This window comes from Blennius ocellaris, assembly GCF_963422515.1.
Source record: "Blennius ocellaris genome assembly, chromosome: 17".
Classification (NCBI taxonomy): Eukaryota; Metazoa; Chordata; class Actinopteri; order Blenniiformes; family Blenniidae; genus Blennius; species Blennius ocellaris.
The window spans coordinates 23,812,623-23,884,711 of record NC_137666.1 but is presented as its reverse complement, the minus strand read 5'-3'; the positions used below and the strand labels follow the sequence as shown (position 1 = coordinate 23,884,711).

General features: G+C 44.3%; 1 protein-coding gene across 1 annotated transcript; it reads right to left on the bottom strand.

Moving 5' to 3' along the window:
* Positions 1-54,751: 54,751 nt before the first annotated feature.
* On the bottom strand, positions 54,752-56,733 carry osr1 (odd-skipped related transcription factor 1; the record flags this gene model as incomplete). The annotated part of the gene is made up of 2 exons (XM_080512797.1): positions 54,752-54,884; positions 56,063-56,733. 2 exons carry the CDS (start codon positions 56,731-56,733, stop codon positions 54,752-54,754), a joined length of 804 nt encoding a protein of 267 aa, XP_080368923.1.
* Between the last annotated feature and the right edge of the window lie 15,356 nt (positions 56,734-72,089).

Below are 72,089 nucleotides of genomic sequence, written 5' to 3'. Positions count from 1 at the left end.
ACACGGGGAGGGATGCCGTCCGGGCCTGAGGCTTTCCGGACTGTGGTCCTGGACAAGACCCGCTTGACTTCCTCCTGAGTCACGGTGAAGGCACCTTGATTGAAACAATCGGGGAATACAGCAGGACAGGCATCCGCAGATTCAAAGCGACAGTAGAACGTGTTAAGCTCATTTGGCAGAGCTTGGCCAACAGATGCAATGTTCCCAGCACTAGGTTTCCAGGACGTGATGGCTTTTATACCGTTCCACATGCGGCGAGGGTCAAAATCAAAATAACCCTTTAATCTGTCCCCGTAACTGCGCTTTGCAGATTTAATCGAACGTTTCAATGAGTAGCAGGATAACTTGTAGGCCACTGTATCATTAGATTGAAACGCCAAAGCACGCTCATGAAGTTTCAGTTTCACTTCCGAGTTCATCCATGGGTTCTGACTACAGTGATCCTTAATGACCTTCTGTGGGACACAGCAGTCAATGCAAAAGTGAATGTATCCAGTCACAGCGTCACAGAATTCATTAACATCCTCTGACTGAAATACAGACCAGTCAGTGGCATCAAAGCAGCCCTGTAGCTTCAGGTTAGTCTCCTCAGACCAGCACTGCACAGTGCGAGAAGTTGGTTTATGTTCCCTGCTCCTCTGAGTGTACGAAGGAAGAAGGAGAACAGAGGAGTGGTCAGACTTCCCAAAAGGCGGTCTGAGACTGGACCTGTAAGCTCCCTTCACATTGCTATAGCAGTGATCCAGAATCTGTGCTCCTCTTGTGGCTTGAGTCACATGTTGGTGAAAGTTCGTGAGTACCGTTTTTAAATTACCTTTATTGAAGTCACCAGCAACAATGATGACTGCATTAGGATGAGCAGCCTCATGTTTGTGGAGGATCTCGCTCAGATCGTGAAGAGCTCCAGTATAGTCCGCTCGTGGGTGGATGTAAACGGCGCATAAAAATATTACAGAGAACTCCCGTGGGGAAGATAAAAGGGGCGACAGCTTAAAACCAGGCATTCCAGATTGGCAGTACATGTTTGGTTCATGACTCGAGTGTCCGTGCACCAGCTCTGATTAATTAAAAAGCACACACCTCCACCTCTGGACTTCCCCGTGGTTTCCTTTACTCTGTCCGCGCGGTGAGCGGTAAATCCCGGGGGCTGTACGGCTGAGTCCGGGACGTTCGTGTGGAGCCACGTCTCGCTGAGACAGTACACGGCGCAGTCTCGTGCCTCGCGCTGGCTCTGGACCCGACACAGGAGCTCGTCCGTCTTGTTCGGCAGAGACTGGACGTTTGCCAGGTACATGGAGGGCAGAGCGGTCCTGGAGGAGCGGCTTCGAACGAGCAGACCGCCTCGTTTACCCCGGTGTCTGCGCTTCCGCCGCCGGCTCGTGGTACCCGGCTCCACACCGCGGAGAGTACGGCGGAGACGCCCAGTCCCGTCGCTCTGTTGGCGGCCACTGTAGCGGCCCGTTTGCCCTGCTCCACGGGCCTCTCCAGTGGGGCACTCGTGGAAGCTAATGCACCTCAGTTCCGGTAAGATTCGCGACACTACGCAAACTTGATCCCGAATGTGGAGAAGTGTCTCTCGGTCGTACTTCACAGTAGCAAGTGAATCACATACAAAACAGACCAACATGAAGATTGTGCACACCAGAGCTCTCACTGCGGCGCCCTGACACGGCGCCATCTTGCTCAGGTCGCGGGGACGCAACCGCCCAGTCTGGTCTGTCTTCTACAACGTCAACAGACCAGGACCCCGGACGCTGCGACGACCATTCCTCTCTTGTAACCTTCAACAGTCTCCGGAGCAGACGTGTACCTCACACACCTGCAACATTCCAAAAACTATTCAGGTCCTTTTAGAGCAGATCCTCAACTTCAATGGCAGGTTTAATCTCCTGCACACCCTCTCGGGCTGTACGCTGATATTTAGCCTCTTCTTGCAAGAATATTCTCATAAACTTCCTCTCAAACTTTTCAGTCGTTCTCAGACTGATTTCCTGAGTATTGGTCTCCTGAGGTTTTTACCAGTAATTCTCCTGACAAGCTTCATTCGTCATTGTTGACTTTGTTCAATTGGAACGCAAACATAAATGATTTATGGATGTTTGTCCACAGCCTGCTGACGCCTTCTCATTGACTTCTCATTGACTTCTCATTGACTTCTCACTGACTTCTCATTGACTTCTCACTGACTTCTCACTGACTTCTCATTGACTTCTCACTGACTTCTCACTGACTTCTCATTGACTTCTCACTGACTTCTCACTGACTTCTCATTGACTTCTCATTGACTTCTCACTGACGTCTCACTGACTTCTCAGTGACTTCTCATTGACTTCTCACTGACTTCTCATTCACTTCTCACTGACTTCTCATTGACTTCTCACTGACTTCTCACTGACTTCTCACTGACTTCTCATTGACTTCTCATTGACTTCTCACTGACTTCTTACTGACTTCTCATTGACTTCTCACTGACTTCTTACTGACTTCTCATTGACTTCTCACTGACTTCTCACTGACCTCTCACTGACTTCTCACTGACCTCTCACTGACTTCTCACTGACCTCTCACTGACTTCTCATTGACTTCTCACTGACTTCTCACTGACCTCTCACTGACTTCTCATTGACTTCTCACTGACTTCTCACTGACTTCTCATTGACTTCTCACTGACTTCTTACTGACTTCTCATTGATTTCTCACTGACTTCTCATTGACTTCTCACTGACTTCTCACTGACCTCTCACTGACTTCTCATTGACTTCTCACTGACTTCTCATTGACTTCTCTCTGACTTCTCATTGATTTCTCATAGATTTCTCACTGACTTCTCACTGACTTCTCACTGACTTCTCATTGACTTCTCACCGACTTCTCATTGACTTCTCATTGACTTCTCACTGACTTCTCACTGACTTCTCATTGACTTCTCTCTGACTTCTCACTGACTTCTCATTGACTTCTCACTGACTTCTCATTGACTTCTCACTGACTTCTCACTGACTTCTCACTGACTTCTCATTGACTTCTCACTGACTTCTCATTGACTTCTCATTGACTTCTCACTGACTTCTCACTGACTTCTCACTGACTTCTCATTGACTTCTCACTGACTTTTCACTGACTTCTCACTGACTTATCATTGACTTCTCACCGACTTCTCATTGACTTCTCATTGACTTCTCACTGACTTCTCACTGACTTCTCATTGACTTCTCTCTGACTTCTCACTGACTTCTCACTGACTTCTCATTGACTTCTCACTGACTTCTCACTGACTTTTCATTGACTTCTCACTGACTTCTCATTGACTTCTCACTGACCTCTCACTGACCTCTCACTGACTTCTCATTGACTTCTCACTGACCTCTCACTGACCTCTCACTGACTTCTCATTGACTTCTCACTGACTTCTCATTGACTTCTCACTGACTTCTCATTGACTTCTCACTGACTTCTCATTGACTTCTCACTGACTTCTCACTGACTTCTCATTGACTTCTCATTGACTTCTCACTGACGTCTCATTGACTTCTCACTGACTTCTCACTGACTTCTCATTGATTTCTCACTGACTTCTCACTGACTTCTCACTGCCTTCTCACTGACTTCTCATTGAGGTCTGAGTCTGAGGAGTGTGCCGGGTTCTTCACAGGATATCTATTGTTGGTTTCAGCAGTGAGTGAATCAATGACTAAGTAAGTACAGTGAGTAGAAATGAGTCAATGACTGTAAACATTACATGTATCACAGAGACTCTTAGATTCAATTCATGAATGATAAATCTCTGCTAAAGTATTCATTAAACCATCATGAGGGGAAGCGTCAGTAGAATTCCAGTTTAACTTCTGGAAACGTTTGGGATTGAAGCCTGGGGTGCTCCTGGATGACATCAATGCAATGTAACGCACCCAATGTAACGTTCAGTAACGTTAACGGCGTAAACAATAATTAATTAGACTACCCCGTTACTGAAAAAATAACGCCGTTCCCAAACGCCGTTATTTTAAACGCCGTTATTCCAAACACTGTTGGGCTGTGCTCGGTCGGTCAAAGTAACCAAACACGGAGCCAGAAGTTTGTTTGCTAATGCAGAATGCTGTTTCACTTAAATGCATCGTCTTTGGTCGATCATCCACACAGGAACCTGAAATGTTTTTTTTGGTTTTTTTTAAACACGGGTCCCAGAATGGGGAAATTCTAAAATTCTCGGCTTTGAGCTTTGGATGGTAAAAGTAACAGTAACCTCTGTGGAAAATGACGATGTCATCTCCCCCTTGGCAGTCCAGGATTTCACCAAATAGCCACAACAATCGTAGACGACTTGATCCAAGTCGAGCTGCAGAAGCAACTGATACGAGTCTGTTGGATTTGTCCAGTATCAGGAGGAGAAGAAGCATCGACCTTTAGATAACTCTGATCTATATAGAAGTCTATGAGCAGGATTCTACTCTTACATTTCTAGGATCTACAGCTCTTCTTTGTTTCGAACGCCTGGGAGAAACAAGATAGGGCCTGATACGGCTGATCACAGACTGGTCAGACACTGATTTGACCGATCCTGCATTTTTGCCAAATAAAGTGATCGACACAGAGAGAGTACGATTTCCAAATCTCACAATCGGAGGGAAAAAAACTGACAAGAACTGGACAATATATAGCAGCTCCAAAAACACCTCTGTACACCACGCATGTTCCTCTCCTGCATGTGAATTACAGAAGAAGTCAACTTGTGCCCTAAATTCTACAGATGGGATGACAATAGTTCAGTGCATGGCCGTTGGTGTTTACATCTAAACATCACACTAGCAGCAGCTTTAAATACAAGGTAAATATTCATTTATGTCCTGATGGTGTCAAAATCCTAATACAGAAGAAGAGTTTATTTGACCCGTTTTTTTACGTTAACCATTATTGTAAATGACTGTCACTTATCATTTACAGAGAGGAGAAGAAAAGAAGAGGAACAGGTGATAGAGAAGAGGAGACAAGAGAAACAATAGACGAGGGGGGGGGGGGTCAACGATATCTCAGCTGGTCTGCTGAGGGTGGAGACATCCACAGTTTTAACAAACTCCTCAGAAAGACTGGTCATGTGGTGGAGGTGGAGATCGACTCTGTACAGAGAGAAGCATTCGGTCTAAACTGACGTCCATCACAAACAATGACGCCGACGATCCATCATGGCAGCAGAGCAGAGTATATATATATATATATAATATTACTTATTTAACTTTTGTCCTGTCATATTGATATTTTAGCTTCTATTTATTCTATGTGGAGCTACGCTACAGATAATTCCTTTATTAAATTAATAAGTTATTTCTATTCTATTCCATTCTATTCATTCAGCTTTTCATAGTGCAGATTGGTTAGCATGACCAGTAACCACCTGCCTCACACGATGTGGCCCAGTGCAGGAATCCAGACTGGTTGTGTACACAGTCCCTCTTTCAAACAGTTGCTCACAGAAAGAATTCCTTGTCAAAACAGAAACGGTTTGTAGAAGGAATCTGCCGGATGTCCCACAAGTGTCAACGCTTGCCAGAAGCTGTGTGTCAGATCTAGAACAGGCCCGTGTCTCCAGGGGCTACATGGACATGATCAGAGGGGTTGTTCTGCCCTGCAGCCCCTCTGGGTCCAGACCAGCGTCTCTGGATCAGGAAACATCTCACCACAGGATTTTTTTATCAATATTTTGCAAGAGTCATTATATTGATTTTGTTTTTGCAAATATTTTTTTTTATTGATGGTTTAGCCGAGTACATGTAATTGACAAGGAAATAAAAACGAAAGCAAAGAAATGTATTACAAAAGGACAAAGGACCTACATGCCCCCCCGCTTTTCTCCCACAGTCCCAGAACACACGGGGTTAATTAACTGTTCACCTGCAGTCGCTCTGCATGAGAGAGTGAATGTGTGTTGTGACGGACGAAGGTCCTCGCCACTCACCTCACCTCACGTCCTTGTTTACAGCCACACCCCACACATTTTCATTTTCACACCACACTTGATTTATCACATTTATTTATTATTGATTTTCTAGTCTTCCACTGTTTAAAGGAAGTGCACACATTTTCACAGTAAAAGACCATCGTTTGCCACATTTCTGTTGTGTTAATGATGTTTTTCTATTTTGAGTTCCTCTGCTGATGGGAGGAGTCGTCCTGCAGTGACGAAGGCGGGGCAACAGACCAGAGGCTGTTCCAAGCAGCATCTCTTACCAGAGCAGGGGGGGGGGGGGGGGGGGGGGGTCATTTGTTTCCCCCTGGTGTCTTCGCTGGTTTCACCTGGTCACTATATGAGTGGCTCGTTGAGAGACGTCACTTTGTTGTGGCAACATCTCACTTTGTTAGATGTTTTCAGTTTGTCTTGTTGACCTCATTTTCCGTTAAAGAAACCTTCATTGGTCCTTTGTATTTTTGTTGGGTCAATAAAACCCTTTTACAGAGAAACCTGTTTGCCTGTTTGCCGAACTGCTCGGTCCCTGACAGTGTGCTTGTCTGTGTGTGTGTGTGTTTGCCCTGTGGTGGACTGTCCTGTTCTGGACCCTGGACAGGATGAGCGGTGGATGGATGGATGGATGGATGGATGGATGGATGGATGGATGGATGGAGGAAAACCAAACAATCCTCAGTGGGGGATTTCTTTGGGATACATGTGAAATCTGTGGTTATCTTGGAGACGAACAAACAACCGACAACAGAGGGAGGGTGACGGACACACGGGAAACTCATAGTGAGGCTGATTGGAGCACAAAGGACATGATGGGAGACACACAGTAGCAGTGTGTGTGTGTGTGTGTGTGTGTGTGTGTGTGTGTGTGATAACCACAGATTACTTCCGTACTGCTAGACTGACAGATTATTTTTAATAAATGATTACCCCTCCTATTATCCTCACATTTCCATCATGTCTTTTACCCTCGGGGTCGATTTCACCTCAAGCATGTTTGCCTCAACAACCTGATGTACATCAAGTTGTTGACCAGGTTTTTGTGTTTAGGCACCTTGTTTATGTGTTGAATACATAAACAACCCCTTGAAAATGAGTTGACCGGTCCTCTTGCGCCACCAGCAGGTCAAACATTTCCATTAGAATGAAAGTATCTTGGAACGTTTTTTTATCCAAATCTTTTCAAGTTTACTGACAACAAGAATGTCCACAAGAGTTTGAAGCCTGTTGGGTCTGGTGACGATGAGATCTTTCTCTTCAAGCAACCATCAGGTCCAACGTTTGGTTTTAGAGATGGTGTGTGTTGATAACACATTATCCAGTGTAAATCAGGGCTAAATGTTGGACCCACTTGACCCAAACATCCCTTTTTCCTTCATGTTAGTCGCGTGCTGGTCGACCCCGTCTTGTTTGTCATTAAAGCAAACGACGTGGTGGTAGAACATGGACTGTCCTCCCTTGTTTTGCATGTACTACCAATGTTGTTTTGGGAACACCTCGCCCTTCACAATGGGGGAAATATCGGTTCTACCATGAGAATGATCAAAGTTCTTGTGGGAATAGTTGTTTTCCCAATCGAGTTTTACTGCAGCAGAAAACTGCAAAATGCTCCCAGAATTCTTTGGTTTCTGATGCAAGCATGACATTTGGCACAAATACTCTCTTTGGCTGATTGTGTCAAAAACTGGTGCTGGCCATAAGATATATTAAGATGGTGACTATTTTCCAAAATGGCCATCGTCCAAATTGAAAAGTATTATTTCTTTTTTTTTTTTCCAATTCTTTTTTTTATTGACATTTTCATGGTTCACAATATGATCCACAAAACATTTTGTCTTTGGCATTCAAATGTACATTACAGTTAAATCTCCACAAAACATTAAAATCTGTATAAATAGCACAAAGATGAATGATTGATCCTTCCACCATCTTATTTTAAATCCTAATGAACTAAATGACGACCCTAAATGAGAACAGGGAAACATGGGTGCACCTGGGTGTTGCTCAAAGAATTACCAGGAAAAACTTTAATACTGAAATAAACCTGGTCAAAACCTGATAAAGAATCCATAAACTTTAACAATATATAAAAGATGGCCTCACTGGTTTTATATGGTTGATCACAAAAACACATTGCAGTCTAATAGCATGTGTAATTCTGTCCATCTTATCTTCTCAAACCCTTCGTCCACCGTTGGCTTTTCTAGTTTCAACCACTTTCCTGTAATGTCCTTCCTGCTGGCTGCACCAAGGATCTGAAACATATTGATCCTGAGAAGAGAAGTCATCAGATGGCAGAACCCAGACACACAGAGAAACAAACTCAAATGGAATGTCTGTCAACAATAAGCTCTGGATCATTTTGTAAACCTCCATCCTGCCAGGGACTCGGCTGAGGATCTTCTTTAACAGTGGGAGGTCACATGTTCTGGGCCGTCCTGTTCCTTCCACACCTGCAGCCAGTCTGCAGTCAGTACCTGGCCAGCTATATATGTCCCGTCTGTGTGTTTGTTCCTTGTCGGTCTGTTCGTCATCTGGTAGTGTGTTAGTCCGTCCTGTTCGCTGTCTGGAGTCCAGGTCTGCTGCAGCAACCTGCATCTCACGCCGGTCTGTACTGTCTATTGTAATTAAAGACTTGATTAAACGCATCCTGCCTCACGGTCCTGCAATTGGGTCCAATACTGTACAGGACCAGAAAACGTGGAAACGCTTTGCCTCTTGGTATCCACACTCTCTCCAACATGCAGAGGTGGTGGAATGTTTTTTTTTGCTCTGGTGTTCTAAAAAAACCTAATGAGGCTTTTCCAGCAAAACTCTCTCCATAATTTTGAACATGATGTTTTCCATTGAATTCTACACAAATGTTCCCAATCTTCTGCAGTCAATACCAAGTTTCCTTCACGTTCCCTTTTCTGTTTAACGTTCAGTGAGCTGCATTTCTTTTGTTGCATGCCCTGGTAAAGTTTTGAGATGGTTTTTTGGTTTGGGCCCAAAGTAAGCCTCTATAAACACTTTTAATAAATTATTAACCCATTGCTGTTGTGTAACTTTCTTTTTAATTTGCTCAATATAATGATGGGCCTGTAGAAATCTAAAGAAATCGTCCTTATTCAAGTTGTATTCTCTCTTTGAATTATGAAAACTGTTCACTTCCAGCCTTTTTCAAAAAAGTACAGTATACGTTTCATCCATTATTTTCCCATCCTCTAAACCTCCCATCCCAATTTTTAGGCACAAAATCTGGGTCAAATCCACACCATATCAAAACTTTTGTCACCTCTGTATAATATATATATTATACAGCTGTATAATAATCTTTTAGACATGGGAGTGTGACCCCCCCTTTGCTGGTATTTAATTCCTGGTCTTCGCCCCTCCCAAACGTATCTCGATATACGTTTATTACAATTGAGAACAGTCTTGACAGGTCCTTGGGTAGAACAACCCCCAGATGTCTCCTGGATTCAGCTTCCCATTTCAAGTTGTAGCTTGTCTTCACAATTTCTGAAGGGTTGTAATTAAAAATTAAAATTTGTGTTTTGGCGACATCTAACTTATAACCTGAAAAAGATCCATATTGCTCCAAAAGTGAAAATACTTTTACGAGAGATCTTTCTGGGCTGGACAGCTGCAACAATATATCGTCCGCAAACAAGGAAATCTTTTGTTCTCCTCCCTTCATACATATTCCTTTAATATCTTTATTTTGATAAATCCACTGACAAAGCGGCTCTATGAAAATCAGGAACAAGAGTGGGCTGAATGGCATCCTTACCTTGTTCTGCATCCCAATGGAAATGGGTTTGAGATTGTTCCATTAATTTAAATTCTTGCCCTTGGGTTATCATAGAGTGCCTGTCATGTCCTCATAAAAGAATGGTGAAATCCAAATTCTTCCAAAACTCTAAACAAAAAAGACCAATTTACGTAATCAAAAGCCTTTTCTGCCTCCAACCCTCCTCGTGCTGCTGGCAACTTCCTGTTTGTTATGTGATTTATTACCTGCAAGGTCCGTCTAATATTATCTCTGACGTACAAATCCTGTTTGATCCAGGCTGATGATTTGAGCTAACGGTCCCTCTATTCGCTTGGCTAATATATGTGTAAACATTTTATAATCTTGATTCAGAACACTAATCGGTCTGTAACTACCACATTCACATTTATCCTTCGCCTCTTTTTGGAACTAGTGAAACTGCTGCTTCCCTCCAGGAGCCGGTATCATGTTCCTCTTGAGGATCTAATTAAAGGTAGACTGGACCTGGATCAAGAGACTCTGATCAGCTTGTAGACACTGTGATGGAAACCCGTCTGGTCCGGGGCCTTTCCTGACTTGAGATCAGCTCTGGCTGCTCTTATTTCTTTTCCAGTGACTTCTTGTGCAGGTCAGTTACTCTGTTCAGTGGTCAATTTAGGGAGTTGAACCTTCTTGAAAAATGTTTCCATCCTTGTTCTGTCCAACTGTAATTGTGAGTATAATTTTTGAAAATATATCTCAAAGCTCTGAAGTTTATTTCGATCTTTTTCTTCTTCAGTGTCTCCTTGATCTTCTCATCATTTGTGTCTTTATGTCTTTGTTCTGGCGTTTAGAATTCCATTTCTAGTTGATCCAATTCCTTTTGCTTCACTTTCTTTAAATGAGAACTTTATCCAATTATCTTACCTCTTAGCACTGCTTGGCATATGTCCCATAATCTGTGAGGTGAAACCTCTCCATTATCATTTTCTTCCAAACACTCTGTAATATCATTCTGTAGTTGGTCCTTCATATGATTCAATATACTAGTTTAATCTCCAAAAGGTGTTTCTTTTATATTGTTCCAGATGCAGTTCCAGATGTAGAGGCTTTGGTCTGACAGGTTCGTCCTCCCCGTGTTGCAGCACCAACCCTGTGGAAGTCCTTTTGAAAGATCAACAAACAATCAATCCTTGAATATACAGAATGTGGATTAGAGAAATATGTATAGTCTCTTTTTGAAGGATTTAACTCCCTCTAGACATCTGTTAACCAAATGTCTTCCATTGTCACATTGAACCTGTTGTTTACTTGATGGGGCTCCAACCTGTACTTTTGAAGAGTCAAGTTTGGGATTTCATCTAATATTAAGACCCCCCCACTAATGAAAACACCTTGAGACCCCTCTTTAAAAACAAAGGTATCCCCCTTCTGTATCCTTCTTTTCAAATGTGAACTCAGAATCCTTCTTGCTATGGCCTGTCTGCATATGATGATGAGAATTGATGCTTAAAGCTCATTCTTTTTAGCATGTTCAGTATCTGAAAGATGTTTGCTGTAGAAAAGCCTCCCCAACACTCTCTCTTTTCAGTTTATCTCAGAGTTTACTTCTCTTAATTGGATTATTTAGCCCATTTACATTATACTTGCTATTTTAACAGTCTGCATTTAGATTCTAGTAGACAAATGAAAAAAAGAGAAGAGCACCCCAAATATTCACCATTGGTCAGGTTTATCTCAGGTAACACCCCTGAACACCCCTCAACGCGGAACACCACACAGAAAAAACCAAAAACATCCAAAGTAAAAACTTCTAAGACTGAGGTCCTCATCTCGACCTCAGTTAAGCCCTGATGACATGAGGGCTTTGAGGGAAAACCTCCCACACCCCCAGGTGTGTGAGGGTCCCCAGACACTGGATAGTTCTGTTCGTCTGGCTCCATGGCGAGGAAGAAAACACAAAGCCCCGACAACGATATTATATCTGTAGTTATGGTCTATGTACAATGTTCCTATGCTGTGAAATCCTGGTTTGCAGTCTGTCCTTGTGATGGGAGCCGGGTCCCCGACGTCTCCCATCTCCCCCGAGACTCACCCTTTATTCCCGGAGTGTACCTACCGCTCCGTCAGTCACTTGGGAACTGGGCATTTAAAAGCCTGCAGCTTCTCTTTGTAGCTCCCACCTTGTCCGTCCTCTCCTGGTTCCCCGGCCTCCTGCTCGTGAACCGCTGGATCTGCTCCAACAGGGACTCCGGCTGTTTAATAACTGCCACCCGGAATCCCCTCTGCACCATGTCCCTGGTCTCTGGTCGCCTCCACGGCCGATCCATACAGTACCGTCACATCTGGATGAAAAACTCTAAGCCAGGCCGGGAATAGAGTCTGAAATCAGATTTTATTTTCTTTTAGCACCGATTTTGCTTCTGCATATTCCCGTCGTTTCTTAAACACCTCCGGCGCATCGCCACAGTCGAAATTAACCATTTTTTTCGTGCAGTGGAAATCTACGCTTCTGCCAGGCAGCAGCTCCTCTTTCATCCTGCAGCTGAAGAATTTGGCTACGATCGATCTTGATGGAGCTCCTATTGGTGGCTCCGGCCTCAGGGCCTGGTGGGCTCCCTCCACCCGCAGCCCCAGACCCTCCCGGAGCAACCGCACCATCGACGGAGAGTCCTCTTCGGAGCCCTCTTTAACTCCGTGGATTCTAATGTTTTCTCTTCTGGAGTGGCTCTCCAGGTCCGTCAGCTTTTCGTCCAGGTGGATCTGTAACTTGAGCAGCTCCGTCACCGCGTCCTCTGGCTTGTATCTGACTTGTATCCGGGTTTCAGCCGTGTCGATCCTTTTTTCAGGCTCCTCAATTCTTCAGTTCATTTTGTTTGTCTCCTCTCGGATCTCTTTCAGCTGCTCACTGAACTGCTTAGTTCTTTTAGTATGAGACCGAGACCCGTTTCCTGCACCGGTTCCTCGTGATTGCCCGACCGCATGTTGTTCGCCATTAAACTGCTCGTTAGCGGTTGTTGGCTAATTTCCTCTCTCTCGACTCGTTCCGACTACTTTGTCTTTTTCTGCTGTATCTTGGGCATCCTCCAAACCCACTATCCTTATTTGACTTGTACTTAAAGTTTAAACTATATTCGAGTTATAGTGGGTGAGTTTTATCTTGAAATGTCAGGAGTCCATTTTCCTACACTGCCGTAGCCTCGCTCGCCAGCCCGGAAGTCCAAGACAAGGCTTGACAAGGCTTGACATGTTTGCCTAAAAGCAGAAGCCTTACGAGGCCATTCCACCTATCAGAGCAGCTCTACCAGAGCAGGTCTGTTCCAACACAGCAGACGTTCTGCCTCCCAGGCTGGGTGTGTGTGGGCCCCGGCAACCCAACGTCAACCAGAAGCAGAGATCCCTTCTGACTGGGTATGGCAGGTGTTTGATGAGGAATGGCAGTCATCTGGACAGCCAACTCTCCTATTACTCAAAGTTGCCAGCAACTGACCAAATGTCGCACTAAATCAAGCCGTCATGGGAGGTGCAGGTGCTACAGACTGGGTCTGAGCTATACAACATGATGCAGTTTCAGGGGTGAGGTATAACAGCTTTTCACCTGTTTGAGGCGATAGCTGCTTGTGGCGACAGCTAAAGTTCTTTAGGTGCTGGACACCAATTAGGACACCAAGAGACCCTAGCTCAGGGGTGGGCAACTCCGGTCCTTGAGGGCCGCAGTCCTGCATGTTTTCAATGTGCCCTCACATCAAAACAGCCGACAGCAATTGGTGGCTCATGATCAAGCTTTCTGCAGAGCCTCATCATGAGAACTCAGGTGTGTTTGAGCAGGGAAACATCTAAAACATGCAGGACTGCAGCCCTCGGGGACTGGAGGTGCCCACCCCTGCCCGAGGTGATTCTACGGTGACCCCCGATCCCTCCTGTCCCTTGTTCTGCTCACTTGAGTTCCCCTACTTACTGCCCTGGGTGGCCTCAGGTTGCCAGGAACATTTAGAATTCTTTTGCTTTTGCCAGAGCCCAGTCGTAGCGTGAGCGCCTGCACCCCAAGCTCGGCTTCGCAAGCATGGCTCACGTTGCGTAGCAAATGTGGCAGCCATTATGGACTCAATCAGAAGAATAGATGGGAATCTAAAACCATGTGCACTTGATTCTGGTCATTTGTAACCACTGTTCCAAAAAGGAGACACATGCCTGGAAACCTCTCTAATGAGCTGCTCAGCACCACGTCTCTTTCTCAGATGAAAATGGGTCAAGAGCCAAAGGAAGATGTCCGGTCATGGAGGACCCAACTCCTGCTCATACATGTGAGCTGTCACAGCAGCCCTGGGCAATGGCTCTGTGGGGAACTCTGGCTTTTGTTTTGGTATACCTCTGCCTGAAATGGTTACAGACTTTCTTTAGTGTTGGACAAAATTCTGTCAGTTGTTTTAATGCTCCTGATCCTAATGATCATTCGCCTGGTATCCTGTGGACATTCCAGGATCGCACAACTCTGCTGGGTTTAATCTGACCTACATGGCATGCCAGGTATAAGACATAAAATCTGGTTACATTGTCCTGCATGTCAAATTAAAGGCCAATTTATACTCTACAAAAAGCTGAAAAAAGATCTGACATTCAGAATTCTGGCTGAATAAATGGTCAATTTCTTTGGTTATCACCTTCTGTAAGAATAACTTTTGTTCGGCTTTGCCAACCATTCAGGCCTCAGTTTTTTTCTGATGTATGATCCATAAACTGTTGTGTGATTGGTCAAATTTTTCTTGTTTACGTCTACATTCTGTCACAAGTCCACAGGCTGTGCGTGGCATATATGAACTATGTGCTGCACACACAGGTTCCAGCTCGATAATGATTGTATCACTAATATTTTAATCACATTTAGTGTATAGTCTAGTTACTATGTGAGCCCCAAAGCCTGTTGGCAGGTAGCATGGTCTGGAGTTATGTGATGCACCTGAATGAATGATTCAAGACCGTCAGCACAGTCGTGTGTCTGCAGACTGAGGAACTGCAGAGTGACAACCGGAGATTGAGGAACCTGTTCTGCGTTTTACAGACTGTAACACCAACCCTAAAAACTACATATAATAGTTCAAGAACATGACTATATTCTTTTAAAAGATAATAAAGGACGATTTAATTGTAATGTTTCAAGTGATGATTTCATTCAAAACATACCTATATTTTCCAAGATGGCCACCATCCAAATTGAAAAGCATTATTTAATAAGTATTTGAATTCAAAGACATTTCCAAGGTTTATTTAAGGAGTGAAGTACGACTTTATGCCATACCTATAATTACCTTTTCCAACAAAAGTTGGGTGACGAACGAAGTAGGGTGATTAATGAAGTTGGCGTGCATGTATGTATTCATGTAGTTTTTTTTTTTGATAGTTTTTTTGGACATGTCGGTACATAACAAAACAAAAATAAACTAACATAAACAAGCAACACACATAGCAGTGCAAAGCAACCAAGACAAAAAAAAGTAACAGATAACTAATAACTAATTAATTTTACTGACTGCTCGCGAAAACTACTCAAGTGAATTTCAGGAATGATTTGTCATCATCCAAAGACCAACCAATTTGATCTGGGGTCATTAACGGCTTAAATCCCCAAAAACGGTGAAAAAAAGTCCTATACAAAGCCGACGTGGGTTGTTGTAGTTATTGTCAATTTCTGTTTGACAAAATGTTGCATGAGTTGCACTTGTCTGCCACGAAGAATGAAGTGTGGCTGTCGCGGGGTTGAGAGGTTTGTTTATCGTGAACAGTGTCTTTGGGTTGCTCTCGCCAGAGTGCGTAAGGTAGAAGTGCGACCAGGCCGTGTTCAGAACATTCTTGTATTTCTGCAGGTAGTGGGATGAGGCCTGGAGGTGAACTCATGACCACAGTGTACCAGGTTCTGATGGACACTTCCAGCAGCTCACAAACATCAATGTATAAGATCAGTCTCTTCTGTATGTGTCTCAACCATATATCTCTAAGTATTTAAAAAAAAACACAACCAAAAAAAACCCACATCATTATGACACTGACGCTATTATCTGCAGTGAAAACATTTGAGTGTGTGTTTTGAATTGGCTTCTTTCAACATTGCATTCCATTGCAGTGAAACAGCTTAATCACAATGTAACTTCTGTTCTCCAGTAGAAACAAAGGAGGTTAGTTCTGCCTGTTGGCAGCACTGCTGCAGGTAAGTAATGCATGCTGCTCCTGCACTAGTATTGTTTGTACAAGCACATAGGAAATAACTGTTGATGTGACACTAGCTCATTGTGTGGATTAGTCTGTGTGAGCAAGCAGCACAATCCAAGTAAAACATGTACTAATGAAACAGAAATGACAGAAGAGGAAACTTGACCATTGGGTTACATTACAATTAATAATAATGTGTGATGGTAGTCAGCATTTTAGATACTTTTAATATTTTATTGAGGCAAGACGACATCAATCTCATTAATTGGGAGATTCCAGACAGTTAAGAAGTAAACAACATCATGTTGGGAGATCCCAGCTTATTTCCAGACTAAGACTGAAGTGGATCTCTTGCCCTGGACTCAAATTATTATACCTGGTATAAATCCAGCCAGAAGCATTCAAGAGGCATTACAATCTGTCTCAACTTGTTTTTCTCAGCATGGAAGTTCCATGGAAGAAGCAATACAGTGCTACCAGAAATTACTCATCTAACATAACTGGTTTGGAACGATGACCATGACTCAAAGTTCACAACCTGTGGGGAGGTTGGAAATGTAAAACCTCAGAGGGAAACTGGGGGAAATCAGAAAATTCCCAGTGGGCAGTTTCAAATCTGCATTCATAAATATCCGTCCCCTCAGTTCATTTTCTCTTGATGTTTTGCATTCAGTGTTTGACACATGGTGGTCTGCATGGTGTTTGATCAGTTTAACCTTCGCAGTGAATTCTCAGCAGGTAACATTCATCAGAGTTGTATTGATTGATTGATTACTTGATAGATTGATAGATTGATTGATCCTTTATTCATCTTGCAAACAGTGAAATTTACAATGAAAAACGAAGAGAGTAAAAGTCGGCAAGGAGGGGAAAAAGAAAATCAAGGCAGGTCCCAAACTATGCTTCTTGCAAAGCAGCAGAGCTGGTTAAAGAAAGATGGTCAGTCGTTCTTGCTGGACACTGGCACATTTGGCTCCTTGATGATTTTGATTTTTGTGATTTCACTCCCCTGCTGATCTCACCTAATGTCTTTTGGCATGGTTTCCTGTGCACTATGTCTTTTTGGTGCTTTTGGACTGTTTATGTGCACATCACTGCCTTGGGCATTGGAGGGTTTATGGCTGCTGCCGGCACTCTCTTCCAGCTCAGTGCCACTGTCTTCAACATCATGGGCACTTCCTCAACCTGGCAGCTGTTTGCTGCTCAGTTGCTGCTTTTCAACTACTGCCTGCTCTGGGGCCTGTCGCCTGCATTGTCAGCGGGCAGTCTACTCCACAGTCAAACTGAAGCGTCCATCAAGAACCACTTGTTGTTAACTGAGCAGCTACGGCCCGGGCTCAGCAATCAGCACCCATCCATCCATCCATCCATCCATCCATCCATCCATCCATCCATCCATCCATGTTCTGCCGCTTATCCGGGGTCGCGGAGGCAGCAGTCTGAGCAGAGTTGCCCAGACTTCCCTCACCCCAGACTCTTCCTCCAGCTCTTCCGGTGGCACCCCAAGGTGTTCCCAGGCCATAGAGAGACATAGTCCCTCCAGCGTGTCCTGGGTCTGCCCCGAGGCCTCTTACCAGAGGGAATGCCCGGAACACCTCCCTAGGGAGGCGTCCGGGGGGCATCCGAAATAGATGCCCGAGCCTCCTCAGCTGCTCCTCTCGATGTGGAGGAGCAGCGGCTCTACTCCGAACTCCTCCCTGGTGACTGAGCTCCTCACCCTATCTCTAAGGGTGACTGAGCTCCTCCCCCTATCTCTAAGGGTGACTGAGCTCCTCCCCCTATCTCTAAGGGTGACTGAGCTCCTCCCCCTATCTCTAAGGGTGACTGAGCTCCTCACCCTATATCTAAGGGTGACTGAGCTCCTCCCCCTATCTCTAAGGGTGACTGAGCTCCTCCCCCTATCTCTAAGGGTGGCTGAACTCCTCCCCCTATCTCTAAGGGTGACTGAGCTCCTCCTCCTATCTCTAAGGGTGACTGAGCTCCTCACCCTATCTCTAAGGGTGACTGAGCTCCTCACCCTATCTCTAAGGGTGCCTGAGCTCCTCACCCTATCTCTAAGGGTGACTGAGCTCCTCACCCTATCTCTAAGGGTGACTGAGCTCCTCCTCCTATCTCTAAGGGTGACTGAGCTCCTCCTCCTATCTCTAAGGGTGACTGAGCTCCTCCCCCTATCTCTAAGGGTGACTGAGCTCCTCACCCTATCTCTAAGGGTGACTGAGCTTCTCCCCCTATCTCTAAGGGTGACTGAGCTCCTCCCCCTATCTCTAAGGGTGACTGAGCTCCTCACCCTATCTCTAAGGGTGACTGAGCTCCTCGGCAAAACCTGGGAAACGGGGATTGGAGACTCCAGGGTGCAGAGTGCACGGGTGAGAGGACCGCGGTAGGGAGGCATGCTGCACTGGGAGGAGGTGCACCAATGACGCACGGAGGGAGGAGCTGTGAGGCGCACGAGGACCACAGCAGGCAGAGGCACCGCACGCCGAGGAGGTTGGCCGAGGATGCTCGAAGCGAGGAGCGGTGGCGCGCGAGAAGGAAGCAGGTGACTCGGATGAGAACCACAATCTGCTGGGACCAGATCAGTCTCACTGCAGGGCTGAAGAGGTTTGGAAGAAGCAATTCGTAAATTACCTGTAGGAGTGTCAGTGAGGGAGGATCCGGTCCTGGAGCGAGGTGTGGATCCTCACATCCACACGTCTGCAGGTTGGTCGTGATGATCGTCACTCTCATCGAGTCCACAATATTAAAATATCTCATCTGTTGAAACCCCTCCCGTTATTGTTCACCGCTTTGCACGCACGGGTTGTTTTGTTGACTGGGTTTATTGAGGTTCAGATGCTCCTCTCAGTCAGAAGAGAGGAGGAGGTCCAGTGGGAGAAAGTTGTCCGCTGTGTCGCCGGTAAGGGAAGCTCACAGCGTTATGCCGTGTTTCCACCGCACAAAAGGTGCAGGGATGGAACGGACCGTTACGGAACTGTACGGCAAAGCGGAACCGGAGCCAAATCTGGTGCACGTTTTCACTGCAGAACGCAGGTTTAAAAAGTAGGGGCGACTTAGAGCTCCCCAGGTATGTGACGTTACAACAGGAATCTCAGCCAGGACCTTATGAATCCTCTGTTGTTGTTGTTTACATCTGCTTTGCACTAGTTGTTTTGTTAACTGTTAGCACCCCCGGGGGCTGGCTGGCCTCCGGGGGTGCGGTGGGCTCTGCTGACGGGATCGGGGGGGTGTATGTAAACGGTCTTACAGACCACTTACATACACACATATTGCTGAACACTACATTGACAGCGTCTATGTTTATTGTATATGGCTGTTCATAAAAATACATATAATATTACAAATTAAGCTTTATACACTATATAGTTATTTTATATATAAAACATTGAATTTCAATTCTGAGGTTGTTTTGCAAATAGTTTTCAAATAAACAATAAATAAAGCAACTTCTGATCAATCCATATCAATTTCAGGCATAAAATAATATACTGATTTAAGCCCCACCCAGTTTCACTTGAATCACGCCCACGTCTGGTTTAGGCCCCGCCCACTCCGAGTACAGATACAGATACGGATCATTTAGATGGTTGAACAGATACAGATAGTGGTGAACTCACTCATCCCTAATTTGGCTTCTGGACCCAAAACTGCCCAACAGAGCATCCGGTCCAGCTTTGTGAATATTCAGTGAAAGTTAGTGCTCTTGCTGATATATTCACTGGGGATTACAGTGTATTCCTAAGAATATCAGACTAACATAACCCAGAAATCACTGACACAATACAGACTACAAGCAGATTAATATGAGCAAATGCCTCAACCTGAGCTTAGGTTAATTTATTTTACAGGAGGTAACTTTGATGAAAATCACTTTATCATGTCTATATTCAAACAGATTGTCCAGCCCAGGCTGGATAGAGAAAATTAAAGACTTTAATTGCACAAACATTCCACTCAAACAAAGAAAAACATTAGTGTTGTCGAAACATTTTCTGCAGTCTACTAAGCTAGGAGTTAACTCGTTTGTCCTTATAAAGATCACATGATGGTGTATATGGGCCCTGAATGATATGAAAATTAATTCAGCAAGTTGATTAAAGGACACAGTGGAGCAGTGGTTCATTTTAATCAATTAATCTTGTGCACTACTGTCATGCAAGCGCGCTTGTCTGTCTGTGTGCACGACTGTATGGGAAACATCACTTTACAATAAAAAAAAAAGCATCAAATGCCAACAGCAGCGCCAGTCTAATCCAGAGAAAGTAAAAAAAAAACTAGCACCACCATCACTTGTAGATTAAATCCATCCTGCTGCACAAAGCCTTTGTTGGTCTGAGTTTAGCTCGTCATTTCTGGTGTCGTTCTTCTTCTACTCACAATTGAAAAAGGTCCTGAAGCAGGTCCGCTACCGTATTATTCGATCTTGCTGTTAAATCAGCCTCCATCACTCCAGGGTACCAGATAATAACAGAGTCATCACCACCTGCCCATGAGCCCATGAGCCAATCAGACAAGCTCATTTCAATGACGACAGCAAGACCAGAGCTCGAAACCTTGCTGGCTGTAAGGCGGTCTGTCAATAACACATCTGATTGGCTGATGATCCTGTCACTCAACCTTTGAACCCAAAAGCAGCGTCCAGCTTCCATCAGAGGGGGGCAGTGAACTTACTGCTGAACCCCCCAACCCCCCAGCTGAGGAAAGGAGCTGTGATGCATTTAGAGGACATAGGAGATTTGAAACCAAATTCATTTTTGATAGGGCTAGCGGCGCTCGCTCTGCTGCCCCTGGCTGCACACCACTGCTCAGGCAAGAAACAGTCAAAACTGAGTCGAGCTAAAAACAATAAAGTTCTTAAAAAAAACAAAAGGCTGAGGCGAGGAAGATAACATGTTGTCTGCAGCCGCCAGATGTCTGGCGGAGGATACACACCTGTGCAGGTACGCAAGTTTGAGCCAGGAATTCTAGGAGTTGTCTGATGAGCCTGTCTTAAAACAACAAATATCTGGAGCTGCTACATCAGAGCACAGAAAAGCTAAAAACCTGTTTTTCTCAAAGCTTCTTTTAGTGACTGATCTATGCATGAATGAACATGCTGACTCCTCCCAACAGGTACGCTGAGAAATGCTGGCTCCATGCCAGACAGCCGAGTCTGCAAACGCCTCTGCTAACAGCCAGCGCCATTGTCTTCTGACATATCAAGAGTCCTGACTTAGAAACAAAGCTGTACTTTAACAAATAACTGTAGGATTCACAGTTAATACCTGGGAATAATAGTCAATAAAGTGCTGCAAAAAATGTACCGGATATTACGACGTTTATCCGTTTTGCAGCAGTCGATTACTGCAATTTATTGTTGTATATCAGAAACAATGATTAATTGTATTCAATTTACAACATTATCTTTGTTTATATTCCAATTGCATGAGTTACCTCAATTTTTGAATATTTTTACAGTGAATCTTTGTTTTTATTTTTTTACGGTAACATTTAGTAAATTAAACACACTGTCATTACTCTTCAACTCTTCAAACTGAGCAACACATCATTAGATTCTTGAGTCAGAGCTGCTATAAAACCAAACATTTGTGTAAAATTCTAATCATTTAGCAATACATTCTAACTGTGTGAAATCAATACCACACTTCTTCAGAACCTGGAGGTGATGATCCTTGTCTGAACAAGAAGGAAGAACAACTTTTCCATTATTTTGGAACTCTGTGGAACTACTGAATCAGAATCAGAATCAGAATCAGAATCAGAATTCTTTTTATTGCCATTGCTTGTAAACAGGTTCACAAACTAGGAATTTTTCTTGGTGAGATGTGCAACATTAAACATAAAAACATTTACACTTGGTTTATTTACTGTTTTGTAGATTTTTGCAGAACAGTAGTCCTGGAATGCACCAAACCAAAGGCTCCAGTGGAGATTGTAAATTGTTCCATTGTCCTCGTCTTTTGCATAATAACTTCCGTTCAAAGCCCTTCAGAGTCCATTCATCAGCTGAGGAGAGCAGAGACGTGAGGAGGCATGTGAATCTCCATCACTGACAGCGATTCGATACGAATCTCGATACGACGCCATCGATAAGGAACATTAGTGATCCATTGAATCCCCTGGCGATACGATGTAATACTAGGGATCGTGCATTTTTTTTAATGAGTCCAAGCGTGTAATAAGTACAACTTGTAAACATCCGTCCTCGTGGTTTGGCTGGTGGTGTAAAGTCAGTTTGCTCGCACTGAACCCCGGCGCTTTTGAAAAGAATACAGTGAACAAGGCGGACATATTATTTCCCTGTTTTTCCTCCACTGAATGTTTTCGTGAATCACCAAGTTCACAATCTCAATTCAGGCTGTTCTGTAAATAGTTTTCAAATAAACAATAAATAAAGCAACTTCGGATCAATCCATATCAATTTCAGACTTAAAATAATATACTGATTTAAGCCCCACCCAGTTTCATTTGAAAAACACCTACTTCCTGTTTAGGCCACGCCCACTCAGAGTCCGGATACGGATACAGATCATTTAGGTGGTTGATCAGATGCAGATAGTGGTGAACTCGCTCATCACTACGTGATACGACACACTCCTGTTCCCGATCCAATACAATTTAATGCCGATTCAATTCTACACAATGCAATACAATGTGATTTGGTGCAATCCAATAGGATTCAACATGATGTAAAGAAATTATACCAAAAATCTAAATGGAAAATAAGAAGCTGTAATTCCAAATGGTGCTAGAGGCAGAGGATTTATTCTGTATTCCAATCCTCACAAGCAGCACATTTAACAAAGAGTTCCCATTTTGCTTATAATCTACAAGAACTATGCATCACTTTATGCTTCTTCATTTTGGCCTCTTAGAAAGCACAACACAAAAATCAGGCCTTTTCACAGCGTTGGGATTTGGAACCAAATTCAACATAAGGAACAAGAATCTGTTTAATCACACTGTCATAACTTAAACAGTAAGACAACAAACACTATCAATGAGTAACTTAAAGTGACATTTTCAGTAGTGCAATGTCCATATTTCTGTCTGCCAGACCTACACTAAACTAAGATTTCAAATAGAAACAATACAGATCATAATAACCTTTTACAATTATGGTCTTTCACAATTGTTTTACAAAACATATTATTATTTGGCCGTGGCAGCTGCTGTCAACAAGCTGACTCGCACTGAGTGTCTCATATTCAATGTAAATAACACAAAAATCTATTAATAAAAAAATAAAATACACTTTTGAAAACAGATCTCTGTAAATGCCACTTTCCCTGCTAACTACCTAACTTGGTGATTTATGTCATGTGGCTTTTTTGCCCCCAATTTCTTGTTTTCAGGAAGATTAGTGGGTCCACAAGTTCAGAAAGCCGGTTCTACCTCTCTTCCGCCTCACAGGGAGTGATAACGCTACTCTACCCCCAGCTGATGACATGTCAGACAAGTCCTAGTGAAATGAAAATTCCACCTCCAAAACACTCTGGTGTCGCTTCTAGGGACGTTTTCCTGCTAACTGGCTGAAGGTAAAATGTTAAAACACGGCAATCTGCGAGAAAATAGCCGATAAACGGCGCTATTTCCTCTGCTGGGCGGAGCTTCTGACAATAACAGAGTGACATCACGAGTTGTGCACACGCCCAAGTTGTGTTTACATTATGGAGGATCAGAGTTTTGACCACGAAGAGGCTGAATTGAACCATATTTCATCATCATGGTCATTTCAAACCCAGTGATTGATGAAGAATCACTGGATAGCCACCTGTGCTCCTTTTCTCCTCTCTGGTCTCTTCCAGGCTCAATCTTTCATCAAGGCTCATAAAACGCCGACTACAACTTCAAAACACTGTAAAAACGTTGATATTTAAGAGGAAACAAGTCGATATAAACACAACAGATGGAGATCTGCACAACTCTTGACGTCACGCCCACGAAGAAGAAGGATTCCCCCGACTTCCTCGGCTGGAGATTCAAAATTCAAATAACTTTGTTATGCGACAACAGTGGTGGGGCAGAGTCGGAGGAACCTTACAAGTAGAACCACAACTATAATTCTTTACAAAGTAGTGTTTTACATTTCACTGGGACTTTAAATTGCCCTGAGGTGTGAATGAACTTGTGACTGTCTCTCTGTGTTTGTTCGGTGATAGAGCGGAGACCTGTGCCGGTGGATCCTGCCCTCACCCATAGGTAGCTGGATTCAGGATGGATAGATCAGTCAATCGATCGATAGGAGATGAAGAGACGGACTCTGGCAGGTTGTTTTCTAAAAATACAGAATAAACTAATCCCGAGTTCGGCCAGCTGAGCTCCTAACATGAAGGTTAGGAAGATTTGTATTGGCTATTACTGTATAAAACAATTCAGCACTTTTTAGGAGAAATGCAGACCATTGCTTCATTTAATAAAATCCTGTTGGACGTTGCATGTGATAAAATAGCTGTTTGAGATCGAACCTACTGGAGAGGATATGGAAGGGGTGCAGAGGGACGACGGAGCTGCAGAAGAAAAGATGCTTTGCTGCAGCAGAGACAACAGCAACTGCTGGAGGAGTTTCAGACCGGCTCTCCCATCTCTGTTCCAAGTGTTCCATTAGTCTGTGCTCATTGGGTACCAACGCTATGCTGTTGCATGCTGGGACGGCAGGGGAGGGGTGGCCGACACCAACGGGCTCAGTGAAGTCATGAGAAGGTGACATGTTGGGGGTGGAGGTGGACTCAGAGCCGGGGGGCTCAAAGAGGAGGATCAGGTCCACAAGGCAGCGTCAGTAACAAGACTCTAACCACTAAAATGCTCTTCAGCATTACAGGAAATCCTGCAATTCTGTGGACATCCAACATCAAACTCTTTTATTGTTGTTCTTACTGTCAAGTTGTTGTCAAGAAGAACATTAGAATGTGCTTACAGCCTAATGGCTCAAGAACTCAGGATTCTTTAACGTGCAGAAAATGTATGTTTGTGGGACTCTTTACCTTCAGTATCATACCTGAAAGATCTTTATTCTTATTCATTGACAGCTGTTTCTGTTGGAAGAAGTATTCTAGTATCGTCAGTGAAATTGTAATTATTGTGACACAAATACCTTCCATCCTGTTCCTGTACTGTGTGGATCTAATCTTCTGTTTATTGGTGACATGACAAACAGTCAGACAAAAGCCATATTGTCCACCTCTCGCAACAAGCAATCCAAAAATGTGCCAAAAAAAAAACGAAAGGTGTTTTCCAGCAGCATCTCTGTGACAATGAAGCATTGTTTTATATTTGGCAGCTGGAGGTTGTGAAGGATTCCACCACGTGAAACAGCGTCTTCCTGTCATCAACACCGAGAACCAGCTCCAGCTTCTTTCATTATCAAGCTAATAAATCTTTAGTGGCATGTACCCACTGTGACAGGACGGCATTCAGAGGTGTGCACCGTGTTTGTGGATCCGTTCACAGGAGTGAGGCTGTCTGTCCACTCAAATGTACATTTTGTCTCCCTGAACCTTCCCACTACCTTCATCGGAAGGAAAGCAACATGTGCTCTGAACTGCAAACAATTTGTGGAGGTTTATTGAGCTGCAGATCAGCACACAGAGGTTCACTGAACAGGCAGAAGAAATGTGGTGTAAATGTCAGTGTGGCCGTCCCCTCTGGGTGTGGCTAATCGAAGACGTAGAGAGTTTCAAATGGCTGTAGTGGTGATTTATTCTCTCACAATCACCAAACACCGATCATCAAACACTGGCAGAAATAGAATAGAATAGAATAGAGCTTTATTCCTCCACGGGGGGGAAACACAAGCTTACAGCAGCTCAAGGTAAAAAGGTGCAGAAATTAGAAAATTAAAGAACTAAAATATGTAAACATGTGTAAATATCTAAACCAGAGCAAGAAAAAGAGCACAAAAAATAGAACAAGTAAAAATAAAATAAAAAATAAAACAATCCAGTAAAAAAGAAAGAAATCCTCTAAAAATAGAGTAAATTGACAGAATTAGTATATAAATACAGTGAAAACTACAAAATAAAACAAGAACAAAACCAAAATATCTTTCTGGAGTTCCACAAACAATACACTGATAATTGATGCACATATAACTTGTACAGTTGTACTAGTGAGATCCTAAAATAAAATACATGAATCAATTTATAATACATTTAATAGCATCCCAGCAACATTCTGTACCTCAATCTGCCCTCCAGCAGCGCTAGCTAGGGATCAGCCGGATACGCTACGGATAAAGCATTTTTGACGAGTACGAGTAAAACTCGTCAAAATCCTAAATCCTCATTCGGTAACAGACTGACTTCACTCTGATTGTCCAGTCACACACAGCTCCCGCCCTCCACACACACATCTCTGCCCCACTCTCACAGACACACAGAGTTACTGACTTCTCTATTTCAGTTTGTATGAGATTTAAAGTGACTTGGTGAACTTGTTTCATAACGTACGTGGTGCATCTGACAAGACGGAGCGGGAAACGGCTCGCGTCTCGTCGGACACTTCCTCCACTCTGGTCTGGGTTTGGTTTTTTCTTTGAACCGTCTGCTTGCTCTTAGTGTGGCTGCTGGTGTAAAGTCAGTTGAACTTTGCTTGCACTGAACGCGGTGCTTTTGAGAAGGGAGTGTGAACAAGGCTGACATATTATTTCCCTGTTTGCCTCCACTGGATGTTTACATGAATCACCAGGTTCACACAGATTATTAAAATATAAACAGTCTTACAGACCACTTACACACATACACACTAAAGCTGAACACACAAAGTAGCCTATATTAATATGTTTATTGTATATAGATGTTCATAAAATAAATATAATATTATAAATGTTACAAATTAAGCTTTATATATAGGTGGCCTTGGGCTCCGGGGTGGTGCTGCGGCCCCCCCACAACAGTTCCATTCACATCCAGAGGACAAACCACACACACACACACACACACACACACACACACACACACACACACACACACACACACACACACACACACACACACACACACACACACACTTCCACTCCTCATTGACGAGATTGTTCTGTTTAATTATCAAAACCAAGTTGTTGTTTGCTTTTGTTGTTGTTGTGTTTGTTTGTTTGTTTGTTTTATTTATTTATTTATTTATTTTTGTTCTATGTCCTTTTTGTTTTTGCTTTTGTTATAATTGCTGTCATTATTTAGGTGTTTTGCTCTGTTGTTGCTCAGGCTGGTCTTAATCTCATGGCAGTTGGAAAATATTTAGATCACTGTGGTTAATGTATTATCAAAAAAAAAAAAAATAGTATGTAGCACTAACAAGGGTATTGTATGTATTTTGTATTTTGTATTTTGTATTTTTTGTATTTATTTTGTTTCACCAAGCCTTTCTCTGTCTCTCCTCTCCTCTCCTCTCCTCTCCTCTCTCCTCCTCTCCTCTCCTCTCCTCTCCTCTCCTCTCCTCTCCTCTCCTCTCTCCTCCTCTCCTCTCCTCTCCTCTCCTCCCCTCCTCTCCTCCTCTCCTCTCCTCTCCTCTCCTCCATCCTTTCACCCCAACCGGTCCTCAGACTTCCTCCACCTCTGACTCTGGTTTCTACAAAGTTTCTCCTTGTTGAGGGAGTTTTTCTTTCCACAGTGACAAACAAACCTGCTGCTCATGTGGATGTTGGGCTTTTCTACTTTCTCTATAACAGCAAATTGGAATGACTGTAAAGTATTTAAAAATAATAATTAAAAAAAAAAAAAAAAAAAAAAAAAAAAAAGCTTTATATATAGTATATCGTTTTTTAAAATAAAACATTGAATCTCAATTCAGGCTGTTCTGTAAATAGTTTTCAAATAAACAATAAATAAAGCAACTTCCAATCAATCCAAATCAATTTCAGACTTAAAATAATGTACCGCTTTAAGCCCCACCCAGTTTCATGTGAACCACACCCACTTCCGCCCACTCCGAGTGCAGACACGGATACAGATAATTTAGATGGTTGAACAGACACAGACACAGATAGTGGTGGACTCGCGCATCCCTTGCACTAACCAACGGTTTCAACCGTTATTGTCGGTAGGGGGGTGGGTGGGGGACAACATAGTGCCCTTGTTAGTGCTACATATATTATTTACAGTTATCACACTGATCCAAATATTTTCCCACTGTTATGAGATTAAATAGCCTGAGCAGCTCTATCTAGACCAGGGGTCTGCAACCCGTGGCTCCGGAGCCATGCGGCTCTTTGGTCCCTCCACTGCGGCTCCTGGAGCCTCCGTCCCACTGCACTTCATCCTGGAGGGACGTAAGGAGGCAAGGCCACCCAGAGAGGGACGTAAGGAGGCAAAGCCACCCAGAGAGGGACGTAAGGAGGCAAGGCCACCCAGAACGCAGTCCCTACAAAGAGTGGTAGAATGTAGGGTGGTGAACGAGCAGCGATGTGACGTCATTACAACAATAATGGATGAAGAAGGTAGAATTGCGGCTGCAGGTCATGACAGCGGCTCAACTGGTGTCTGAAGCTGGGAGCTTCCTGAACCTTTCACAGTAAAAGCCCACAGTTCCAGGAGGTTCATTCCAGACTTGTTGAGAGTGACGGAACATTCTAGTGAATTCCACAACAACTACAGGACATTAAAGACACACCATCACACTCATGGTTCTAACACTCCACATCTCCACATTTATCTTCCATTTTAATAATGTGTAGCGATAAAGGAGCTGAGAGCTGCAATGCATTATGGGAGTTTCTGTTTGTGGTGTTTTAAATGTAATTATTGGGGGTTATGTTAGATTTGTAGTGTTGGTAATGATTGTGTTGTGTTGCTTAGTTCATGTAGTTTAGTTTATTAGTTGTAAGTTGTCAACCAGCAGTGAAGAAGGTTTTGTGTGTCGTGTCGTCGTGGCAGGGTCTTCCTGTGGGACTGTCAAAATAAAATGTCTGTGGCTCTCTGGGTGTTGTGTTCAGTAGGAACCGGGACCAAATGGGTCTTTGAGCATTAAAGGTTGCCGACCCCTGGTCTAGACAGTTACATGATTTTCGAGCAAAAGTATAAATTAGCAGGTTGGCAAAAAAATTAATTAATAAATAAAAATACAACAATGATAACAAAAGCAAAAACAAAACAAAATAAGAACATGATTTTGATGTTTGAAAGAACAATAGCAGAAAACAAGAAAAATCAGCAGCAAATCTCATTGATGAGAAGTGGAAGTGTGTGTGTGTGTGTGTGTGTGTGTGTGTGTGTGTGTGTGTGTGTGTGTGTGTGTGGTTTGTCCATTGGGTGTGATTGGAACTGTTGTGGGGGGGCCTGCAGCACCGCCCCGGGCCCCGAGGCCACCAGGGCCAGAAGCCGCCACCCCGGCACCCGGCGGCCCCCCGGACCCGGGGAGGCCCCGACAAACCACCCCGGAGAGCCTCACCCCAACCCGGAAGGCACCAGACAGAAAAAGCAGAGAAGCCCCAGAGCCCCAGGCCCTGACCCAAGCCACCCAGCCAGGACCGGCCGGCGCAGGGCCCCCAGGCCACACGGGCGGGGAGCCCCCCGATCCCAGCGGTGAGGCCCGCCGCACCCCCAGGGGCCGGCCTCCCCACCACCACAACCCAACACGGCGGGACAGAGAAGGCCCCAGCCGCTGAGCCCCGGACCAGCCCCACCCAGACCAGGAGGAGCGAAGGCCCAGCCGGGCCTGGCGGGAGGCCCAGCAGGCCACTACGAGATCCCATCCTCATTTTTTTAGCCATAAGATGTGAAAGGTCAGTGTGTGTTTAACTAGATTGCCATTGGAAACGGCTGTAGAGCTGCGCTCTATCATTCTACACCTCCATTCCTCCTGATGTAGAAGCAGTTTATTCAGACACATCCAGAAATGATTTAATTTCTGTATGTGAAAGGAGCAGAAATTCCTGGTGTAATGCTAAAATGTGGGAAAAAAAGCATCACGCTCATTTGCATGTTATTTTTTCTCTATGGCGACTCTGAGGCTCCAGACAAAAGCAAGAAGGACGTGAAAAAACAACAATGGAGTGATGAAGAGGTGCAATGTTTCTTGCTTTTTGGTCTGCATCCGGGGTTTAGGCCGGACTAGATGGAGCGACCTGGAAGAAACCGATGAATACAGTCCGTCTCCAAGTTCCTGTATGAGCGCAACATTGGTGAAATCAGTGACGTACGACGTTTTGGAGTGACGCACTGACGGTGCTCATTTAAGAACTGACCCTGGCACCAGCCCTGAACTCGCACCTGGTTCTTTTTGGTGGAAAACCCAGATCTGAAGACTGTTCGCTTTCCCTTCCACTTCCCACTCTACACCACGCAATTCAGCAACTGTCATCTCCAGAAGTTTTCTGATGACTCTGCAGTAGTTAGATGTATCACCTGGGTGATGAGACCGAGTACAGGACAACCCTGGACAACTTTGTTACTTGGTGTGAGCAGAACAATCAGCAGCTCAATGTGACAAAGACCAGGGAGCTGGAGGTGGACCTGAGGAGGCACAGGGTGGACTCCATATAGGAGGTCTCAGAGATAATGATCCGGTCTATACTGTGGTCTATCCTGAGCAATAACTCTCCCCATCCATGATGTCTGGGTCAGCAGCAGAAGCACCTTCTGCAACATCCATCCATCCATTTTCTGCCGCTTATCCAGGCCGGGTCACGGAGGCAGCAGTCTGAGCAGAGTTGCCCAGACTTCCCTCACCCCAAGGTGTTCCCAGGCCATAGAGAGACATAGTCCCTCCAGGGTGTCCTGGGTCTGCCCCGAGGCCTCCTACCAGAGGGACATGCCCTGAACGCCTCCCTAGGGAGGCGTCTGGGGGGCATCCGAAACAGGTGCCTGAGCCTCCTCAGCTGGATCCTCTGGATGTGGAGGAGCAGCGGCTCTACTCCGAGCTCCTCCCTGGTGACGGAGCTCCTCACCCTATCTCTAAGGGTGACTGAGCTCCTCCCCCTATCTCTAAGGGTGACTGAGCTCCTCACCCTATCTCTAAGGGTGACTGAGCTCCTCCCCCTATCTCTAAGGGTGACTGAGTTCCTCATCCTATCTCTGAGGGTGACTGAGCTCCTCACCCTATCTCTAAGGGTGACGCCCAGCCACCCTACGAAGGAAGCTCATTTCAGCCGCTTGTATCCAGGACCTCGTTCTTTCGGTCATGACCCATAGTTCATGACCATAGGTGAGGGGAGGAACGAAGATCGACCGGTAAATCCAGAGCTTTGTCTTTTGGCTCAGCTCCTTCTTCACCACGACGGACCGATACAACGTCTGTATAACTGCAGACGCTGCACCGATCCGCCTGTCGATCTCACGCTCCATCTTCCCCCCACTCGTGAACAAGACCCCAAGATACTTGAACTCCTCCACCTGGGACAAGGGCACTCCACCGACCTGGAGGGGGCAAGACACCTTGTTCTGGTTGACTCCCCCTTGAACTGCTACCTTAGCGTGGTGGGGGAGTTTGAGCACCCGAATGATCCTCGGAGCTACGTTGTCGGGGGGCTTTATGCCCCCCAGTAGGGTCTCCCAAGGCAAACAGGTCCTAGGTGTCAGACCAAAAGCAGTTCAAAACACCCCTATGAACATACACCAGAGGAGAGAAGTGAGGTCGCCTGGTTTGGTGCAGCCGGGGCCTCACCCTGGAGCCTCACCCTGGAGCCTAACCCTGGAGCCAGGCCCGGGGTCGAGGCTCGTCAGCGAGCGCCTGGTGGCCGGGTTCTTGCCCGTGGGACCCGGCCGGGCTCAGCCCGAAGGGACGACGCAGGCCCCTCCTCCTCGTCCTCCTGTGAGCCCACCACCCACAGAGGCTGCCGTAGGGGTGGGGTGCAACAGACTCACTTTACCAAAGTGCACAACAAAGTCACAGGAACTCCTTCCTTCCCGTGGCAATAACACTTTAAAATTCCTTCTTGTAAATAATGTGTGTTGTGTTGTTAAGCTCACTCTGCTCTGCCACACCGTCACTGCTGACCTTAACTTAGTAAATATAGGCAGTTAAATTAATTTAATTTATTTAACTTTACTTAAACATTCTGTTTCCATCTATGTGGAGTTCTGTCTAAGAATTTCCCCGAGGGATTAATAATGTGAAATTGATTGTGATTGGTGCACGGATGGTAAGAGGAGCTTGTGAGAGAAAGAGATGTTTTGAGATAATAAAATGAAATAACATTTTCACTAAGAGCTATGTAGGATGTTTGTGTTGTTGTTTTCAACTTGAGTCTGTTTAGCTCCACAAGGTTCATCTGTAATAAAGAGGTTGATAATTATTGTCACACATGGGATCACTGCAGAAACATGAATTAATAGACTGCACAGTGACTTGTGTCATCACAGTGATGTACTGTATTAATATTCCAACATTAAACGCATTCACATAGGTGGCTGAGCCTGAAAACAACTCAATGGAAAATATAAAAGGAAAAGCAATGAGGATGCTCTGCCCAAAATGTCTGTGCCACTATAATGTGAAATTGAGTGATCACAATGCTGCTCATAGTATTTGATTAATTATTATTGTATAATCTCATGAAGTTAAGCATTATCAGAGTCAGCACATTTCTGCAGCATTGCTTCCTTAAGTTTTGCTTTTGGCCTGGATGATTCGTTTGGATTCTTCAACAAGAAGCATGAAAACACAAACAGAAGCACAAGGGAAACAATGGAGGGAAACATGGAGAACAACTCCTGAAGGCCTCGGAGACTCAAAAGTAGGTATGTGACAATCGCCCAGAACCATTATTATGTTGTTTGTTGAAGAAAGTTGAAGCACACTGTTTATAGTTTCTATACTCTTTGCAAGTCCTGTGTATAAACTGTGACTTCACCTAAAAGCAGAGTCAAGCATCACAACTAGATGAACTCCTTATCACGGCTTTTTAGGGGCTTGGTGATGATTCAGGTCTGTTGAGACGTTGCAAACATGCAGGACTGAAGTTCTTCAGGACAAGGATGAACAACACTTCATCAAAGATTGGAAAGCCTGCTTATGTTATTGATCCGTCCCTCCATCCCTCCGTCCATCCATCCATCTTCTGTACTGCTAACATCCTGTTGAGGGTAGTGGGAACCTGTTGATTTAAACAGTGCCACATTTGTAAGGATGAGCAGAAGTTCCATCAGTGAGTGTCACATGAAAAAGTTACCAAAGATCTCTTTTTTGGTTTGTTTGCATTTACTTTCTCTCAATTTTCTAGTCTAATTTTTTTTTTTTATAGCTGTTGTGCTAAGAAACATGAAGGAAGAATGCAGGAGAAGTGACTATGTATTCAGCAGCTCCATTTTCAAAACCATGATGTGGAGATGAAAAGAAGAGAGTGATTTCTCAGACCTCTGGTCACCCACTGAAGATGATGTTTGACGTGGGTCCTACGGGTCTGCCGGCTGTTGTGTTTGGCTGCGGAGAGTCTGGAGCTGCTGTGCGAGACCTGCTGGACCCCCCCGCTGACAAAGGTACATCAGCAGAGCAGAGGAGGATGTAAAAAAAACTTGAGGGGCGGTTGGAGGGAAGGAACCAGATGATAATTGACACAGATAGCTTAGTGCAATAGAAATATACCTTTCAAACATATTTAAACTTTATTATGTTAATAAGCCCATCAGTAATCCAAATACACCAGGTCCTACATGTGGGTAGTTGAACATGGGATTTAACTGGATTCAGCCGTATTTTCCAAATATTTACTTGAAAAGAAATTCCAAGTCCACATTTTACTTTTTCAAATAATTACCCTTCTACGTGTTGTAACCTCCAAACCTGAGAGTTTTCAACACCAGATAACCTGTTTGAACTTCACAACAAGGTGCAGATTATCACGAACCAGTAATTTACGAAACAGTGTAGAAGAGCTGTAAGTGTGGCAAACAATCCCAATAGAACCTTTAACCTTGTGAAGACATAATATGACATAACGCAGCTTCATAACATGGGTTGTTTATGTAGCTCCATTGTCACGTGCCACCAGAGTAGCTGAAGCTTCATTACACACAGACCAGAGGGGAAATGCTGCTTAAGAAGACACACGGTCATGCTTCACTACTGTGGCCCCTGATTATGTACCATGAAAAGGTTTTCTCACCACATGAGAGGCACAGCAAGTGGTCTTAATAATCCATAGTAGCCTTTTGCTTGGTCTGACAACTGCAGGCAAGATTATACTCTTCACTAAGAACTATTTTGATTAAGATAATTCATGAAAGATTGTCTTTGTCGGCCTCTAATTTACATTGAATTCACTTCCAATGGGTAAAATTCTTGTTCTTGTCTTAACTGCCTAAACTCTGTGGAATTGAACCAAAGAGTTCTGAGGAGCCGGACGTGACAGTGGAGAAAGCAAAGTAGAGTTTGGTTGCTGAGGAGACTTCAAGCTATGCTTTCAAGCAAGAGAGGGACCAGAGCAAAGTAGCAAGGCATATTTTGATTTCCCCAATGTTCATAATTAAACATCTTCTATTTGAATAGCCAGCAGGGAACTCCTCATCTTGTGTTTTTCTAGCGGCTATTGTGTTTATGGAGCCAAATATTGGAATCTTTGATACCGAATCCCCTGGTGTATGTTAACTTTGGCAGCAGCGAGAGGATTCTGGGAATGCTTTCCCTGCGCATTTGTGCACCTCCACTGTCCACCACCCACCATTTCCTCAGGTCGTGGAGTTCCCTCCAGCCACGACTCGCTGAGCGGCGCAGGAAGACGCACAGGGAAGACATTGTGATGCATCTCAGGGTGAAAACCGATCTCAAGTGTCTCAGTAGTTTTCAGAGAAAACACTTCATTGTGGGAGTTTTTTTCGGAGTGTCCTATCTTCTGTTAGTGAACTCTGCTTCATCCTGACTCATGCATATAGCGCTGTTTCTCATTATTCAGCTACCTCCAGCATGCAGCCTCCCCTGACAGCGTGTTCAGCACATGGAGCTCTACCTCCTGCCCAGAGATCAGTGGATGATCAGACTACTGTCGGAAAAAGGAACTCTGTGGGTAGCAGGGGACGATCCTGGCTGGGAATGTGAGCCGAAGGCTGCACAGGAGGAACGAGAGTCAGCAAACAAGCAGCAGAACAAATAAGCCACACATGCTGTTTGTTATTAAGTTCTCTTTTTACGTGTGCGTGTGTTTAAACCGATACCAATATTATCTGGTATGGCAGTGCTCTTCTTTTTTGGTTTGGGGTGGCCCATGTTTGCTGACACAGTTGTTTGGACATCAGCAGAAACATTTTCCATTTAACACGATAGAGAAAGACAGTTCTTCAGAATTTTCTCACAGTGGGCAGAATCAGCTCCACATTTTGTTAAAGAAATATGAATCTTACGAGAGGTCCAGAGGTTCTGTTAACGTCTTTCAGCTTCATGATGAGCAACAGGACAGCCAGCTGATCACTTCACAAGTATAGTGTACAGGATTTGACATTTTATAACAACAACAACAACAACAACAACAACAATAATAATAATGGTTGCTGTTGTGGTGAATTTATGTGCCTTTATAAAATTGCAGAAAGTCAAACAGTAAGTCACCCGTCAAAACCAACAGACAGAATCACACAACATGGTGGTTGTGACACAGTCACACCCAGCAGATTTCCAAAAGTCCAAACTATACAAAAAAAAAAAGAACTCTTCGGGAATGAACTGATTGCACGGTACAGCAAGGACAGATATACTATATCATCCTGATCTGCTGTGTTGTCATCTGTTTGTACCGATACTACTGGATACCTGGTGCTGGAAATGGAACTGTCATCCTGGCTGCTAAAAGTCAATACCTCCTACCCGTCTCGTTTTAGGGACAGTGGCAATCCTAAAGCAAGGAAGGCAACTCAGGGTGATGAACTCGCAACAGTAAACCCTCTATTGCTATTGCGTATTGCTGTGATACTCTTGTTAGCTGGAGACGTGGAGCTCAACCCGAGGCCAGCGACACCTGGGGGGGGGGGGATTCCAGGTTGGAGGTTCAACAATCTCTGAGTTTCTCCCTGAACACTGAGTTGACTGACTCTGGGATGGGAAATTCAGAGTTTCCGGTTCCAGAACGGCTGATCTGAATTAGTTCAATCAACTGTCAGAATGTGAACCTTGAGTTAAGCGCCTGAACCACCAGAAGAAAAAGCTTCATCAATGGAGCCCCGACATCATGAGTCACTATGGCGTACATTTGAAAGCATCACTCCACTGACTGAACATTTAACTTAAGATCACTGCAGACAGGTAGAAATAATAAATAAGGTCAAATCTGAATTTCATTTAATAGCAATCAAGCGGGAGGAAGGCGACTTAGAAGCAGCTAAAAATGAAATATAAAAATATTGCACAATAAAAAAGGCTTTTAGGTGTATGTATACTCTGATTGTACCTCAGTTTGATTTTCATTTTAGTATTTAAATTGATGTAGGCTGTTAAATAAAAAAAAAATATGAATACAGTAGTAATTTCAAACAGTAACAAAATGTTGTTGGAAGTCGTCCTCTGTTAATATTCTACTGAGTAGATTAACAGTGTTTAGACGTTTTTATTATCGTCAAGTCATTTAAAATGTAACAATGTGTACATCAACACTCAATAAATGAATAAAATACTACACACACACGTGCACATATTTCTTTATTTATATAACACACAACCCCCCCACCCAAAAAAACCCCAAAACACTTGTTTCAGATGGAGACTTCTCTAACTGATCGACACACAGTTGCTTTACCAGTATTATAAAGAAAACTACCATTAAAACAAATATGTAATACTGTGCATAAAATGTGCTCTGACATGAGACAAGGGTCGATCCTGGATGGAATTAATACAGTCACAAAAAAAACCCAACCTTCAGATCTGGGCGAGAAGACTCTTTTGCGACATAAGTAATCTCAAATTACATTTCCTCGATGTCGATCAGGTTTGGAAATAATGGACAGTCCATTTCTAGCAGCTGCTTCAGGTGGGAGGAGCCAGTAGAAACTCAGGGTTTCTTCCACTAAAACTGCCAGTGAGCAGGTTCAGTTCACAGAGTCTGTTACTGTGGCGACTGGCCCGGAGCTTAATTCAGCTCTTTCTGGAATGAAAAACTCTGAGTTTCCCTCATTTCAGGGTTAATATACTCTGAGTTTTCACATAACTCGCTTTCTGGAACTGGGTTCTGAGCTCACCTCCCCGGTTAAAGCAGCCGTCAGTGGACTTCCATGGCTAACCACAGCACTGAGCAGTGGAGCGGTGGATGGGACAAGCACACTGTGTCCCATCCACCAGCAGCGGTATGGCAAGCACCACCTGCAGCTCTAACCGGGGCTAGGATGCCGTGGATCCCTGCCCCAATGTGGCAGCCTCTAGCTCCAGCACCACCTGGCGGCCCATCCCCACCTCCAGTTCTAACCGGAGTGATGCCAACCCCCGGATCACAGAATCATAGAAATCACAGAAACCCAGTCATCAAAAAACATAGCCAAGTAAGGCTGCGTCTCAATTCTCCCCCTGAGCCCTTAATCTTAGCCCTACCCCTTTGAAATGCGCGTTCACGAGAGTCTAAGGGGTGTCCCATTTCACTACTGTGCAGAGGCGGAGGGGTGAGGGGAAGGGCTATTCGCCCCTCGAAATGAAGCGTTTACAGATGCACACTTTAAACAGAGGGGTAGGAGGACATGGCGCCGAAGGACTCACATTTCACATCTATACGCTTCTAAAGTTATATAAACCTGTTGTGTTTTATACTAGTAAGAACAGCAGTAGCGCTGCCGTATGGAGCTTCCGTGTGTATTTGTTTGGATAGAGACCGTGTTTATAACATTTTATTATTACACTGTACAGCTCTAAAGTCTTCTAATATGGGTGTTTTGAAAACAGGGACCCCTGAGCAAACAAGGAAGATCCTCCGCTTTCACATGGTGGATGAGGAAATATTTCTGAAGTCCAAATACAAAAACTGAAGTAATCCATGTCTCGGTCTATTTCTTCACCTTGATGTGGAAACAAAGCAGCCAAGCTGCTGCAACACGTTGAATTTGGGACGGCAGGACGATGCTCCTGCTGGAAAATCAACAAACATCCGTGGCTCAGCTCTGCTGATGTAACGGCGCCGTATTATGACGTCAAAACTATGAGATGGAGCGAGAGGGGGAGGGGCTGAGCAGAGGGAGAGGGGCGGGGGTGTTAGCAGAGGGAGAGGGGGAGGGGCTGAGCAGAGGGAGAGGGGGGTCCCAAATCTAAGGGCTGAAACTGCCTTTGCCCTCGGAACGTCTATTACGTGAATCTAACATTGACTGTTTTGGAATATCTGAAACTTAGTTGAAGCAAACCTCAGTTGAAGAGCCGGTGAAGATGCCAGACTAAAACATATTTAGAAAAGCTAGGGAGAAAAGGAAAAGACGGGGTGTGTTGCTATATTCTAGAAGTACTTTAAAATGCAAATTACTAAATTGGCCCACTGATTTTGCCTTTGACTGGTTTGGTGTGGAAATAATCATTTCTAGTGAAATGTCCTTCATCCTTGTTTACAGTATATATACTGTATAGGCACCCTACTGCAATAGTGGAGTTCTATGACCAGCTAAAAAACCTTTTGAACTTATATAATCAGGATAAATAGATCGTCGTTATTGGGGATTTAAAAATTAACAGGGATGATAAATAGAATCACAAAAACCTCAAATGAACTACAGACTACTTCAACCAAGAGCAACTCGCAGAAAAGCTAACAAGAATAACTAATTCCTCCTTAAAAGAATAGATCTTCTCTTTTCAAACAAACCAGATGGGATCGCCAAAACCTATAATCCAGGAATGAGCGAGTCCACCACTATCTGTATCTGTATCTCTTCAACCATCTAAATGATCTGGATCTGAACTCGGAGTGGGCGGGTCCTAAACCGGAAGTGGGCGTGATCACATGGAACTGGGTGGGGCTTAAATCGGTACTTTTTTTAAGTCTGAATTTGATATGTATTGATCAGAAGTTGCTTTATTCATTGTTTATTTGAAAAGTATTTACAGAACAGCCTCAGAATTGAGATTCAATGTTTTATATATATTAAAAATAAAAAAAATAAAAATAAAAATATATATACTATATACAGTATATGAAGCTTAATTTGTAATATTTTAAATATTATATTTATTTTTATGAACAGCAATATACAATAAACAACTTAATATAGGCTAGTTTGTGTGTTCAGCTATATGTGTGTATGTGTGTAAGTTTATTTTTTAATGATGTGTGTGAACCTGGTGATTCATGTAAACATCCATTGATGGCAAACAGGGAAATAATATGTCAGCCTTATTCACTGTGTTCTTCTCAAAAGCACCTCGTTCAGTACGAGCAAGTTTTCCACCTGACTTTACACCACCAGCCACACTTAGAGCAAGCACACGGTAATTAAAAAACAAACAAACAAAAAACCGCACTGGACTGGAGGCAGTGACCGGCGCGACACGAGGCATTTTTTAGCTCTGTCTTATCAAAAGCACTGCGTACGTTACGAAACAAGTTCACCAAGTAACTTTGAGTATCTTACAAACTGAAAAAGAGGCGAGCTGAAGAAACCCTTAGGAGAAACACTCACTCTCTGTGTGAGGAGCTGCTGCAGAGATGTGTGTGTGTCGGGTGGGCGCCGTGTGTGACGGGCCAATCACAGAGCGTGAAGACAGTCAGTTACCAAATGAGGATTTTCCTTCAGGACGAACACAGATATTGACGCATTTTACTCGTATTATGCTCGTGCTCGTAAAAAATGCTTTATCCATACTGGATACTCGTTTCAGACGAGTATCCGGCTCATCCCTCCTGTCGACTCTTCGGCTTTCAAACATACTCCACTGTGTATTCATGAAGCAGTCCTGGAGCTGAGAAAGTGCTTGAGCAGGCCAAGTGTTGATGTTCTGGTGGTGTGCTGGAGTTTTCTCCTGAGGGGTTCTCCAAGCTGGGATCAGGTGCAGGGTTAGATGATCTGACTGTCCCCTGTGGGGCTGAGGAAGTGCTCTGTTAGCATGTGAGATGCTACAGTACACATGATCCGGTACGTTCTTCTCCCTGGTGGCACATTTCACATATTGTTTGAATTGGGGGAGAACAGGCTTTAAGCGGGCCTGATTGAAGTCTCCAGCAATCATATGCACCCCGTGAGGATGAGCCTTCTGCTGCTTGCCTACCATGTTGTGCATGTGGGAGAGGGCTAGGCTAACAGTAGCATCAGGACTCGGGATGGAGACGGCCATTGTTATTACTGATGAAAGCTCTCTGGGGGAGGTGGAACGGATGGCAGAAAACCTTCAGAGCGTCCAGGTCTGGTGAGCAGTAACTGTCAATGGCTCGGCTCTGTGCACCAGGTATTGTTGACATATATGCAGAACCCTCCACTGTTCTTACCAGAGCCCTCTGTCGCGGTCCAGTCGGTGTGTCGCTAGCTGCACGGCCGAGTCTGGGGTCCGGAATGAAGCCAGGTTTCAGTCATGATCATCATATATATATATATATATATATATATATATATATATATATATATATATATATATATATATATATATATATATTAATTATTATTAATTAACCTGGTTCTTACTCACATTTGTATCACTTGACTTATAATGGCTCTCCTACATTTGTCCCTCTGGAGGAAGCACAAGAAGTACCTGGAAAGGTGCACCAAACTCGCTGTTAATAAAAGGAAGGGTGATGAAGATCTGAATGACCAAGCAGCACCAAGCAGCTGAAACTGTGGGATTCGCCTCGCGTGACACAGAAAAGTGTGGATGAGCGTCTTGTTAATTTTTTGGTTAATGGCCTGAACCCTCTGCGTGTCGGAGAAGAGCCGGGCTTTCAATGTCTCATTAAATACTTCCAACCCAATGCATCTGTCAAGGTTCTCAATACCACGAAGAGCAGAATCGCCAAAGCAACTCCAGAGATGAAAGAGAACCTTAAGGGGACGGTGCACGATGTGGAGTTCATGGGGACCGCCACTGATTGCTGGACAGCAGACAGAAAGGGCTTCATCAGTGTCACAGTCCACTGGATTCAAACTACAAGCCTGAGATGCTCTGCTGCACCAGCATGCAAGCAACTGAAAGGACCACACAGCTTCCCTGCACTGGCAGATGCTCTGACGAAGATCCATACAGGTATGGAGGCTATTGGTAGCTTTAATAGTATTTTCCTGGAGTCCAATCCAGTTTAAATATTTAGGCTTGTTGTCACATCTGCATTCATTCATTCATTTTAATAATTTGCCTTTAACTTAGAATATCTGGATCCTTAACTGCTCATGTGTGCAGTCGTGTGTATGTGTCTGTGCTTTTTCCCTTGCTATTGTGAACCTAGATTTCCTGTGGGATCAACAACGTTTCTGTATGCCTTTTTTCTTACCCATCTATCTGTCTAGAGTTCAACATCAGAGACAAGCTTGTACGTACGACGACAGATAGTGGGTCCAATTTTCTGAAGGCCTTCAGATTGTACGGTGTTGACGATGACAACAGCAGTGCAGAACCACTCGGGGCAGAGTCAGATGAATCAGGTGAGTGTAGCACATAGGGCTGCGCAATATGGCTTGAAAATAACACCTTGATATGATTTTGCAATTCGACGGTATACGATATATACCTTGATATACACATTTTCTCTCAAATAACACACAATAAAGTCTCAAATAGTTTTAACATATGATTTTCTAATAAAATATGATGCATTGCTGTAGATTAAACTACCCAACAGTATATAAAGTAGTTATAATTGGTACAACCGTAAACCTCTACAGCAGCAAAATGCAAAATACATATTAATGTATATAACAGTTGATACAAAAACTTCAGATGTAATAGTAAAACACTGACAGGGACATTTTTACTGCAAAATGAGTAATGTTACTTTGGATTTTACAATTGCACTATTTTTCTATATTAATTACATATTACCTTAGTGAAGTTTAAATTGCACAACATTTACTTGTTGTGGAGTATTTTCAATGTGGGGTCTTTGTCGTTTTGCAGAAGACGTGGACTTGAATTACACACCCACTGAAAAGACAACCGGAGGTCCTCCAGATACTTTTCAGAGCTGGAAGCTCAGTAACAAACGTGGTCAGACGAACTATCGTGTTTTTGCATGTGATTTTTTTTCCAGCCATGGCGGATTAAAAAAAATTAAAATAAATCACGTTTACTCGTAGCTGCAAACTAGTTAAGTTAACTTTTCACAGAGCAGCTCTGCTGTGCAGAGTACATGGAGATGCTGGAGTAACATCACTTAGACAGGGACTTTTTATTTATTTTCAGCAGATCCACCCCCGTTTCAGAGATCATTGTGTTCAACCATTTGAATCTGTTGCAGAAGTAAAGCACTATACAAATATAATGCATTCCTTCATATTGTTACAAGGTGGAATTCTCTCTTCTATGCTGTTGAGAGGATTGTACGCATCCTGAAGGGACAAGGAGAAGCAGCCATTGCAGCGGTCTGCAGCGTGTTGAAGATTCACATGTACGTTTATTTTGCGTTACCACCTAACTGTAGGGTTGGCTGGTGTAAATAAACATGGAGGAGATATTCAACAAGAGCCGCTGGCTTCTTTAGTCACCATCTTTTCAGGCGATACATTCCTCCCTGCTCTTCTTCTACCAACACTAAATAGTACATAGATAGTATATAGATACTTGTAGGTGTTGTGGGCAGTATTATTCCATCATGTAATGCAGGGGTGTCAAACTCATTTCAGTTGAGGGGCCACATCAACCTGATCTGACCTCTGGAGGCCCAACAAGTCAAACGTTACATATTAAACTGCAGATACAGACAAATGTTAAAGTCTTTCCTTCTTTTGATCCTTTTGTAACTGCAAGAATTTGCCAGTCTATTCTGAAATATACATATTAAAGTTAATCAGATATTATTATATTTGCAAAAAAAACCCAAAACCCTCAGTCACCTGAATCTGGACATCGTATTTTTATTCAGGATTAAAACAATTTGTCATCATCTGGAAACATTTTTGAGTTTATGTGTCTAAAGTATCACTTCACATAAATTGGACACCTTTATTGTGAAAGGTGTTGCGTTGTGTGACCTCCACAGATGCTTTAATTAATTCTGACCAAGGGCAGTTTTGAATGTCATTTTTGCCAATCTCGTGTTTTTAGATCAGCCTCTGTCAGTTTTCATATTTATACTTAAAAAAAATAAAAAATCAGATGGCTGCTGGAATTGGATCCTCTGGCGGGCCGTTCTGGCCCCCATGCCGCATGTTTGCCACCCCTGATGTAGTGTTTCACTGCTCCGATGGTTTTGTGCATCTGTGTGTGTTTCTCAGGTTCAGTCCTGCCGAGATTGCTTTTCTCACGAAATATGCAAAGACCAAGAGCCCATTTACAAAAGCAGTTGATGTTCTACACGGCGAGGCAAATGTGCAAGATGGGGGGACTTGTACCCACCATCACACTGCTGATGTCCAGAACCTTCAGAACCTGTGTCCAGAACCTTCACACCACTTGGCAGAGGCTCTTCAAGCAGAGCTTGAACGTCCCTTTGGAGAGATGCTCTCCGATCCAGAGCTGATTGCTGCTGCCATCCTTGTCACCAAGTTCAGGACACGCTGGACGACTGATGAAGGCCTCCTTTAATGTGGTATGTGCTGCATCACTTTCTTTTATTGTGTTGTTATTTTTTCTATTGTGTTTAATATGCTTAACACTCTAAAACTCACTCCCTTCACATCCATATGTGCATACAAACAAAGTGGATCATAACCGACTGGTGCACCTGTTAAATACCACTTATAACCCGACAACCCTTCCCTACCTCCTCCTCCACACCTCCATCCATACTCCCTAATGTCCTTGCCCTCCCTTGCTCTCAGTCCCTCCTTTCTCTGTCCATCCCCCTCGCTTGTATGCGAATTCTATTTCTTCATTTGGTTTTGTCTCCCCGTAGGCCGTGACGACATCAAGACCCACCTGAAGGAGCAGAGTAGTGCAGCCCAGTCAGGTGACTCTCTGTCGTCGACGGAGGAGGAGGAGGAGGAGGAGGAGGAGGAGGAGTTGTTTTCGACAATCAAGCAGACGGATCAACGGGACGATAACACCAAGCAACCGGCGTCCCACTTGGCCAGTCCAGCTGCTACCATGGACATCCTGAAAACATTTCCATCTGTGTGCCACCTTTCTCTTCAGCTCAACACACCACGACCTGCCTCAGCTGCCTGTGAGTGGCTTTTTAGCACAGCAGGAATTACTTTTAGACCCCAGAGGGCCAAGCTACTGTCTGACAACTTGGAAAATCTGCTTCTCATGAAGCTCAAGTTTTGTTAGATTTGTTCTGTCAACACCTACAGCACCTGGATATAGTGCTTGGCCGGTTCCGTTAGGAGGGCCTGAAGGTGAAGCTCGAAAAATGTGCCTCCTTCCAACAAGAGGTGAGCTGCCTGGGGCGTGTGATGTCACATCAGGGGGTCTCCACAGACCCCAAGAAGATCAAGGCTGTGGCCGAATGGCGGAGCCCCAGCCATGTTTCAGAGCTGCGCTCATTTTTAGGGTTTGTCAGCTATTATCAGCGGTTTGCAGAGGGGCTTGCCAAGCTGGCAGCTTCTCTGCATCAGTTGGTGGCCGAACTCGCAGGCACCAAAGTGAAAAGAAGGTCCGGTCAGATTCTGGGGGATAATTGGATGTCGCAGTGCAAGCACAGTTTTGAGGCCTGGAAGGCTAAGATGGTCTTGGCCCCTGTCCTTGCCTATGCTGACTTTTCGCGCCCCTTTATTCTGGAGGTTGATGCTAGTCATGGTGGTCTTGGAACTCTCCTCTTGCAGGAGACCGACAGTGGTGTGAGGCCGGTTGCCTATGCCAGCAGGGGTCTTCGACCCACCAAGCGCAACATGTCCAAATACAGCTCTATGAAGCGGGAATTTCTTGCGCTCAGGTGTGCCATGGCGAACAAGTTGTGGTAGTATCTGTTGGTGCATACGTGCATTGTCTACACAGACAACATGTTGAGCTATCTCCGGTCTTCTAAATGGGGGGCCACCGAACATCGATGGGCAGCCGAGCTTGCAGCTTTTGACTTCGATATAACAGACAGTTGCTGACTCCCTGTCTGTTAATTCAGTCCCTGCTGCCCTTCAGCAAGATCCCAATTTGGGCCCTGGGTTCTCGAGCACTCGGGGCGTTATCACAGCCTTCCCTTCCCATTCTGTCGCCAATCTATGCTCTTTGTAGGAGGCAGATCCCTTTCTCCGGATTGTGCCGCTGTTTTGGCGACCCTTATGCGTCAATGGAAGCACCTGGTGGAGAAACATAGGTGTCTTTTTCCACCAGGTTTTCTACTCCGATGGGAGAGAAGAGTGTCTTCAGCTCATCCTGAATTGAGACACCTTCAACCAGCATGGTCACCAGGGCCTTGGACAACCGAGTTGATCCGACAGCACTGCTATTGGCCAAACATAAAGCAGTGGGTGTTGGAGTTTGAGAAGTGCGAAGTTGCAAAGAACACTGTGCACAGACCACAGAGTTTCATGGGCCATCAACTTGCCTCCCGACCCAATGAGCTCCTGGCTCTGGATTTCACGCTGTTCATTCAGGCGTTTGTGAACTGTTTGAGAGGGTTGCCAGATCTACAGAGCGTTCCAGTGGAAAACCCGGCTAAAGCACACCGTAAATGGGCCTTAACACGTAGGGGGGAAATCCAAGATGGCGGTGTTGCGGGCGCCGCCATACTCGTTTACTGGTCGCCGCCAACTTGAAATGGTGCAAGGTGTAAGCGTGACCGGAAATTACGCAAATTGACGCAACGGAAGTGACGTTAATGACCGAAAATTAGGGAATTACGTTAACGGAGGCCGACCCACAGTAAGTTACGTTCCGACCGTACATGCAGGACGTACGTAGACGACATGAACACTTGGGAAGTGACGTAGCGGGAACCACCGGAAATGACGCAAGAAAGAAGTAATTTGCAGAAAAGACACACATTTATTGTTTCTTTTTACCATTTTTCATATGTCAACAGAATGAAGGACTATCTTCTCATAAGGTAAAGAGTTGCCTTGTTGTCTATATAGAAACGATCATCCTGCTCTAATAAGAAGCAGGAGTTTATCAGTGTTAATGAGAGGAGGAGGAGTTTTGTGGTTAAGTTAGGAGCAATGAACGTTTAAGTTGTTCTTTCTATCCTCGTGCCTTGTTTTGGTGTATTAAGTGTCATTTCTTGTCTTGTGAAAACTTACTGCAGTAACTTTTGGTGTGTTAAGAGACGAATGTGCCGACATTGAACTGCACCAGTAATCATATTATTCTGTATAAATGGATGTATATGACGAGCCTGCTGCTGTGTTTTTCTCCCAGATAGATGCTGTGTATAAATGATTAACTTGATAGTGATTAAAGTTTATATTAGCCATTTCTCATCATATATAAGCGATGCTTCCCGCTTTTTCTTTCTCTGACTTCTTTTCCCACCTGAAGGAATCCAGACTATTTCTCATTCTATTTAATCGTGAGCAACCAGGTACTGGAAAGTGTTTAGGAATTAATCTGTGCTGAGTCTCTATCCCGGTTTCCTCCCGTCGCCTTTTCTATGACGGACTCCACAACTTTTTTTTTCTCTTCCTGCTATTCAAAGGAACTATGTGTCTTTAGGTGTAAAATGACATTACTGTTCATCCTCGGTCACTAAAATGTGACTGATAATTAATTTATTATAATAAGACATCTAAATGGGAAGCATCTATCTGGGATGAAACTTTTTATCTTGCATTCACATGAGAAAATTATTAAAGGTTATGAGAGAAATTTTAAATCAAATGTATAACATAATGCAACGAATCATTTAGATGTTTGTCAATTTGTCTGTGCCACATATAGAAAACTGAAATTGCATTTCTCTTCACATCTGCATTTAAAAAAGAATTTCACACACTAAAAATAGAAATAATTGAGGTAACATGAATAGAAGTTAAGAGAAGTATAAAAAGTTAAATAATGTAAACACTGCAGTGAAATCACCACAGTAAAGTGAACAGAAAGTTATAACGAATATAAATGATGATGATTGACTTGTTCTTTTTTCAGAGCAAATCTTCTATTTTAAATGAAATTAAACAACAATAATGTGTTATTGTGTCTCTTGTTTTGCAGGATTTTTTAATCCAGACACAGAAATGCTGGATGCAGTGCAAAGTTTGCAAAGGCTGCTGCATGTTGGTTTTGCCTTAAAATCCCACAAACATCTGGACGAGTCATGTTTATATATATTTATGTACATATGCAGATATGTATATTATTGATTTGTTTATCTACTTTTATCTACTTGAGCCATTATCTAATTTTCTACTTTTATTAGGTTCTTAACTGAATTATGTATCTCCAGTGGTTCCCCTTAGGGGTCGCGACACTGGTGGAGGCCGGGTTCCCCGCTGGTGGTGCCGTCCTGTGGGGTTCTCCTTCTTGGGCATCTTGACTGATTGATTGTCAGGAAGCAGTGTGTTCAGCATGTTGAGGGAGCAGTGTGTTCAGTGTGGTCAGGAAGCAGTGTGTTCAGTGTGGTCAGGAAGCAGTGTGTTCAGTGTGTTCAGTGTGGTCAGGAAGCAGTGTGTTCAGTGTGGTCAGGAAGCAGTGTGTTCAGTGTGTTCAGTGTGGTCAGGAAGCAGTGTGTTCAGTGTGGTCAGGAAGCAGTGTGTTCAGTGTGTTCAGTGTGGTCAGGAAGCAGTGTGTTCAGTGTGGTCAGGAAGCAGTGTGTTCAGTGTGGTCAGGAAGCAGTGTGTTCAGTGTGGTCAGGAAGCAGTGTGTTCAGTGTGGTCAGGAAGCAGTGTGTTCAGTGTGTTCAGCATGTTGAGGGAGCAGTGTGTTCAGTGTGGTCAGGAAGCAGTGTGTTCAGTGTGGTCAGGAAGCAGTGTGTTCAGTGTGTTCAGTGTGGTCAGGAAGCAGTGTGTTCAGTGTGGTCAGGAAGCAGTGTGTTCAGGAAGCAGTGTGTTCAGTGTGTTCAGTGTGGTCAGGAAGCAGTGTGTTCAGTGTGGTCAGGAAGCAGTGTGTTCAGTGTGTTCAGTGTGGTCAGGAAGCAGTGTGTTCAGTGTGTTCAGGAAGCAGTGTGTTCAGTGTGGTCAGGAAGCAGTGTGTTCAGTGTGGTCAGGAAGCAGTGTGTTCCGTGTGTTCAGTGTGGTCAGGAAGCAGTGTGTTCAGTGTGGTCAGGAAGCAGTGTGTTCAGTGTGTTCAGTGTGGTCAGGAAGCAGTGTGTTCAGTGTGGTCAGGAAGCAGTGTGTTCAGTGTGTTCAGTGTGTTCAGTGTGGTCAGGAAGCAGTGTGTTCAGTGTGTTCAGTGTGTTCAGTGTGTTCAGGAAGCAGTGTGTTCAGTGTGGTCAGTGTGGTCAGGAAGCAGTGTGTTCAGTGTGGTCAGGAAGCAGTGTGTTCAGTGTGTTCAGTGTGGTCAGGAAGCAGTGTGTTCAGTGTGGTCAGTGTGGTCAGGAAGCAGTGTGTTCAGTGTGGTCAGGAAGCAGTGTGTTCAGTGTGTTCAGTGTGGTCAGGAAGCAGTGTGTTCAGTGTGGTCAGTGTGGTCAGGAAGCAGTGTGTTCAGTGTGTTCAGTGTGGTCAGGAAGCAGTGTGTTCAGTGTGTTCAGTGTGGTCAGGAAGCAGTGTGTTCAGTGTGGTCAGTGTGGTCAGGAAGCAGTGTGGTCAGTGTGGTCAGGAAGCAGTGTGTTCAGTGTGTTCAGGAAGCAGTGTGTTCAGTGTGGTCAGGAAGCAGTGTGTTCAGTGTGGTCAGGAAGCAGTGTGTTCAGTGTGTTCAGTGTGGTCAGGAAGCAGTGTGTTCAGTGTGTTCAGTGTGGTCAGGAAGCAGTGTGTTCAGTGTGGTCAGGAAGCAGTGTGGTCAGTGTGGTCAGGAAGCAGTGTGTTCAGTGTGTTCAGGAAGCAGTGTGTTCAGTGTGGTCAGGAAGCAGTGTGTTCAGTGTGGTCAGGAAGCAGTGTGTTCAGTGTGGTCAGGAAGCAGTGTGTTCAGTGTGTTCAGTGTGGTCAGGAAGCAGTGTGTTCAGTGTGTTCAGTGTGTTCAGGAAGCAGTGTGTTCAGTGTGGTCAGGAAGCAGTGTGTTCAGTGTGGTCAGGAAGCAGTGTGTTCAGTGTGGTCAGGAAGCAGTGTGTTCAGTGTGTTCAGTGTGGTCAGGAAGCAGTGTGTTCAGTGTGTTCAGTGTGTTCAGGAAGCAGTGTGTTCAGTGTGGTCAGGAAGCAGTGTGTTCAGTGTGGTCAGGAAGCAGTGTGTTCCGTGTGTTCAGTGTGGTCAGGAAGCAGTGTGTTCAGTGTGGTCAGTGTGGTCAGGAAGCAGTGTGTTCAGTGTGGTCAGGAAGCAGTGTGTTCAGTGTGGTCAGGAAGCAGTGTGTTCAGTGTGTTCAGTGTGGTCAGGAAGCAGTGTGTTCAGGAAGCAGTGTGTTCAGTGTGTTCAGTGTGGTCAGGAAGCAGTGTGTTCAGTGTGGTCAGGAAGCAGTGTGTTCAGTGTGTTCAGTGTGGTCAGGAAGCAGTGTGTTCAGTGTGTTCAGTGTGGTCAGGAAGCAGTGTGTTCAGTGTGGTCAGTGTGGTCAGGAAGCAGTGTGTTCAGTGTGGTCAGGAAGCAGTGTGTTCAGTGTGGTCAGGAAGCAGTGTGTTCAGTGTGGTCAGGAAGCAGTGTGTTCAGTGTGTTCAGTGTGGTCAGGAAGCAGTGTGTTCAGGAAGCAGTGTGTTCAGTGTGGTCAGGAAGCAGTGTGTTCAGTGTGGTCAGGAAGCAGTGTGTTCAGTGTGTTCAGTGTGGTCAGGAAGCAGTGTGTTCAGTGTGTTCAGTGTGTTCAGGAAGCAGTGTGTTCAGTGTGGTCAGTGTGGTCAGGAAGCAGTGTGTTCAGTGTGTTCAGTGTGGTCAGGAAGCAGTGTGTTCAGTGTGGTCAGTGTGGTCAGGAAGCAGTGTGTTCAGTGTGTTCAGTGTGGTCAGGAAGCAGTGTGTTCAGTGTGTTCAGTGTGGTCAGGAAGCAGTGTGTTCAGTGTGTTCAGTGTGGTCAGGAAGCAGTGTGTTCAGTGTGTTCAGTGTGGTCAGGAAGCAGTGTGTTCAGTGTGTTCAGTGTGGTCAGGAAGCAGTGTGTTCAGTGTGGTCAGTGTGGTCAGGAAGCAGTGTGGTCAGTGTTGTCAGGAAGCAGTGTGTTCAGTGTGGTCAGGAAGCAGTGTGTTCAGTGTGGTCAGGAAGCAGTGTGTTCAGTGTGGTCAGGAAGCAGTGTGTTCAGTGTGTTCAGTGTGGTCAGGAAGCAGTGTGTTCAGTGTGTTCAGGAAGCAGTGTGTTCAGTGTGGTCAGGAAGCAGTGTGTTCAGTGTGGTCAGGAAGCAGTGTGTTCCGTGTGTTCAGTGTGGTCAGGAAGCAGTGTGTTCAGTGTGGTCAGTGTGGTCAGGAAGCAGTGTGTTCAGTGTGGTCAGGAAGCAGTGTGTTCAGTGTGGTCAGGAAGCAGTGTGTTCAGTGTGGTCAGGAAGCAGTGTGTTCAGTGTGTTCAGTGTGGTCAGGAAGCAGTGTGTTCAGGAAGCAGTGTGTTCAGTGTGTTCAGTGTGGTCAGGAAGCAGTGTGTTCAGTGTGGTCAGGAAGCAGTGTGTTCAGTGTGTTCAGTGTGGTCAGGAAGCAGTGTGTTCAGTGTGTTCAGTGTGTTCAGGAAGCAGTGTGTTCAGTGTGGTCAGTGTGGTCAGGAAGCAGTGTGTTCAGTGTGGTCAGGAAGCAGTGTGTTCAGTGTGTTCAGTGTGGTCAGGAAGCAGTGTGTTCAGTGTGGTCAGTGTGGTCAGGAAGCAGTGTGTTCAGTGTGTTCAGTGTGGTCAGGAAGCAGTGTGTTCAGTGTGTTCAGTGTGGTCAGGAAGCAGTGTGTTCAGTGTGGTCAGTGTGGTCAGGAAGCAGTGTGTTCAGTGTGTTCAGTGTGGTCAGGAAGCAGTGTGTTCAGTGTGTTCAGTGTGGTCAGGAAGCAGTGTGTTCAGTGTGTTCAGTGTGGTCAGGAAGCAGTGTGTTCAGTGTGGTCAGGAAGCAGTGTGGTCAGTGTGGTCAGGAAGCAGTGTGTTCAGTGTGTTCAGGAAGCAGTGTGTTCAGTGTGGTCAGGAAGCAGTGTGTTCAGTGTGGTCAGGAAGCAGTGTGTTCAGTGTGTTCAGTGTGGTCAGGAAGCAGTGTGTTCAGTGTGTTCAGTGTGGTCAGGAAGCAGTGTGTTCAGTGTGGTCAGGAAGCAGTGTGTTCAGTGTGTTCAGGAAGCAGTGTGTTCAGTGTGGTCAGGAAGCAGTGTGTTCAGTGTGGTCAGGAAGCAGTGTGTTCAGTGTGTTCAGTGTGGTCAGGAAGCAGTGTGTTCAGTGTGTTCAGTGTGTTCAGGAAGCAGTGTGTTCAGTGTGGTCAGGAAGCAGTGTGTTCAGTGTGGTCAGGAAGCAGTGTGTTCCGTGTGTTCAGTGTGGTCAGGAAGCAGTGTGTTCAGTGTGGTCAGTGTGGTCAGGAAGCAGTGTGTTCAGTGTGGTCAGGAAGCAGTGTGTTCAGTGTGGTCAGGAAGCAGTGTGTTCAGTGTGGTCAGGAAGCAGTGTGTTCAGGAAGCAGTGTGTTCAGTGTGGTCAGGAAGCAGTGTGTTCAGTGTGGTCAGGAAGCAGTGTGTTCAGTGTGGTCAGTGTGTTCAGGAAGCAGTGTGTTCAGTGTGTTCAGTGTGTTCAGGAAGCAGTGTGTTCAGTGTGGTCAGTGTGGTCAGGAAGCAGTGTGTTCAGTGTGTTCAGTGTGGTCAGGAAGCAGTGTGTTCAGTGTGTTCAGTGTGGTCAGGAAGCAGTGTGTTCAGTGTGGTCAGTGTGGTCAGGAAGCAGTGTGTTCAGTGTGTTCAGTGTGGTCAGGAAGCAGTGTGTTCAGTGTGTTCAGGAAGCAGTGTGTTCAGTGTGGTCAGTGTGTTCAGGAAGCAGTGTGTTCAGTGTGTTCAGTGTGGTCAGGAAGCAGTGTGTTCAGTGTGTTCAGTGTGGTCAGGAAGCAGTGTGTTCAGTGTGTTCAGTGTGGTCAGGAAGCAGTGTGTTCAGTGTGGTCAGTGTTGTCAGGAAGCAGTGTGGTCAGTGTGGTCAGGAAGCAGTGTGTTCAGTGTGTTCAGGAAGCAGTGTGTTCAGTGTGTTCAGGAAGCAGTGTGTTCAGTGTGGTCAGGAAGCAGTGTGTTCAGTGTGTTCAGTGTGGTCAGGAAGCAGTGTGTTCAGTGTGTTCAGTGTGGTCAGGAAGCAGTGTGTTCAGTGTGGTCAGGAAGCAGTGTGGTCAGGAAGCAGTGTGTTCAGTGTGTTCAGGAAGCAGTGTGTTCAGTGTGGTCAGGAAGCAGTGTGTTCAGTGTGGTCAGGAAGCAGTGTGTTCAGTGTGTTCAGTGTGGTCAGGAAGCAGTGTGTTCAGTGTGTTCAGCGGGCAGCATGTTTTCCATTGTTTACATTTATTTGTCTTTCAGAGTGGTGGAGATCAGCGAAAACCCAAGACGTGTAACATCACAAGAAAACACTCCATGGCTGAATTTTCACATCTTTGTTCCTGAACATTGATCGTTCCTACTGTTTTAAACCTTTGTTTTGTGGCTCCATGTCTTCATCAACGCACATGTTTGGTTTTCTTCACGTTTCAGTTACACCTGTAAGGTCAGTCTGTTTTTTTAATACATTCACAACATTGGCCTTAACATTGGCCACCTGACATGAAATAAGATCAGAAAAATGTACAAATGTCACGAGTCCCGCCAGAGTGGAGAGGAAAACCTCCAGTAGCAGACTCACATTTCCTTCACGTGTCTCAAACAGTCAGACAGTTTGATTGACAGGTCAGGAACCAGAGAGAGGACAATATAGATTCTTGTCAGTAACCATCAGACTCATTCTGCCTGTAATACAAGTACATGTGACCTGTGTGACCCGCCAGCAGCAGGGACGTCTGCAACACACACATTGGTCTGGCCTGTGTTTTACCAGGTGTGTGGTTCCCACTGTGGACGCCGTTCTGCTCCCGGCTAACAGTCACGTACGCCATCCGCTGCCGCCGAGGCTGGATGTTTGTGTGTCCGTGTCCCTGAACACTCACCGCGCCGATGACAGACTCATGAGTTCCTCACTACTGCAGACCATCCGCTCAGATCCTCTTCCGTTGGACCAGCAGTTCTCTTCCTGTAACACACACACACACACACACACACACACACACGCACACACACACACTGTTGAATCATGGAAGGTTAACCAGACCTGTCCACTGGATGTGAAGCTGATTCTCCACTTCACAAATGATGGATGGCAACAAAGAAATACCCTCTGAAGGAAATACTGTTATTTCACCAAGACAAGTTAAGAAAGGGGTTTATATTTTACAACTGATTGGATGTAGTAATGTACATATCAATACAAGAATCAGAGCTTCTGACTCCCAATGGTTTATTTAGATTTTTACAGTGTTGAAACTGAACTAGAGGAATGAGTGATGACTCTTTTCCTCACGAGCCATTGTAATGTGAACTATTCAACTTTTACAGAGGTCTGTAACGTGAAGTCACATCTTCTCTTCCTCTGTAATGGCTATATGTTGGAATACTGTTTGTCTTTTTATTTTTTTATTTTGTTAGCAACAAGCCACTCAAATGGTACAGAAAACACATAAAAAAGAGAAAATTCATCGACACCCAAAACTTCTAAAACAGCCAAAATGGCAAAGAGCATAGAAGATTTAAAAAAAATCTGTAAAAGAACACCAAGTTTTAAATGGTCATTTTCTACGGAGCTCCCAAAGGGACATGGAGAAACAAAAAAAACTTTCTCGGGATCTCGCAACAACTTTTGCGGTATATCGCAAAACTATCTTGTTATATATGCGCATTGTGTATGTGATCGACTAAGTTTGTCCTTTCAGAGACACCGTACACCCCACTGTTGTTCAGGGAAGCTAAAGCTAGTGGAGGACATCCACCCACACGAGTTTTATTTTGAAATCGGCCTAAAATATAAAGACATTCAAGCAGTGCTTAGCGAAAGAACAGGCTTTCGTGAGATCTCGCAAAAGTTATTGCGAGATCCTGAAATCGTTTTTTTTTCTCCTCCATGTCCCTTCGGGGGCTCCGTACATTTTCAAATATTTTCACATTTCAGATTTTTTTTCAACTAATTACAAAATTCACAAGTTAATTTTGAAAGTTGCACACTTTAAATTTCATTTGGTGAAATTGTAGTTGTGAAGGTTGCAGACCTCTCTGTGCTGTCTAAATGTTCATCAAGTCCGAGATAGGAACATATGTTGGTAATAGTTTATTTAAAACGCATATCATAACCCCCCCCTCTCATATACGGTGCCCATGAACTGGAAAACATACGAGCACTACGATGTCAATATTCTTCTAATGAAGCATCATAAACAGTTATAAAACCCGGCAAAGCAACCTGCTAATATCTGCATTAGTGCTCTAAACTATACACCAGACAAAGTGAAACACAGCAGCTGGAGTAAAACATTTTATTTGGAAATGATTATTCATTTTGAAAATAGGTTTGAGTGATCCAGTGGTAAATGTAAATAAATCATAATCAGGATAAAGTGCAAGAAACACAATTTGATATACAGCATTTGCACAAATACAACATTTGGAATGTGTTATTGAATATACAGGCACTTGAGGGTCACCAAGTAACAACAAACTGGTGGACTGAGGGAGAAAGTCCACACACAAGGAAAGGACGCAGACTCCACACAGAGGAAGCTACAATCAGGTCTCCAACCGAAGACCCCACAGCTTCGGAATAAATAATTAAAAGGAAGACTTTAAAAGGTCCAATTTACATTCCATACCTCCATACATACTGTATCTGCAAGGCCTTTTTTCTGAGCTACTTCTTGAAGAAACATGAGATACTTCCTCTGCAGACGCCGGCAGGGCTCCGCTGCCAGAAGCTGAGAGAAACGCTGTTTGGGCGTTTCCCAGTGTCCTTGTCCCGCTGACAGAGCAGCTGTGTCACTTCATCTTGGACGGTTTCAGTTCGTGTATCTGCGTGTGGAGAGTTTTGTGGACCGCCAGAGTCCGAGACTGACAGAAGCCTTTCCCACACTCCTGACACTTGAAGGGTTTTTCTTTTGAATGGATATACCTGCAGACGGGAAGAACAAGGTCATTCTGTCACGTGTCGACTCGACCTTCAACACATCCTACAACTGAAACTACAACAAAGATCAGTTTTCATTTTTCAAACATCATTCCACAATTTGCTTAAAATAAAATCCCTTTGATAGGACTTTAGGATTCACCGTGTCGTCACTGTTAAACCAACACTGTTTACATTTGAATGTGCATCATTTATTATATAAATAGTCGCTGATGAACTGAAATAGTTGACAAGTTGTCATCTTGCAGTCAAGTGAGGCTTCTTTCTACCCAGTAACCCCAGTGGTTGCCAATGCAGCACCCGGAAAAACAGAACCATGCACTAAAAATGATTCCTTGACAGACTAATGATTCTATTATTGACTATTTATTTACTGACCGAATGCATGCATGAATGTAAATGTGCACTGAGGAGCTCCAAATGAAATGCTCCTTGTGAGATAAATAAAGTTGTTTGAAATAAACTGAGCATTTACTAAACGTAGGAAGGAAAGGAAGAGGGACTTTCTTTTTTGAGATTTGCAAATCGGACCTTGTCAGTGATTTCAAGAGGCCAGAGGGGAAATGGATGAACAAATATAACTCATATTCCAAAGACAAAATCAACTTTATACACTGACTTGATTCTACACTGCCTGGCAGTAAATATACCCGTCACATTTTAAAGAAGCATTTAGTGTTTATGGTTATTAAAAAAGTTGACAAATGTTACTAAATGTGTTCAGTTAGAAGAGGAAGATGTTCTTCAGGTCAGAGTGAGTGAGACCATGAGAGGAGGAATGAGCATGACTGACATGAAGTCACTGCAACGTCCATCGGACCCTCCAGACCAACGCATTTCTCTTTCACAAGCCAACATTTACATTTAAATCTGCAGTCACTTTGATTAAACTAAGTTTTGTTTGATTCATCTTTCTTGCCAATTTCATAACGAATGAAACATGTTTCAGTCAAACTGAAGCCGATTGCTAAATAACAGGAATTCAGAATTGATAAAGTGATTTTTGCAACTGATCTTTTTACCAATTGACGACTTGAGCAGTTTGTTGCAGATCTACAAAATGTATGAAATGAATAATTAGTGTTGTCCCTGCTGGAGCTGCACCGGGAGAACAGCTTCATGAAGATCCATGCATTTAGCTTGAGGGGGCCGGCAGCTCCTACCTGTGGTCCCGGAGGTGGTCCTGTCTTCTGAAGGCCTTGTGGCAGATGTCACAGGTGTACGGCCGCTCATCTGTGTGCGTTCGCTCGTGAATCAGAAGGTTGTAGGATTTGGTAAAATGCCGGCCACAGAACTTGCAGATAAACTCCTTCTTGGTCTTGGAGGGCAGTCGGCCTCGGGTGGACTTGCGCTCCGCCGAGGGCAGTTTGCTGACGTCCAGCAGGCATCCCAGGCCGGCCGTGCTCAGGTGTTGGGACGACGCCTGGGCTGCAGCAGCAGCAGCGCCCATACTCAGGTCCTCCACCTTCAGGTGGTCCTCCTGCGTGGCGGCTACTGCCAGGTTAGCAAAGTCAAAGCGAGGCTTGTTCTTGGCGCTCTGGAGGAGCCCTGCGGAGTCCTGCTTGGGCTGCAAGAGCTGCGGTAGGAATGGGACGGACGCCATGCCGGAGAACTGAGGTGGCAGCTTGGAAATGGTGCCGCGGGCCAGAGCCAGGGGGGGGTAGCCCAGGGTCCACTGGTGCAGGTGGATGGCATGCAAGGCACTGAAGCTGTAGATGCTGGGGAAATAATCTGCAGGCAGCTGGAGGCCTGCAGACGTCTGAACGACGGAGCAGTTGGCCAGCTGGAAGGACGGGTGCAAAGGGACGGGCGCAGGTAACGTCTTACTGCCCATGGCGGCAACATCAACCCCGGCAGGCTCCAACACTGAAACACACAACATCCACCTGTGTCAGCGCCACTTTAATTCTCTGTACATCAGAAGAGCAGCATTTTAAACACAATGGTTTACATTAGACAGGAGTTTAGAATGTTTTTTTTTTTACTGCCACAACACAGAAACCTTTAAATCCTTGTCTTCTGCATGAACTCTCTGCTCCTTTCATAAACTGTCTGCAGAATCTGTGACCCAGCAAACATTACACATCCTGCTGCAGGAGCTCTGTGTCGCCTTCAAATGATCAACACTTTACACTGATGAGAAGGTTTTGTTCAGTCCCATTTCAGATGAGTGCAAAAGAAAGTACACAGGGAATCACCTCACTCCTCCAATACGTGCAGCAAATAAGCATTAAACAAAGCAAGGCAGCTTTATTTTCATTGTACATTTCCACAACCAAGCAAACCAAAGTCTTTTACCTCCATTACAAATGTTGACCCATAAATGTTGAGTCTCCTGCTTTTCCCGCTTGTAATGAGCAGAATGTCTCTACCATCCTTGAGGAGGACGTCCAGAGGGTCCTCTCCAGGACTAAAGTTCCTGGTCCGGACCGTATTCCTCCCGTGTCCTTGAACCTGCCCTGTCCTGACAGATCTTTTCAACACGTCACTCAGGAAGTGCACCGTCCCACTTCGCTATACAAGATCAAGTATAATTCCAGTGGCCAAGAAAACTCCAGTGACGTGTCTGAGTGACTGTCGGCCAGCAGACCTCATCTCTGTCTTGATGCAAAACCCTTTGAGTGGTTGGTGCTGGGTGATATCAGAGATCAAATCCCTGCTCCAGTTTGCATACCGAAAAAATATTAGACGTCATTTGCTTTTCTTTGAACTCTGAACCCTACCAGCATCTTGACAACGGGAAATCCCAGGTTAGAATGTTACAGTTCAGCTTTTAACTCAATGGTCCCAACACTCAAAGACCTTGGACTTGATGATGCCATATGTAAATGGTACTTTAATTCTTTGACTTGCCGTCCACAAAGGGTCAAACTCAATGGATGTACTTCTGATGAGCTGTATGTTAGCACTGGTTCCCCGCAGGGATGTGTTTCGAGCCCCCTGTGGTTCTCACTGTATACTCACGACCTTGTAGCATCTCATGAAAGTAATGTGATAATTAAATATGCAGACGATGCCACCATCATCAGGCTTTTCAGCTCAAAAAATTCATGGCATTATCGTGAGGAGGTAGAAAATGTAGTTAAATGGAGTAAGGCAAAAACCTGCTCTTAAACACATCAAAAACATGTGAACTTGTTATCGACTTTTCTCACGATAGGAATCAGAAGATTATTACATCAATGATTCTGAGGTGCAGATTGTTGAAACGTTTAAATACTTCGACTCTCATGACTTGAACTGGAACTCTGATACCAGAAACATTGGTGAGAAAGCAAGACTCCGAGATTTTACTCAAAATGTAAAGATTCTTTTAAACTTTTACTATTGTGTAATTGAAAGTGTCTTAACCAACTGTACTACTGTGTGATTTGAAAATCTCACTCTGGAAGAAAAAAATACTTTGAACAAAGTGGTTCAGTCAGTCAGCAGGACCGTTGGCTGTACTTTGCCAAACGTAAAGCTCGACTCTTGAAACGAGCTTTACAAATCGTGAATGACGCCTCAGGGCTCCCTGCTGGGGACATTTCATAAATGCTTCCCTCAGGGAAAAGATGTCGCTCGATCAAATGTTCCACTGCTCGCCAACAAACAGTTTCTTTCCACAAGTGGTGACGAATTTAAACAAGGCACTTTAATTTTGTATGGACTTTTAATTGTACAGTATTTTACAGTAATTCCATATGGACTTTTTATTGTACAGTATTTTACAGTAATTCCATATGGACTTTTTATTGTACAGTATTTTACAGTAATTCCATATGGACTTTTAATTGTACAGTATTTTACAGTAATTCCATATGGACTTTTTATTGTACAGTATTTTAACCTTTTTACCCTATAGAATTTTATGTGGCATTGATGAATTGATCATTTTCTTTTAAACGTTTGACAGTGCACGTTGAGCTCGTTGCACATTAGTTTTTCCAATGTGGTTTACGTACTACAAATGGCAAATAAACTGAATCGGAAACAGGGAAGGAAGTACAGTCAGCGAGAGAAAGGTGGATAAAACAAGACCAGATCAAAAAGAAAACGAAAGGGAAATGTGAAATATTGAGGCCATTAAAAGAACAGTGAGGAAATAATAATAGGTTGTTGTGGACGTTTCACGGGCTCATGGGAATAAAGAGATTACTCTTGTTGTCCTGACGACAAAGAAATAGTCTAAGAAGAAAGAAAATCATACTTTTATGAAGAGGTGTGTGTCTGAGTGTTTATGTGCGTGTGCGCGCGTGTGTGTGTGTGTGTGTGTGTGTTCTGGGTGTTTCCAGAATAAGCCCGGGGTTGTTGAGGGCAGCAGAACAGAATGACACTGTTGAGCAGAGAGAAATACCTGTGAGCTGTTCCATCAGGTTTGATAAGTAGAAACAACAATAGACAATAATGTATCTTTTTCTGAGGCAGCATGACGAACCAGGGCCTCAGAAACTGAGTGGTTTCACAGGGAGCCTCTCGTAAATACCTGCTCACTTCTGTGGAGGAGCTCAGCAGAAAAGTCAGAGATTCAGTCATCCAACATGACAACACTGCATCTATTCTGCTGCATGTTCAACTGATTTCTTTATTCTTCATGCGTGTTGGTTTACTCAGGAAAAATGTCATCATCACCAGTGGCCTACAGCAGTGGTTTTCAACCTTTTTGAGACGAGACACAGTTTTTTTGTTTGGAAAACTCTGGAGGCACACCACCACCTGAAAATGTTAAAAAGTTAAACTCTGTAGCCTCTATTGACAATATAAAGTCTTTCTCATCAAAGTTTTATCAACAGGAATCCAGTAAATCCAGAAAGCAAGGACTTTTTTTAATAGTGACTCCGTCAGTGTGAAACCTGGACCTGATGGATGAAGAGCTGAGATCCTGGTTTTCAAAAACTTCTCCATCACTGTCACTGACACAGTACTTTGATACAAGATGGTAGCAGGAGGTGGAGATGAACCACACTGACGTCTGTCACTTTACATTTCACCGGCAAAGTTCTGTGCTGCCCTCTAGTGGTGAAGAGTATTTACACATGATTACTCTGCAACACACTGTCGCTGTGAGAGCAAATGTTGTTTTAGAAAAAAATGTGAAATGTGATAATTTCCCACGGCTCAGCTGACGATCTGGAGGAAACACCAGCGAGCCGCGGAGCAGCGGGTGAAAGACACTGGCCTATAGAACAAAGTGTGGTTTTCTGTTCTGGCGGTAACTTCAGGGTGAAGCCTGGGTTTCTCGTACGACGATGCTGCTTCACCTCTTACCTGCTAAATCACCACAGTAACTTACGCCGAACCTCTAACCTGCTCCAGAGCAGGTTATGTTCTCAATCAGAGATCAACAAGTATAACAGCGCCGCGTCCTGACCAATCAGATCTCGTGGAAAACGACCTGCCCAATCTTAGAAGATCCTGATTAGTTTGTGGATCGCAGGAAGAGCACTTGGGCGAGACGGAGGTTTTGAGGATGGATGCAATCCTTTTGACACAATAACATAAAGTCTTGTCACTAAGCTTTGAATTATGTTTTTGTTCTCGTTCTTGACTTGTTCCAAAGTCCGATTAGCGTCATAAGGGGCTGATCTTTCATAATGGGTTAATGGTCACACCTGACAGAACTGCAGAAACATGAATTTAAGGAACGCAGAACTGCCCACGCCGTCATGGCAAGGAATTGATATTCCAACAAAAAACGCATTCACACTGGAGAAACTGAGCCTCAAAATACCTCAATTGGAAATATAAACGATCAGAAGAGCAGTGAGGAATCTCTGCCCGAAACCTCTGTGCTGTTATGAAGTTACAGTGAGTAATCCCGACCACTTAATTCTGTATAACCGTAGAATATATTACACAGTAACAGAGTTGATTTTCTGCCAGCGTTCATTATTGGCTTTTGCTGCGGCAAAAGTGTTGCTTCTAACTTGGATGTTGACTGATTTCTTCATATTTCCTAATATTGTCTGCTCCTCCATTATGTAAGCTGCTCTGCAAAGTTTGATTGGTCTCACTCGATAAACTGCCCATTTCCTGTGCAGGCACACTTATCAGGACGAGAAAACCCCGGGTTGAACTACCGATGATAACCTGCTTTGTAGTAACACTTATCAGGATCTCAAATGTCTGGGTAAGTTAAACCTCAGATAATGGATAGATAACCCGGGTGCGTTAATCTCAGTTCATAGTAGTCCCCTGGTGGTTTAATGGCTGGTGGATTTATTGCTATTGGCCTGTTATAATGTAAACAAAAGCACGTGGAAAATGAACATTGCATGAAATCCTATAAGTGAGGACGGTTTGTGTTTTTGCACCTCGATGATGTTTATGCATAAAACAATCAGTGAGTCAGTCTGGAGACGACGTGGTGATGAGGAGCTCCATCATGACTGGTCCTGGGAGGTCTTGACCTCGTCACACGTGCTGTGGCTCCTTGAAAACACAGCTTCCTGCTGGTTACAGCAGGTTACTGCAGGCTGAGCAACTCATCTCTATAACTTACTTATTGCAGACTTTTTATGTGTTTCTGCTCCGTCTGCAGCGCTGAGCTGTCAACCAGCCGAAGAAGCTCCGCCCCTCCCATCCTCAGGGTCCCAATAACTGCGTAAAAACTCTCCAATTGATTCAAATTGCTGCAACGGGGGGTCCCAACAGGAGAAAACACAACACTCCAATACGATATTCTTTTCATTGTCTTCCTGTTAAATCTCGAATATCATTTTTAAAATCCTTCTTTGAGCCTATAAAGCTTTTAACAACCAGGCTGCATTGTAGCTTAAAGAGTTGTTAGTCCAATATTAACAGACCTTCGTTCTCAGAGTGCTGCCCCCTGGTGGTTTCTAACTCTTCTCAAAGTAGAACGGGAAGCAGAGCTTTCAGCTCCGAGGCTCCTCTCATGTCCGCCCAGCTTCCAGTCCCAGAGGCTTGTACGGGTTATGCTGGAGACTTTTCTATTTAATGAAGCTTTCAGTTCGGTGCTGGTTCAGGACACCAGGGACCATTTTCTAGTCCAGCTGCTATAGGTTCAGACTGCTGGAGGACCCCCCCCCCCCCCTCACCCCCCCCGCAGGACCTCAGACAGTCGAATGGAGCTGCTGGTCTGAAGCCTGATGTGTCTTCACCGAGTGGATGTCTGACGTATCTGTCTGTCCTCTCCTTGTCTCTTCTTCTGTCTGTTGTGTAAAGTTTCTTCCTAGAAAAACATATCTTTCCCTTTTCACAGTTGCCCACGCTTGCTCATGTCCATTTGTTGGGTTTTCTCTGCGAAAGTGCCCTGAAATGACTTTGTTGTATTTGACGCCATAAAAACAAAGTCAAAAAAATGTCTTGGTTTTCTCAGAATTCAAACATAAAAAAGTAAAAATGCATTTGTTATGTTGATGCTCCTGATCATATAAACTGAGATTTATCAGAGAGAGTGGAGCTGAGCTGTGAATGAAGCTTTATTAACTGAAGTGAACACCTTTCTTCTTTTTGTGAAGTCTGATTCAATGTTTATTGACAGCGAATCATTTATCTGTAGTTTATTTTGATTGTTTACTGCGCTCTTGAATCATATTCATTCAGTCACGTCAGAGTAGCTTCAGCATTAGCAGATCAGTGCGTGAACTAACACGGGCCAAAGAAAGCAGATGTGCCACAGTTCAGCCAGTTAAACTGAACAATCCGAGAGAAACAGGACACCGACAGACAAGAACCTTTAAAACTGCAGGCCAGATCAGACCCCCATGAGCCAGTCTTGCCCCTGAACCACACGCCTCATCGAACTTTATCACATACCTGAGCTGTATCAGGATCTTTATCTAAAAATGCATTAAATACTTTTTTTAATTAAACTTGTATTCAAACAGACTGATGCTATACTTTATAGTCAGAAGATCCCAGAAATGCTTTACAGATTATATGAACACAAAAAATGTAGTTATGTATACAACAGGGATCTCTAAGACAGGAGATCAGCTCATTCATGGATTTTATTTTCATTAATTTGTCCATTAATGTTTGAAAAGATCGATTTTTGTATTGCCATATTCTGGTTTTCTATCAAGAAGAGAAATCATTATATTCCTGGGATTCTTTTTAAAGTCGTTTTACTACATTTTGAGGAGGTGAATTTAGATGTAATAAAACATTTTGACTAACCTCCGAATTTGTACATATGGCTAAAGAAATGTATTATTTTATCATAAAACTGAATTTCCATTCAATATTGAGGAGACATACTTTAAATATACTAAGTTATAACGCATACTTGTGTAAACTTCTAAAATCTTTTGAATATCTGGAGGTAGATCATTTATTCTGAGATTTAAATATGGTTGCACTAAACTAAATATGAAATAGTATGAACGTTAACTAGATTAGATCATGGAGTGCAGACACCTGCACAATGTCACTATAAGTCAAACTAAGTTAACTAAGTTGGTTCAAACTAAGCAGAAAGTCACTCGAATAGTTTAATAACCCGCACAAATAGAACGTGGTGTTGGTTCGTTATGAGTAACTGCGGCAGATTGAGAGTGTTTGCGTCTCACCGGTGAAGAGCAGCGGAGCGGCTGGTCGGAGGAGGTGCAGGCCGGCGGCAGCGCTCACTGTCCGGCTGAGAGCGACAGTCTGCGGGCTCGCGGCATTCTGCAGGCGGCAGCGGAGCGCGAGCGACACCGCCTCTTATACACCCGAGCTCAGCCCACCGCCGGCCCACCGAGCAGCACGAGCACCGGGTCCTACCCCCCCTCACCCACACACACACACACACACACACACGCGCACACACACACACACACACACACACACGCACACACACACACCCGACACAATATGTCGACATATTTACAACGCATTCATGTTCTGCACAAAACAATAGCTGTTCTTAGTGAATGAAGCAGGATATTCAGTGTGTGGAGGAGAATTTTAAACCAGCTGTTCTTAAACTGTGTAGGAAAACCAGTTGCTCTGAGAGTGTCGGAGAATATTATCTCGTTATATTAGTTGCAGAATGTTAAAATGTGAGAGTAGAGGGCTTTGTTCCTCCCCAGGGGGAAACACAAACTTACAACAGCTCAAGGTAAAAAGGTGCAGAACTTATAAAAATTAAGGAATTAAAATATGTAAACCTGTGTACAAATCTAACAAGAGCAAAAAAGAGCACAAAAAATAGAATATGTAAAAATAGAAATAAAAAAGAAAACAATCCAGTGAAAAAGAAAAATCCTCTAAAAATAGAGTAAATTGCCAGTAAATTGTGTGTAGCAGGATATATTTTTATAACTCTTTTTTATTGGAAGTCGTTTCACAGATTACAAAAAATATAGACAGTGTGAAGTAGAAAAAAAAACACTTTTTTATTGTTGTTTTTTGTACCCCAAATCCCTTCTTCCTCCCCTCCCACCCTCGTGTACCACCCTCAGGAGCAAGAGTGTCTGGCTGCAGGACCTCCACTCTCAGGCTCTCTCCACTGTCAGGCTCTCTCCACTCTCAGGCTCTCTCCACTGTCAGGCTCTCTCCACTCTCAGGCTCTCGCCACTGTCAGGCTCCCTCCACTAGTGACGATCGAATGTGAACGACTCGTTCAAAACCCGCGAGTCACTTGACTGAACGGTGACTCACGAGTTTTCACGTTCATTAACTGGTTCACTGAGTCATTCTTGCTACAGCCTCCAGCCGCAGAGAGGAAAATATAAATGTCACTGTTCTGCAGCTCGTCTAACTCCATTACACACTTTAGTGGCCCTGTGAGGAAAGCAGCTGTAATGCTAAAAGAGCCGCTAAAAGCAGCTGTAATGCTAAAAGAGCTGCTAAAAGAGCTGCTAAAAGCAGCTGTAATGCTACAAGAGCTGCTAAAAGAAGCTGTAATGCTAAAAGAGCTGCTAAAAGAAGCTGTAATGCTAAAAGAGCTGCTAAAAGAGCTGCTAAAAGAAGCTGTAATGCTAAAAGAGCTGCTAAAAGAGCTGCTAAAAGAGCTGCTAAAAGCAGCTGTAATGCTAAAAGAGCTGCTAAAAGCAGCTGTAATGCTAAAAGAGCTGCTAAAAGAAGCTGTAATGCTAAAAGAGCTGCTAAAAGAGCTGCTAAAAGAAGCTGTAATGCTAAAAGAGCTGCTAAAAGAGCTGCTAAAAGAAGCTGTAATGCTAAAAGAGCTGCTAAAAGAAGCTGTAATGCTACAAGTGCTGCTAAAAGAGCTGCTAAAAGAAGCTGTAATGCTAAAAGAGCTGCTAAAAGAAGCTGTAATGCTAAAAGAGCTGCTTAAAGCAGCTGTAATGCTTGTGATTTACTCCACGCCCTCAATATTTTAATGTCGGCTGGATGAATCCTCTGTTGTTAGTGTGGTCAGCTTTGCACTGGTTGGTTTTTTTTTCCGTGTTGGTCGTGAAAGAGCAGATGTGAGGCAGGGGGAGACCGGGGCTCGGGACTTTGCGTCGTGTCGGAGCTTTCTGTTTGCAGCATAGCGTCAGTGCGCTAAACGCTAACACAACAACTAGTGCAAAGTGGAGGATGTAAACAACAACAACAACAGAGGATTCATAAGACCCAGATCTGCCGCCAGGCTGAGACGACTGTTGTAACGTCACATATCTGCGAAGCTCTAAGCCCCGCCTACTTTTTAAGCTCCTTTCTGCAGTCACATGCCCGAGTCGGCTCGCTTCAGTCGTTCATCTCGAAACTCGAAAGAGTCGTTCACTGAATCGGTCAGTAGCACTTCCGCTGTGTCGTTCACCTGGTGAGCGGTGAGGCTCCGCCCCTCCCTCACCTGAAAGTCTGCAGCGGCGCTCCGCTCAGAGAGTGACAGAACAGAAAAAAAACAACACATTGTTTGTTTCACAAAGCTTGTAGAGATAAATACACGAATAATACATGGATAAATACACAATAAACAATGTTAAAATACAAGTGTAGCGTGTATTGTGTTACATTTAATATTGTCCCCTATAATTAGTTCTGCCCTATGAACGTCACATTATTTATTGATACTAGTAAAAAAAAGAAAATCAGAAGGTTAGAAGTAAAAAAACCTGTAAAATCGTGTAAAATCATATGTATATATTAATATATACTGTATATCTGCCATTCTGGATGCCAGGTATTTATTCAGTTTAATCATTTATCTCATTTATTTTCTGATTCAACTAAACCACAGAAACAACACACATAATCTAGAATAAGGAGACCAGGACCACTAAAAACTTACGTGTACTTATTGTTTATTTTCCTCAGAAGTGTTTCATCATTTTACTATGAATACATGATTCTCCCCCTGGTTCATGTCGCAGTTCAGCTGAGCCTCCAGGTCCAGGAGCGGGTGGAAATAGTGCGCATGCGCAACTGAATCAAATGACTCAAATGACCGATTCACTTGGATGAACGACTCAAAAACCCGTGAGTCCGTTCAAGGAGTCGGGTTTCTCATCACAACCCTCCACTGTTAGACACGAAGTGCTCATTCAAAATAAAATGCAACAATTCTAAATAAAATGGAACAGAATGAAAAGCTGAAATGCTCGTGGAAAATTCAGAATATGTTAATTAGTCAACAACGCAACATTAAAAGATACTTTCTTGAATGTAGTTCAGAGCCTTTTTATCTATATAGCACATGTAACCTGAGTCTTTATGCCAATAAATTATTGTATATTATGCTATTTCTGAATGTTGTGGTGTGCACCTGAGGGGGAGGTTCTCCCAAGCAGAATGGAGTGGGTGTGTCGGTCACGTGGTGTGGTGTTGTTAGTGGGCGGTGTTTATAAGGGGTAGTGCGGTGACACTGGGGGTGGGTTATCTGACAGGTGAACTGTCAGACGGTTGGAGAAAATAAAGGAAAAGCAACTCGACTCCTTCGTCCGTCTCCTCATTCTCCGCCTCCACAATGTATAATATAGGATAATTTATGGCCACAAATGATCGGACAATATTCAATCGTTACGACTGTGGTCGTGTTTGTGTGTGTTGCAATTTTATGTTGCTCCAGGAACTCCTAGGCTGGGGCTTAACAACAATCAGTATTAGTATCTTCCATGCAGTATTTGAAAATACTGAAAAATTATATGAGAAAAATGCAGCATAGCTCGTGACTTGAGCAGTTTATTATTACGATGTGAAAAATCATAGGTCTATACTCCACCATTTTAGAGTTTCATCTTTTATATATATATTGTTTATTGTTTATTTCAAACATGCACAAAATCAAAGAAACAGTTCAAAATAATCAAATGATGTCTCACCAAACAAAGAAAGAAGTATAACTTATCAAATCCCACCGCCTCTCCATAAATACTGAAATGTTTGTTTTTATTGTATAAAGATGGGTGATATGTACATTATCTCACTAAAGTGAGTTCACCCTCACACATCTGTAAATATTTCATTAATCTATTGATTGAACACTGAAGAGAGTGGGGTGAGGGCGTTTCCAGTTAAGTTATGAGTAGCCTGGCCGGCAGGGTGGCGAAGGCAAGGACAGGCAAGGTCTGCACAGTTGTGTCGGCTCTGGGCTGTAAGGCGCACCAAACAGGGCTCTGAGAGGATCAGGCGTAAGAGTTGTGTTGTAAGTCGTGGTGGGCAGATCGATCCAAATATCGATACTATTGATACCCACTGTTGGGATTCATGGTTGGTTATTAGCTTAAAAATGACTGTAAGTAATAGATTACTGAAAGTAATTAATCACTGTAAGTAATTTATTAAACATTTTAATTATTAAGGGCAGTAAACTGTCATTCACTCATTAACAACTCCTAGAGTAATTGAGTAATTACTTAAAAGCTAATAAATTATTAAAAAAATAATTTATTAAAAATAATTTATTAAGAAAAATAAATTTTTTTAATAAATTTGTTATTTATCAAATTATAATGGAATTGGGGCACCACCAACTAACTGGACATAGCTAATACCAAAATATCAGTCTCATTTGTATAAATGGTTATTTAAGTTAGTTAATATTCCTGTGCAAAATATATAATATAACAATCTTAAATAACAGGGAAGGTGTGAGATTCGAGCGCAGACTGTTACAAACCAGTCAACAATAAAAACACAATAATTCCCAGGAATCGATCAGTTCAGCTAACAGGCATTTATTAACAAAAATGTATTAATTCATAAATAATTCGGAAATCATCTCAGAAATCAACACAATCAAGTAACAACATCATCTAACACAGAGATCGAATCTACTAAACAACAAACACTATGTACAAAGAGAGCGTGTGTATGTGTGTGTGTGTGTGGGGGGGGGGGGTCTGAGTGGGGATATAATGACCATGCGTGTCCACCAGGTGGCGGCAGACCTTGGAGGGTCAGTGTGAGTGGGTGTAATGACCTTGAACGGACGCCAGAGGGAGGCAGGCGTCTGGTTCGGGGCGGTTACCATGACGACCACTCTCAGCGGCACAGAGGGAGAGTGCAATGACTCCATGCGACCACCAGGTGGGTGTAAAGTGAGATTGCGATGACCCATGCAACCACTAGAGGCACTCGACCCGCTCTTTCTGGGAGTGCAGCGGTTGCTCGGCGACCAGACAAGACCGATTGCTCGGAGCAAGTGGTCTTACCGGGGAATAATCATTACTGTAACGCCGGAGTTTAACTGGATGTTGAGACATGCAGCCAAACTCCAGTGGCGATACGGCTGCACAAGTTAGCGGTTCGGATGCTAATTGTGGCTATGTGGAGATCTTATCTCGATCAATGGGGGTGCGGCTTCGTGTCTGGCTCCCAGGATCCCCAAAAAGAAAAAGGGAGAAGAGAAAAAGGACAGCCCAAACGGTGCGTTCTGCTCGCCGGCGGGCTGAACCTGGGTTTGGTTCATGTGGTCCACTTTGTGCTCTCTTGGCCCGAGCCACAGCTGATGGTATTAGCGTCGCCGTTAGCCCCTTGTCTGGTCTGGGAGCTGTAAGGCCTCAGACTGGAAGTGTCTGCAGCGTGTGGTGAGGACAGGGAGAAGATCATTGGGACCCCACTACCATTACCACCCATCAAGGACATTGCAGACACACGCTGCCTCACCCCCATAATGGACTGTTCACCCTCCTGGCATCCGGCAAGAGGTTCCGCAGCCTCCGCTGCAGAACAACCAGACTGAAGAACAGCTTCTTTCCCGGCCATCAGGTTCTAAATACCAAATAACATCACATTGTGCAATTATTCAATTTTAATCTATCCCATTTCTCATCCTGCTCTTTTATTTATCGTTCATATGCACCGAATTTGAACTGTTTGACTGTTTGCACTACTTTTTAAAATATATTTAAATAGGTTTTTTTTAATGCCTTTTTTACCGGTTGCTAAGCAACGACATTTCGTTGCCAGTTCCTGACTGTGTGATGTCCTGTGCAATGACAATAAAGAAAGACTAAGTCTCTAAGTCTAAGTGTAAGTCTTCCCAGTGCTGCAGAGACGTGGTCCCTGCTTGGAGACCAGGTTGAGAAGCAGGTGGTGCTCGTAGTTCCGGTGCTCGTAGTTCCGGTGCTTATAGTTCCGGTGCTTGTAGTTCCGGTGCTCGTAGTTCTGGTGCTCGTAGTTCCGGTGCTTATAGTTCCGGTGCTCGTAGTTCCGGTGCCCGTAGTTCCGGTGCTCGTAGTTCCGGTGCTCGTAGTTCCGGTGCTCGTAGTTCCGGTGCTTATAGTTCCGGTGCTCGTAGTTCCGGTGCTCGTAGTTCCGGTGCTCGTAGTTCCGGTGCTTATAGTTCCGGTGCTCGTAGTTCCGGTGCTCGTAGTTCCGGTGCTTATAGTTCCGGTGCTCGTAGTTCCGGTGCTCGTAGTTCTGGTGCTTGTAGCTCCGGTGCTTGTAGTTCCGGTGCTTGTAGTTCCGGTGCTCGTAGTTCTGGTGCTCGTAGTTCCGGTGCTTGTAGTTCCGGTGCTTATAGTTCCGGTGCTTGTAGTTCCGGTGCTTGTAGTTCCGGTGCTTATAGTTCCGGTGCTCGTAGTTCCGGTGCCCGTAGTTCCGGTGCTCGTAGTTCCGGTGCTCGTAGTTCCGGTGCTCGTAGTTCCGGTGCTCGTAGTTCCGGTGCTTATAGTTCCGGTGCTCGTAGTTCCGGTGCTCGTAGTTCCGGTGCTCGTAGTTCCGGTGCTTATAGTTCCGGTGCTCGTAGTTCCGGTGCTCGTAGTTCCGGTGCTTATAGTTCCGGTGCTCGTAGTTCCAGTGCTCGTAGTTCCGGTGCTCGTAGTTCCGGTGCTCGTAGTTCCGGTGCTTATAGTTCCGGTGCTCGTAGTTCCAGTGCTCGTAGTTCCGGTGCTCGTAGTTCCGGTGCTCGTAGTTCCGGTGCTCGTAGTTCCGGTGCTTATAGTTCCGGTGCTCGTAGTTCCGGTGCTCGTAGTTCCGGTGCTCGTAGTTCCGGTGCTTATAGTTCCGGTGCTCGTAGTTCCGGTGCTCGTAGTTCCGGTGCTTATAGTTCCGGTGCTCGTAGTTCCAGTGCTCGTAGTTCCGGTGCTCGCCCACAGCCTGCTGGTGGTGGTTAAGTCTCCGGTGCTCGCCCACGGCCCACTGGTCTTAACTCTAGTGCTGACCTGTGGCCCTCTGGGGGTGGTCGTGGCTCCAGTGCTGGTTCGTGGCCCACTGCTGGGGGAAGCTACTCTGGCGCTACCCTGACTGGCGCTAGCCTGACTGGCGCTACCCTGACAGGCCCCGCCGCTGGGAGAGAAGGTTCCTGTACTGGCCCGCGACCCGCTGATAGTAGTGGTAGCATCGGTGCTTGCCCGAGCCACACAGCTGATGGTATTAGCGTCGCTGTTAGCCCCCGGGGTCTGGAATTTAATTCAACATCTCCTAGTACCAACAGTGCAGGCTCGACATTCCTTGTCCCATTTTCTCTCCCATGTTTTTCTTGTACTCGTGGATGCCCCTTATCCACAAAGTTGGAGTACAGACAGAGTTGACTGTGAGCTGCTGGGAGGTTAGCTCTTTCATTTAGCTACGGTAGCAGCAGGTCACGGTACAGGCAGGAGACGATACAGTGCATGTCGCCACTCTCGGTTGTTGAATAACAGTTCTCCCATAAAAACATTGAGCTGTCTTAGAATGAGTTTTGGGTTTAGAGTAGTGACACATCCTTTAATACTTCAAATGTTTTATTTTACAGATGGTAATAAGCTGATTTTGTTATAGTCTTAATGTGGTTGTTGAATTTCAGATCGATAGAGGTCTGAAGGGTCTGTGGAGCTGTGTGCTGTCTGTAGAATGATGAGACGTTCTGTCATGTTCATGATCTGAGCCAGATGGAGCATGTAGATCAGGGGTGCTCAATACGTCGATCGCGATCTACCGGTCGATCAAAGGTAGTAATAGTAGATCGCATGACATTAGAAAAAAAATAGACGCTGGTGTAATGAAACTAATTTACCTTTCTGAATTACGAGTACAATCGAAGGCATCAGACGACGGCTGAACTTCTCTGACCTTCAGGTCGACGCACACGCGCAAACAACGACGCTAAGTGTGGCGAAGCTAACAAGCTAGTCAGCGAGTTAATGCTAATTTGAAGCCCTCGCTTTTTTCTTTTAAACTAGAGAAAGCTTTGGTCGTCAAACATGAGTGGAGGAGCTGGACCAAGTGAGAAGACGAAGACGTGTCACTTCCGTGAGGAATGGGAGGTGGACTTTTTTTCCACGAGGTCATTTTCGAAGTGCGTTTGTCTCGTCTGCCAGTCGACCGTCTCAATACCAAAGAAGGTCGTCAGAGTAAACTCAGGTAATTACAATAAATGTTCATAGTTAATTATGTCGTGTTGCACAATATTGGCTCGTACGGTTTTGCAAGGTACATCATTATACATTGTACATATAAAGAATCCTCAATATATTTGAAAATAAATATGTTTTGTATTTTTGTAGTGGGTGGATCACTTTGACTTGGTCGTTTTATAAGGAGCTCGAATGCTGAAAAAGTGTGGCCCCCCCTGATAATACAATAAAAGAGGCCCAATGAGGGATCCTTCATAAAGATGAAGAGTTCTAACCATTTTAACACAGAACCACAACCATTTTTCAAGTCTGTCCAACAGTATGTCGTTGTCAAAAGGAACACTAAAACTGCAACTTTACATGTGTCGCTGCTCATACACAGTACATCCAGTCATGTACACTGAAAATGTTCAACTTCCTAATTATTCCAAAAGGAGTTTTGTTTGTATTTTGAAACATTTTTTTTTTTATCATCTTTACTGATTTCATCATGTGTGACTGTCGACACAGCAGTGAGAAATGTTTGATTAAAACACGAGGT